General features: G+C 40.1%; 1 protein-coding gene and 1 pseudogene across 2 annotated transcripts; one reads left to right on the top strand and one right to left on the bottom strand.

The window, feature by feature from the left end:
• Positions 1-334: 334 nt before the first annotated feature.
• LOC308609987 (ferritin light chain-like) lies at positions 335-4,973 on the top strand (annotated as a pseudogene). Its single transcript has 2 exons — positions 335-373; positions 4,456-4,973. The product of its transcript is annotated as a ferritin light chain-like (transcript).
• Positions 4,974-16,490: 11,517 nt separating this feature from the next.
• On the bottom strand, positions 16,491-44,059 carry LOC308609988 (UDP-N-acetylglucosamine--peptide N-acetylglucosaminyltransferase 110 kDa subunit-like; the record flags this gene model as incomplete). The annotated part of the gene is made up of 2 exons (XM_081259257.1): positions 44,023-44,059; positions 16,491-19,640 (listed from the first exon to the last, which is right to left on the bottom strand). Exon 2 carries the CDS (start codon positions 19,629-19,631, stop codon positions 16,491-16,493), a length of 3,141 nt encoding a protein of 1,046 aa, XP_081115383.1. The 5' UTR covers positions 19,632-19,640; positions 44,023-44,059.
• Between the last annotated feature and the right edge of the window lie 28,030 nt (positions 44,060-72,089).

Raw genomic sequence — 72,089 nt, 5'->3', positions numbered from 1 at the left:
AGAAGAAAACTACAGACCAATATTTTTTATGAAATTGGCTGTAAAAATCCTCTGCCAAATATTAGCAAATTAAATCCAGAAATATATAAAAAGAATAATATACCATGACCAAGTGGCATTTATTCTAGTTATGCAAAGTTGGTTAAATATTTTAAAATCAAACAATGTTATCCACCATATCCAATAGATTAAAGGGAAAAGTCATGTGATCCTATCCAATAATGCAGAGAAAGCACTTGACAAAATCCAATCCCATTCATGATTTTAAAAAAAGAAGAAAAAAGAACTCCAAGCAAACTAGGAATAGAAAAGGAACATACTGAAACTCATAAAGATGATCTACAAACAACCTATACCGAGATTATATTTAACCGTGAAAGACTGAATGCTTTCTCTGTAAGATCAGAAACAAGGCACAGATATCTGCTCTCACCACTTTTATTAAATGTATTACTGGAGGTTCTAGTAAGAAAATAAAGCAAAAATAAATAAATACATACATTTAAAAGTTAAATTTTTAAAAAGTTCATTTAAAGGATAAAAGGACTATTCCTACTATGTTGAATAGGAAGGAATATATCCTACTGAATGTTGAAGAGTAATATATCCTATTATATTGCCTAAGGAAAAGTAAAACTGTCTGTGTCTGAAGAGGACATGATAATCTAAATGGAGAAAATACCAAGGAATCCACAAAAAGCTTGAGAAATAATATTAGTTTGTAAATGTTTTAGAGTACAAGATCAACACAATTTTATCACATTATATATTAATAACAAATGTGTAGAAGCTTAAATTAAAATATGTGATGCCATTTACAACTGACCTAAATAAATACTTAAATACAAGCCCAATAGGACATTTATAGGACCTCTATACTGAAAATTACAAAATGCTGATGAAGAAAAATTTTAAAGTCCCAAACAAATAGGGAGACATACCTTGTTCATGGATTAGGAAACACAACATAATAAAGATGTCAATTCTCCCCAAGTTAAGAGGCTTAACACAATTACTCTTAAAATGCCCTCAAGGTTTTTGCGGATATAGACAAGCTTTTTCTAAGATTTGTATGGTAAGAAGAGGCTGAAGAATAGCTAAAACAATTTGTAAAGGAAGATTAAAATGGGAGGAATTAATCCACCCAATTTCAAGACTTTGCAGTAATTTTGGAGGGTAGATACATAGATCAATGGAATGGAATAGAGAACCCAGAAATAGACTGACATAAATACATTTAACCTGTTTTTGACAGCAGTGCAAATGCTATCAAGGAAGAATAGACATTTCAAAAAATGGTACTGAAACAGTTGGACATCCCTTGACAAAAACAAACAAAAAATGAACCTTAACCTAAACCTCCACACCTTACACAAAAATTAAATCAAAGTGGATCATAATCTTAAATGTAAAAGCAGGACATTTTTAGGAAAAAAAATAGAAAATCTTTGGCATCTAGAACTAGGTGAATAATTCTTAGACTTGACACCGAAAGTATGATCAATAAAAGCAAAAACTGATAAATTGTATCTCATCAAAATGAGTTAAAAATGCTTCATAGAAGATCCTTTTAAGTGGATGAAAACTCAGATTACACAGTGGGAAAACATATTTGAAAATCCCATATGAGACAGATGACTTGTATCTATAATATACAAAGAACTCTCCAAACAACTTAAAAAAATCCAACTAGAAAATAGGCAGAGGACAGGAACAGACATTTCATGGAAGAGAATATACACATGGCAAAGAAGCACATGAAAAGATGCTCAACATCATTAGCATTAGGGAAATGCAAATTAAGACCATAATGAGATATCAGAGAATAACTAAAATTATAGTGACAACATCAAATGCTGGCGAGTACGTAGAAAAGTTATATCACGTCACTGGTGGGAAAATAAAATGGTTTAGCCACTCTGAGAAACAGCTTGACAGTCTCTTTTAATCCTAAAAGTAGATTCACCCTACAACGCAGTACTTGTACTCTTGAGCATTTATCCAAAAGAAACAAAAACTTAATTAAGTTCCCACAGAAACTTACACATAAATGTTCATAGCAGTTTTATTTATCATAGCCAATAACTGGCAACTACCCAAATGTCTTTCAATGGATGAATGTTGAAACAAATTGTGATAAAATCTTATGATAGAATACTACGGAGCAACGAAAAGGAACAAATTATTAATATATGCAAAAATTAAAATGAACTTCAAGGGAATGATGCTGAAGAAAAAATTTTTAAAAGCCAATCTCCGAAGATTAAGTAATTCATGATTATGTTTACGTATTATTCTTAAAATAACAAAACTGTGGAGATAGAGAACAGATTAGAAGTTGCCAAGGGTTAGAGATGGGGGTAGAAGGTACAGTGGGGAAACTTTGTGAGGTTTTTGTGGTCCCAGTACAAATAATACAGCACTCTTGGTTTTAATCCCTAAAGATTTTTAAAAACAATTCCTAATAAGAGTTGTCCAGATATTTAGCAATGGCAGCAGATTACAGGTATAGCTCCCCAACATGACAACTTCAAAAGAGATTGTACTAATTCAATGCATATGTTAATTTTAAAAAGGCCAGTCACAGTACTTAAATGGTATATATCTTAACGATATTATTCTAAGTATCTAGCTGTACCAGATGGACTAGCAGGATTTTCTGTACATTCAATCTTATTTAAGACAGTAAATCTTATAATAAGAGAGTTAAAAAAAGAAAAAGAAAAACAAACAAACCTCAACTACAGTTGGATATTCTCATAGGAAGATGAGGTGAAAATATGTAGCAGTGGTTCAAAAGCTTAAGCAGTGGCACCTAAATTTGGCTGCATATTAGAATCATCTGAAGCACTTTTTAAAAACCCTCACACTGACTGTTGGTCATCCTAGACCAATAAAATAACTTTAAATCTCCTCAGACGATGCCAGTGTCTAGCCAGAACTGAGAACCAGCAGACTAAGCAGAAGGGGATGTTTCTACAAAGATTTCTTAACAATAAGTCCTTTCACCCAATCAGATTTACCTTCCCACAAAGGGGTAAAGAAGGCTAGATGCTGACCATACTTGCTTAGCTTTAATTAGCACTTGTGACTCGCCCAAATCCTAGATCATGTTTCCCCTAAATTTCATGTTATTCCCTAAGTTTTTCAAATCCAGGGCTAAGGGGTTTGCCAGGATGAGGTTTTAAGTGTTCACACAGGGGAAGTCCCTGGCAAACCAGGACAGCGGTCACTACATTGAATTGTAAAGCATCCTAAATAACCCTGCCACTGCTCCCAGATACTAGTCTGTGCCAACCAGTGGAGAAAAGGCATTCTCCATTACTACCACGGCAAATGCTGCTGTACTTGCCTTGGCTACTCCCTATCTTTTCCAGGCATCACTCCCCTTCACCTGCTGGTGGACACTTTGGCCAGCTGACAATGCAGATATTTTCAAACTTTAAGGTGAATAAAAATCATATGGAGGGCCTGTTATAACAGAGATCACTGAGCCCCACTAGAGTTGCTGATTCCATAGGGCTGGGATAGGGCCCTAAAACTTGAATATCTGACACATTATCAGGGGACGCTGGTAAAGCTGGTCAAGTTGTTACTGAATGCAGGTTCATGTGTCTGAAGCACAGTGAGGCCAAACAAACCTAAAGGTTGGAGTCTGGAGAAGAGAAAGGTTTATTGCAGGATCGAGCAAGGAGAGGGGTGGTCCGTGTTCCAAAACCCCTGAAATCTCCAAAGGATTTCAGCAAAGCATTTTTAAAGGCCAGGTGAGGGAGGGACATCCCAGGGCATGTGATCAGCTGGTGCACAATCCTCTGATTGGCTGATGTTGAGGCCACAAGGCAGGTAACATTATCCATCCTTAGGTGCCAGGAGGTCTGAGGGCTACGTGCTCATGATCATCAAGGAGTTCATTTCTTCCATTGGGTGGTGGTTTTTAGCATCTGAAAACTCAAGAAATATGCCTGAGATACTATTATCTGAGTACTTCAGAGAGAAACTACAATAGAGGATATGGGGGATGGGTCTGTCCTAGGAAGGCCCCATAGGGTACTGCTTGGTTACAAGGTGACCATACTTTGAGAACCACTGCTCTAGTGGCTTGGAATGTTAAGAAAGTAATGGAAGAATCCCTTCCCAGATCTAGATTCTAGTATCACCAGCTATTTTGGTGGGAGGAAGGGTAAGTTTTGTCCTTGCTTGGACTTCTTGTTCATTTATATCAAAGCCTATTTGAGGCAGTGCGTTCGGCAGTCCTGCAGATCTGTCTTTTGCTTCAACAGTGTTTGGAATGAACAGACCCAGGGACGCTCCTTGCTCCAGCCCCCGACCACCTTCCAACCTTTCTTCCTTTCGCAACCTTTGGAATCAGACACTCAGCTATCCTCAGCCTCCAGGACAGGCCAACACCAGTTTTTGAGCTTAGCTCCTTATCACTGATCAACCACGAGTTCACAGGTTCGTCAGAATTATTCCACCGAGGTGGAGGCCGCCGTCCACCGCCTGTTCAACATGCATCTGTGGACACTTACCTCTCTCTGAGCATCTATTTCGACAGCAACAATGGGACTCTGGACAGTATGGGCCACATTTTTCGCCAACTGGCTGAGGAGAAGTGTGAGGGCGCCCAGCGCCTCTTGAAAATGCAAAACCAGTGCTGCGGCCGCGCCCTCTTCCAGGATGCGCAGAAGCCTTCTCAGGATGAGTGGGGTAAAACCCAGGATGCTGTGGAAGCCGCCATTCTTAGGGAGAAGAATCTGAACCAGGCACTAACGGATCTGCGCGCCCTGGGTCCTGCCCGTGCAGACTCCCAGTTCTGTGATTTCCTGGAGAGCCGCTTCCTGGAGGAGCAGGTAAAACTCATCCAGAAGATGGGAGACCACCTGACCAACCTCCGCAGGCTGGCTGGTCTGCAGGCTGTGCTGGGCGAGTATCTCTTTGAAAGGCTCACCCTCGAGCCAAACAGGAGTCTCTGAAGTCCAGCCGCGTCTGAGGAGACCCTCTGGCGTCAGAGCTTCTGCCTGAAGCCCCGCTCTGCAGCCACTAGGCAGCTTTGTAACCGCCCTGGAGCCCTCTCCCAAGCCTTGGACCAAATGGAAACAATAATGTTTTTTGCAGAAGGAAAAAAAAAAGCCTATTTGAAATACAAACAGAATAAAGTGAAAAAAAGAAATATATACATATATTCACGTTCTTTTAACATATGAATTGCCCCACTTTATCTGTGTGAAATAAGTTTGTTCCCATTATTGGGCTGGTTCTCAAGCTTTGCTGCTCGTTTGAATTACCTAAAGAGCTTTGAAGAAAAACATTGGTGTCTGGGTCCCAGCCCCAGAGATTTTGATTCAGTAGGTCTAGGGAGGAGCCTGGGCACGGGAAGGTCTCAGAGTTCCCCAGGTGATTCTAATGTGCAGCAACTTTGTGAACCACCTCTTGGCTTCAATGCAGCTAGTCATCAGATATTAAATCTAAGACACATGGACTACTAGTGCGTGAGCTCTGTCGCTAGGTGTATTCCATTTTCTTTCTCCTGGAAGATTCGTGCCAGGGAAAATGATTGATAGTTGTGTTACTTCTCTGAAATGGATGGAAATTTCCAATTAGCGTGAACAGGGGAGGGTGAATGGGTGAATGCAATAAGGTGTATCATTTACGTATTGCCCTATGTGTATGGCTAGAAGCTTTTGCAACTGAGGTCTGCCCTACTTTTCATGCTAATGGTAATGCTTGTCCTCCTAATGCAGCCATAAACTTTATAAGCCCATAGGTAGACAGCATCACAAAATATTTACCCCTCCCCACTGGCCCACTCTCAAGCTTCACTCCCCTTCCCCAATACACAAATGTACATCAATGCGCTTGAGACCAATATCAACATACTGACCTTCAATTCTTCTACTCTGCAGCTTCCCTCTTATCAGGAGATGTCAGCATTTAGTGCAAGGACAAATGCTTGCCTCTTGAGGAGTAATGTAGACAAAGCCTCCAAGAGACAAATAGCCCTCAGGGAGGGGGAAAAAGTCTTTCAAAAAGGTTGATGCCCAGAGGAGGCATTTTCAGTCATCTCAGCTTAGAGGTCAAATATCCAAAATTAAAAAGGTTAAAAAAAAGAAGAAGAAAGCAAGGAAGAAAAGAAGGAAACAATTTTCTTATCTCATAGTAATAAGGCAGTTTTCCTTAAAAAAAAAAAGACTTAAATTCTCTTTCCTAATCAAAATGTGCTTTTCCATCTTTAGACTATTCCTCTTATATCCTGTATTATTCATGATGTTTAATTCTTGAAATAGCACATGGCTGAAAACAGAAGCTAACCTCTTGTTCACTATGAATTGAATCTTCTTTTCCTAGGACCCGTCTACAATGTACAATTTGGGGTTGGCCAACATAATTATTTTCTCTGAAATACGTTACAGCATTTTGCCTTTTCAATATATAGTTATACAATACATTGATAACACAACATATTTAATATAGTCAATATAGTAAATACAGCTATAACACACATGATATGATGCCACTTTGGTGATTTTCTTCATCCATGTAATTCTGAAATTTGACAGTATAGTTTTCATATTCTAATGAGCTGAGTATTACCTTTGCAAGGATAGAAAAATAAAATAAATTCATAATATTCTTGTGTGGTTTGCCCCTGGGGTGGATTACCATAATGGGGGGATATTTGAGCCTTTCCCCAAGTCATTAAAAATCCTCCAGCGAGCAGCCCCTTGTCCTCTCCAGGGAGTGGGGGGAAAGGATCTTTAATCATAATAATCCTGGGGGGAGAAATCTCGGAAATAAGACATCTGCTTCTGTGCCTTGTTGTTTTGCAGAATAGCAATGATTGCCTTAGCAGCTTCTATTGCCATATGTATACAATAAGTAAATGAACAGAAAATTGAATGAACGCATAAAAGAAGGATAAACCCACCCAGCTTAACAAACCCACTCTCTCACCTGCTGTGCCCCGAAACATGAAAGAAAGAATCATGGGATCATAAGGATTAATAAAATAACAGTCTCTGTTAACAATATTGACAGGAGGTATAAGGATAATTTGTCTGATGTGGGACCAACAGCTTAACTAACTGCTTAATTCTTTTTTTTAAGGGCAATTCATTCATTTATTGTTTAAAGATTGTAAGACATCTGAATTTTTGTAGCACAATTTAAATGTTTTACTTTTTTGATAAAGCAGAGTATAATAGCAAAAACAATTAGTTTCCAGTAATATCTATATCTCTATTCAGAATTAAGTCTTCCACAGACATGTAACCTGGAAACAAAAGCCTGTTACAATAAGCAAAGCTTCAACGGAGTGGCTACTTTTTGGGCCAGGGAAAGGTTCATCCCTATAGGAGGATGATGTGCTATGTAAAATGGCTGCAAGGTCACAGCCTTGAGGGCGTTGGAAGTCTACTATCCTATTCCACATTACGTAGTTCAGGGAACTTCAAATGTCTGTTCATCTGCAACCAAGCTGGCAACCTTTAACTGATATTTCAAGCAGGTAAGAAATAAATGAAAAGAAATCCCTACATTGATGTTCCTTGATTTACACTGTTAAATGGTTCATTAACATGTAATTCTGGCTAAGAATTACATTTGAGACTCCTTGCTCAGATTTTGGTTAACAGTACAAATCTTTCAGAAATTCATGTTTTTATTAATCAATAATTTGTCAGCTAGGATACGTTCAGGCATCAGCTGCAACATCAAAATAGGTGCACTGCCTCAGCGCTTTGGAAAGACATAATCTAAAACACTAATAGCAGACAAAATATCTGTTACTAGACAGCATATGTGCAGTACAGCAAGACAAAAACATATTCATATGTGCCACGGACCAGCCTCAGAAAGAGGATTTCACCGCCCAGGGTCAGAAGGGACGGGGTAAGGAACTGAAGTAGCACCGACGAATGGGGTCAGAAGGACCAAGACAACTGACGGTTGCAAGGCAAGTTTTATTATGCTACAGTTGCAGATTATATAGACTAGAAAAGGGAAGGTTGCCAGACGGTGGTTTACATTATCTAATGACTGTCTCGGCTCAAGGTTAACTTCCCTGGGAGAAAACCCATAAACCCAGAATCATCCAAAATAACCTGCACGTGCAGGGTGGAGACAGATTGGCTTGTCTCATTTTACATACTTTCTGATTTCTGGACCCTGGTGATTTATCTCCCGTGGAATGGAACAAGGAGGGGAACAAGTAGGGACAGTCCCTTCGAGCAGCAGCGGCATGCCTGGCATGTCTGTAGCCTGCTCTCAAGGCTGATTGCTTCCCACAGGTCCCCCTTCTTTATTTTTTAATTTTTGCTGCAAAATAATTCCATGAAGCTTAGTGCCGAGAGTAGTATACTGAAGCATGAGGATACGAAACAGACATGAGAAGATTATTATCAATAATAGGCAAATTATGGCCAGGGTAATAACTCCTGACAACCCTCTAGTAATCCACGACTAAGGGTTTAACCACTTTAAATGATCCAGTAAAGTTTGAATTACATCTTCTGGTGAAATATCATCAAGATGTGCATGTTGTATATCCTGAATTTCAGCATTTAATTTCTTAAGATCAAGACTAATATTATTATCTGACCAAACACTCAGCAGATGCATTTTTACTTTTTCCCATTCCCAAATACAGTCATTGTACTTGTAAGGAATAACACAAATCCACGTATACTTTGCATGACAAGCTAAACGCATCCTCAATTTTAATGCTGCCATCTGATCTCCAATCCTCAAAATTGCGTTTTTAAATTCATCTAACTTGTTATTAATCTGTAAATCTATGTGACTTTGTAAAGATTAAGCAAGACTGGTATTTTGAGATAATTGATTAGCAAAGTGAGCATGATTAATACTCTGTGAAAGAGCAAGACGGGCAGTAGCCGCGGTAGCAGACAGAGCAGCCAAGGCAAGTAAACTTACTATTAGCCACCCAATAAAGCGTCTCCTTCTCTGCAAGGCTTTAGAGAGTTCCACCCATGCCTGTACTCCAGTATCTTCATACCAAGGTTCTCTCAGATGTACAGGCACCATAACATATATGGGTTGCCTTAGTATAAGCACAGATTGTGTTCCTGCAGAAGGGAACATACAACTGCTAAAAATACAATGAACACAGCTAATATTATATCCTCCTTTGGAAGAATTACCAATGTTAATAGAACCAATCAAAAGTGTATATGGAGGAGCAACACAAGTTATAACAGGTGTATTGGAATAAGTTAGAGCTAGTTTCCATATATCCCAGTTCTTTTGAAATGTGATAAACCTATCTATGATGGGAATAGAAGAGAGAAGAATTGACCCCTTGGTATGATCTGTAGTACACCATATTTGGTTATTATTCCAAGATGCATTGCAACATTCAAAATTGGATCCAGCAAAGTTAATGGTCATAAAAGGAGGAAATTGAGGTTTTGATTTTCTGTTAAGAATAGTAACCTTATGTCCAACTATAAGTATCCCTTGTCCTCCAAGTAAATGCTTCATACAGAAATAATTTCCTGAATCTTCACCTGGAACCTTGGCTATAGTAATAGCGGAATCCCAAAGTGGCGAGGCATATGAGATTCGACCTCTAATATTAATAGCTTGCCCATTTTTATACCAAATGATGGTATCCTTAAGATCCTCTCGTCGGCTGGTAGCCGGGCCTGTAAGAGTAATGTTGGTTCCTGTAAAATGAAGGTTCACAAAAGCAAAACAGTGTAATAAATGAGTGATAACATGTTTAGTAGCTTCTCGGGTCTGTGCTGTAGCACAGAGGAAACCAGAATAAGTATCAATAGTGACATGAACAAATTGTAATTTCCCAAAAGACGGGATATGAGTAACATCCATTTGCCATAAATAACTAGGTAATAATCCACGAGGATTAACACCATAATGTGGAACAGGAAGGTGAGGTAAGCACTGTGGGCATTGCTTAACAATTTGTCGGGTGGCTTCACGAGTAAGGGAAAATTCTTTGCGTAACGTAGCCGCCAACTGATGGTGTAAAGCATGCGACTGCTGTGCTGCTTGTGAAGCAGTTTGATCATAACTTACCATAATATGAGGGTGTCCAGGACATGGACCATGAGTATCAACAGTATGAAGATAATGAATGCAATACCTTAGCCATTCTTGACAGCATGACGAACGGAAAGGAGGAGGACGGTAATTTGGGATATGTCCTGCTTTAGGGAAAAGAGATTGAGGAGGAAGAGTAACTTTAACTTTATTTTTGGGAGGAAAACGCACAGGATAAAGATCACGTTTAGATCGAGTTAAAACATCTGCAGTCACATTAAGTTTAGACAATGGACCAGGCAAGTTAGAATGAGCACGGATATGCAGAGCTGCAACACGGCCATCGTGGGAACGAATAAGCTGTTGAAGCAAACGAAAAGAGGATGATAATTCAGGGTCATTAGTATGTCCTCTGGTCACAGTCTCCAGAAGAAATAATAAGCTGATAAGATATTTACTATCAGAAAACAAATTAAAAGATATAGAAGGCAAATGTTTAAAAGCCATCATGACAGCATACAGTTCAACACGTTGAGCTGAAGTCAAGGAAGTTTGTTTAATGAGTTTTGTTCCGTCGTCAGTGATTACAGTAGCCCCTCCTGAAGAAGAACCGTCTGTAAAAACCAAAGGTACATGAGGAATAGGCTGTTGCCTAATTATAGAAGGAAAGATATAACAGTTAACTTTGTCGAATTGGATCAATTTATCAGCAGGGTAATGGCATTCCAAGGCACCTGAAAATCCTGCAAGAGCAAGACCCCATTCATTACTATGTTGAAAAAGCCAATTTTGTTGACTAACTGAATAAGGGATAATAATTTGAGAAGGTTCTATACCCAGAAGTTGTAAGCATCTAGTTCTACCTTGCATTATTAGCTTACTACTAAGTTCAAAATAAGGGTTAATAACCTTAGAGGATGTAGTTTTCATATGAATCCATTCAATAATGCCAACAGTTTGCCATAAGATGGCAGTAGGCACATGAGGTGTTGGACAAGCAATTAAAGAAATTGGCAGGTGAGTATGCATTCGAGTTAACTGTGCAGAGCTGATAGCTCTATTAACTACTTGTAAAGCTTGAAGTGCTTCTGGAGTCATAGAGCGTGAAGTAGAAGGAGCTGAGTCACCTTTAAGAATATCAAACAAAGGCTCTAATTGAGCAGTAGTAAGTTTTAAGGAAGGCCTTGGCCAATTAATGTCTCCAAGTAATTTTTGAAAATCCTTTAATGTTTTTAAATTATCAACTCGAATTTGCAGTTTCTGAGGCCTAATGGTAGTGTTATCAATATATTTTCCCAAATAGAAAAATGGAGATTGTCTTTGAATTTTTTCTGAGGCAATGACCAAGCCAAATGATTGTAAGGATTGTTGTAAAAATGGAAAAGCAGTCTCTAATAAAGAAATATTATCAGTGGCTAAAAGTATATCATCCATATAATGTATGAGATATAACGTTGGAAACCTTTTTCTCACAGGAGTTAAGGCCTGAGCCACATAGTTTTGGCATAATGTAGGACTATTTGCCATGCCCTGAGGCAATACTTTCCATTGAAAGCTCCTCATGGGCTCCTTAAAATTTAAGGAAGGCAAGCTAAAAGCAAAATGTTTTCTATCTTCAGGAAACAAAGGAATAGTGAAAAAAACAATCTTTTAAATCTATAACTAAAAGATGATAATCGTGTGGTATGGCTGTTGGAGAGGGTAGGCCTGCTTGAAGAGCTCCCATTATTAGCATAGTTTTATTAACAGCTCTTAGATCCGGTAATAACCTATATTTTCCAGATTTTTTCTTGGTAATAAAAATAGGAGTATTCCAAGGACTATTGGAAATTTCTAAATGCCCTAATTGTTTCAGTACTAATTGTTCTGCAGCTTCTAATTTCTCCTTTGTGAGGGGCCATTGGTCCACCCATACAGGGTCATCACTCAGCCAAGTAATTGGATCGGCAGTGAGTGGAGGAGAATCCAAGGCCCCTAAGAAAAACACAAACCTTGTCTATCATATTTTATTTTCACATCAATAGGATAGACAGGTCCTTGTTGATTTGTTCCCAGCCCTTTTGTGGGAAGAAATCCTTGATCCAACATCATATTAGAGACTTGAGAATTTGGACTATAAAGTAATACTCCCATTTCTTTTAATATATCTCGGCCCCAGAGGTTTAAAGGCAGCCTAGGCAAAACATAAGGCTGGAAGTATCCTGAATGGCCCTCACTATCTTGCCATAATAACTGACTACTTTGCATAGGAGAAGAACTCTGTCCTATTCCTTGAAGTTCTGTAATAGTAGGACTAACGGGCCAATGTTTATGCCAGTGAATCTGTGTCATAACAGAGACATCAGCTCCAGTGTCTAACAAACCTGAAAAAACCTTTCCATTAATGGTTCATTTCCTTTCTGGATGTTCTTTCCCTATCTTCTGAATCCAGTAGGCAGCATTAGATGATCCAAAAGCCTTTGTGTCTCTCTTTTGATGTTGTAAAATTTGTCCATGAGGTACAAAGGGCAAAAGTAGCAATTGTGCAATTTTATCCCCAGGAGAAATCATTATTATATTTTTAATAGTTTGTGCCATGATTTTTATTTCTCCTTCGTAGTCACAATCTATGACTCCTGGCATAATAGTTAAACCCTTCATGGTGACACTACTTCTTCCCAATAGTAGTCCCATCAAACCCTTGGGTAAAGGTCCATAGATGCCCGTAGAGAAGGCCTGAGGACCCATTTCAGGAGTTAATACATATCGGGCGGAGGTACTGTGGTCCAGTCCTGCGCTTCCTGCTGTTTCTCTGGAGAGCAAAGATATTGTATGTTTTTGTTTTTGGTTAATGTCTGATTGATAGTTTGAGGAGGATACACAGACATTGCCCCTATTATCTGTTGGGGCCGGGGAAGGCCCCGGGAGGAGTTTCCCGACAGTGGTGTTCCATCCTTGTGGGCCACTGAGCGACCAACAATCGCGTGCCCAACGTTTTCCCCTATTGCATTTAGGGCATAAACCAGGGATTTTCTGACCATCTGGAGGGTTTTGAGTAGGGAAGGAAGGACCAGGGTTACAGTGAAAAGATCTACATTCTCCAGCAAAATGACCTGCCTTTCCGCATTTAAAACTAGTCTTTGTTCTCTTTGGATTGTTTTTAAACCCCACTTTAGTTGATGCTGCAGCCATAGCAGCACCCTGTATATAAGCAGGCCCAATGTCTGCACAAAGGCGAATATAATCCTCCAATGTTCCCCGTTTTCTCCAAGGTCGAATCGCAGCCTGACATGCATTATTAGCATTTTCAAAAGCAAGTTGCTTAACTACAATTGTACCAGTGAGTCCATCCACAATGAGTCTCCCCACCGGCTGTAACAATCTATCTACAAAATCAGCATATGGTTCATCAGGTCCCTGTCTAATTTTTGAAAGATCCTCAGTTTTGTGTGTAGAAGATAATTTCCTCCAGGCTTGTAATGCCAAATGATTTATTTGAGGATAAGCAACAAAGGGATAAGTTAATCGAACTTGTAAAGAAATATATGGTCCTTCCCCAATCAGCATATGATAATCAACTGGAATATCATGGGTAGCATTCTTTTCTGCTTGTTCAGCAGCCCGTTCATAAAAATCAAACTTCCATATTAAATAATCTCCACCATTTAAACAAGCTCGTGCAATAGACTGCCAATCAGCAGGGGGAAGAGCTTCTCCTGTAATAGTGTCAACCATAGCAGTAGTAAAAGGAGCAGTGGGCCCATATTGAGCACAAGCAGATTTTAAATCTTTCAAAACTTTAAAAGGAAGAGCCTGATGCTCCCTAATAGCCTGTTGAGGATTATTAGGATCAGGTCTTTCCGTGACAGGACAACAGAAAATAGGATCTTCTCCTCGTTTTATTGCTGCTTGTACAGCACGTTGCAAGGGACTGAGCAGTTTTACAGATGGAGAATTTTGAGGAAGACAGTCCTTACTAATTTGCAGCTTTTTCACTGACTTATCTATTATAGCCATTAGAAAATCATCTTCAGGATACTTCTCTCTTTTATGTTTAAAAGCCTCATCTGTTAAGTCAAAATGTTCCTCTTCATCTGAAATATTTAAATTTATTAGCTCTTTTGGTTTAGGAAGTGGCGACACAGTAGCTGATAATACAGTCGTTTCTTCTGTCAGAGGCTTATGTTTTTCTGACTTTACATTCAAATCAACACTATCATGAGAAGAACCTAAACATATTTTTATCAGATTCCACAAACTAAATGTAACAACGGCAGTATGAGTAGGCCCTCGAGACTCATAATAATTTTTAAAATCTTCTCCAACTTTCTGCCAGATTTCTATGTCACAGAGCCGCCATCAGGAAACCAGGGAGATACATCATGGATATGCTGCAAAAATTCAGTCAACTGTGAGGTAGAAACTTTATTACCCCGAGCTTTAAGCATCGAAAGTAAAACCGGAGCAAATAATTCACGCTCCTTTGAGCCCTTTTGCCCCATCTTATTTTACTTCTGACTGTTGCCTTATGCCTCTGTTAGTTTCACTTTTACTCGTGTCCACACATATTTTGCATAAGGGTTCTCTTACCTGCACTTTCTTTTTCTTTTCATTGGCTTCACGCTTCAGGTCCCTGTTCAGGCGCCACTTGCCGCGGACCAGCCTCAGAAAGAGGATTTCACCGCCCAGGGTCAGAAGGGACGGGGTAAGGAACTGAAGTAGCACCGACAAATGGGGTCAGAAGGACCAAGACAACTGACGGTTGCAAGGCAAGTTTTATTATGCTACAGTTGCAGATTATATCGACTAGAAAAGGGAAGGTTGCCAGACGGTGGTTTACATCATCTAATGACTGTCTCGGCTCAAGGATAACTTCCCTGGGAGAAAACCCATAAACCCAGAATCATCCAAAATAACCTGCACGTGCAGGGTGGAGACAGATTGGCTTGTCTCATTTTACATTCTTTCTGATTTCTGGGCCCTGGTGATTTATCTCCCGTGGAATGGAACAAGGAGGGGAACAAGTAGGGACAGTCCCTTCGAGCAGCGGCGGCATGCCTGGCATGTCCGTAGCCTGCTCTCAAGGCTGACTGCTTCCCACACATATGTTGGCTTGTTTAAGCCTCAAGCCCTCGATCCTTTGATGAAATACAATAATTTCATTCCTATGGTTTTCAATACCAAAAACTCAACCTCCAGGAGGGCTAAAGTCTAATTTGTACTCCAAACCAAGTAGCAGTGCAGTTCGCTACTACTGAGGCTGAATCCATAAAGACTTCAAGACCACGACCAGAAGACAAGTTATTATATATAATACCCTAGAAGGCCTGAAACATAATTATCATATACATAGCTGGTCCTTCAGAGCTTTTCACCTATAACATGTTTTTTGATGAAAGTTATTTAATGTACTGGAGATAACTGTGACTTACTGATCAAATATTTGAATACTTATACTTACCTGGGATTTCATTTCTGCTGAAAGAAAAAGGAAAAACAGGACTCACCTAAAAAAAACAAACTTTAGAAATGAAAGTAAAAATCTTATCACACACTCTCACTTTTGGAAGCAGCATAGAGGGGCAGTCAATGGTAAAACACTGGTGAAATAGGTCAAAACTCTAGGCCAAAAATCCATTATTATTATCGTCAGTGACAGTACCACAACTGTGCCCTTCATAATTAATAAGCACTCCTAACAATCTTCATTTGGCACCAGATGATGTGTTGAAGAGAAACACTCTGGGAGGTTTTGAATCACACTTGGTATTTTGTTAGCCAAGTTACAGGAGAATTTTTAAAGTGGGGGGAAGGGAAGAAGGAAACGGACCAGAAAAAGAATTGAAGCCATCATCTACAGACCAACAAAGCACTGAGAGTTCCAAACGTTATGTCAGACACTAAAGTGACTGATAGAGGCTCAAGTGGTTTATAAAACCTATAAAAAGACTACACCAGCAAAGTCCCCATTTATCGGTAGAGTTCAGAAACTAAAACAAGGAATATTTTAGCTTAAAACCTTATCTCAAGAGAATCATATACACTTCACATGAATAAAAATACCTGAAACCAAACATTTTTAAAAGCTCCAATACCCAAAATATAAAGAAAAAAATTAATTCAGAAGACTCAATCAATCCGTGATAATCACAAAACGGCCGGGCAATCTCTATCTCCCTTCCACATTAACCATCCATCCCCTGGAAGACCAAGGGAGATCAGACCTTCCAGACTTACCTTCCAGACTCACCTTCCAGACCTTCCAGACACCTGGCTGCTGCAAAATTCGATGGAGACTCCTTGTGGAACAGCAGTTTCGCATCTCTTGGGTTTCTCCCTATCGTGACCATGCAGGAAGCAAGTCTGGCTGTGCTATTTCTTATCATTGTCTGTCACCCATCTGCACCATGATATTGAAAAAGTAGTTCCCTTTCCCCCAGAAGGTTGAGGCTCAGCTACAGGGGTAATTCTCCTGGGCACACAGTCATTATTTAGGCCGACTCAGTGACTTCAACCGGCTTAATCATGTGATCAGGTTTGTTGCCGGCTGCATAATGCTCCCACATCTGTAGGTAGAGCCGCTCTAGTTCCATTGTATATTGTTTGGTGTTGAACAGAGGGCTAGATGTTCTCTGCTTCCAGACTTTGCCACGAATTTTCTTCAGGTATTCGAGATCAGTTCCCAGTTTCACAGCTATCTCTTCATATTCTTGCCGATTTTTAGCAATCAGCTCAAGACAGCCTAAACAAGTGAGCTGGGAACCTGCAACTCGGGAAGCAAGAGTCTCTCCTGGCATAGTCACCATGGGGGTCCCTGCCCAAAGGACATCCATCCCTGTGGTGTGGCCATTACAGAGTGGAGTGTCCAAGCAGACATCAGCCAGCTGGCCTCTCCGAACATGTTCCTCTTTAGGAGCAACAGGGGAAAAAATGATACGGTTTGGGGGAAGGCCCATATTTTGTGCGTACTGTTGAATATTAGCTTCTCCTGCTGCTGGAAAACGCAACAGCCACAGTACACTATTGGGAACACGCTTCAGAATATTTGCCCACATCTGCAAAGTAGATGGGTCAATTTTGTATAACTGATTAAAGTTACAGTACACAATGGCATCTTCCGGTAACCCGTACTGAGAACGTGTGGTTACAATAATGGTACGGGGAACCTCCTCTCCAGTGGCAGCCTTATTGTTGATCAGGGTAGTTGCCAGGCCATTGCTAATACTGAATCCATTCATTGTAATCTGAATTTGTCCTCTGTTAATCATTTCAATAACTGCTTCTGCAACAGTATTCATAGGAATGACAGGCATATTAAGAGCTGTATTACTGCTGTCTGCGTTGTCTTCTCCATCAGGACATTTCATCTTGACTATTTGCACATCTGATAGACTATCAAGAAATGCTTGGAGGTCGATGCCATTCAGCACAATCCGATTGTCATAAATGTGCCCATTGGACTTAAAATCGATGACGGCTTTTTTCTTCAGGTGAGGGAACATATTAGCATGATCACCAATAAAGAACGTATGGGGCATATAAGCCAGTTTCTCAGAATACTGCTCAGCAACTTCAGCAGGTGACGTTTCCTGATCAGTGATGATATAATCCATGAAAAGCACGCCACTAGTCCCAGGGTACCCCAGCCACATTGCCTGAATAGGAGCTGGCCTGAGAGCAAAGAGTTCATTTCGAGCACCCCTGGTATAACCATTCATATTTACAAGGATGTGTATACCATCTTGATGGATGCGATCAGCTGCTTTCCCATTGCATGGAATCTGAGAAAGATCAGTGAAATGATTGGCTTCTGCCATCACCTTCACTCGGAAGTTTGTGCCATCATGTGGGCTCAGGGCATAACAGAATATCTCAAATTTATCAGGACTGTGCATGCCTGGAATAGACTGCATAAGGTGAGAAGTAGGATGGTTCCCAAAGTCAGAACTCACGTATCCTACACGCAGTCGACCATCACTGAGCTTCAAGTCTGTTATATGTTCATACGGTGGTTTATGAAGGGCACTTATATTAGCCAAGCAGAGGTTCCCATGCCTCTCAGCAATAGCCTTCCTGAAGCCATGAGGAAGAGGATAGAGCATACTATGATGAGGCTGCACAGAAGGCAACCTATTCTTCTCCAACTGGTCAGCCACAATGCTGACCAACTTCTTCATTCGCTCATCATAGTCTGTCCAATCACAGACAACCTGCAGGCAATGAGCCAAATTACAATAAGCGTCAGGAAAATCAGGTTGAAGCTTCAGAACAGTGCGATAAGAAGCAATTGCTTCTGGAATATTCCCTGAATCCTGGTGAATGGAAGCCAGATTGCTGTGGGCATCCGCAAATGCAGGGTTGATCTGCACGGCACGAGTATAACACTCTAAGGCTCCCTGAACATCCTGCATCTCCCATAGAGTGTTTCCCATATTACAGTACGCATCAGCAAAGGTAGGACTGATTCGAATAGCCTCCTTATAATGCATCAGAGCTTCGTGCAGTTTTCCCTGCTGCTTCAATACACTTGCTAAATTTGAATGGGCATCAGCAAAGTCTGGGCAGAGCTCTAATGCTTTACGATACAAGTGAACCGCGTCTTCACTGTTTCCCTGTTCTCCTTTGATATTGGCTAGGTTATTCAGAGAGTCTGCATGGGTGGGACACAGCCGGAGAGCTGTACGATAACAATCTTCTGCTTCAGCAACACTGCCCTTCTCTTTGAGAGCGTTGGCTAAGTTGCAGTAAGCATCAGGGAAATGTGGTTGCAATTCAATAGCTCGCCTGTAGGTGTCTATTGCCAGATCCATCAGGCCTTGCTCATAGTATACACAAGCCAGGTTGCCATGTACCACTGCATGATTTGGACTCAAGCTTAGGGCACGAAGGTAAGCTGCCACAGCTCTGTCAAAAATCCGTGCCTCATTGAAGACATTTCCTAAATTGATATAAGCATCCAGAAAATTGGGGTCAAGGGTGACAGCCTTTTCAAAGTGATGAATTGCAAGCCAAATCTCCCCTTGTGCATTGAAAACACAGCCAAGATTACTCCAAGCTACTGCAAAGTTCGGTTGCATCTCAATTGCTTTCAAATAACATGCCTTGGCTTCTTCTAAGCCACCCAGGGCTTTGAGCAGGTTCCCCAGGTCACTGCGAACACAGTACAAAGAAGGATTGTACTGAAGAGCAGAGACGTAAGCTTGTACTGCTCCTTCCATGTCGCCTGCTGCTACCAAAGCGGCTGCCAGGTTAATATAACCATCGATGAAATCTGGTTTGAGACGCAATGCATGCCGGTAATGCTCAGTTGCTTCCTGCAACTGCCCTCTTTCCTTGTACACATTCCCCAAATTCGAATAGGCTTCTGCCAGAAGAGGGTTCTGTTTAATTGCCAGAGTACTAAAGTGGGCAGATCTGTCCAGCCTTCGACACTGGAAGTGTATAGATGAAAGTAATAAAAGTACACCAGTATTGCCTGGCTCTTGTCTCCAGAGCTGCATGCAGTGTCTCTCAGCTGTCTCAAAATCTCCTGCCTGATATTCTCGATGTGCCAGCTCAGCTAACCCTTGGAAGGAAAGCATACGTTTCGTTGGTTCTGTGCTGTCGGCCATGTTGCCCATGGAAGACGCCATCTGGAGCTTCTGGAGAGAGTGAAAAAAGGGAGTAATTGAGTCCCGCTGCCGCCACTACTGGCAAGAATGTTTCTAGTGGTAGCAAACACGAGCGCAGCAGCCGTACCACTGCTTTGGCACGCTTAAGCAGCGGCAACAGTTACAGGCACCGAACCTTAGGAACTATGGTTGGCCATCTACCTCTCATGCTCTTGAAATCTTAATTCTTAACCCTGCCCTCTTCCCCCATTTTTCTCCTAATCAGGGAATAAAAATTACCTATCCATTTGCCTTAGAAGAAATCAAAAGTCAGTAGGCCAAACACTTTTCAAAATATTGTTTTCTGTCCAGTTGGAAATGAAATACATGATTGACTTTTCTTCATCATTCATATAGTCAACGTGGAGAACATTAGGGCCGTGAATTTCAATACAGTAAGATGAGAAACTTTTAAATTGGCCTTCCCAAACCACTAATAAGTAACCGATGTTGTATAGAATGCTAAAATCTTAGAGACTGAGTTTGATATTTTAAAAGTTCTGCAAACATGAGCTAATTTCTCCTCATCAAATTTCTCATGCCTCAAACCTGAGTATCACTTTTTAAAAGATAAATTTATTTTTATTTATTTATTTATTTTTATCTTGGCTGCGTTGGGTCTTCAGTGCTGCGTGCAGGCTTTCTCTAGTTGCGGCGAGCGGGGGCTACTCTTTGTTGCGGTGTCCGGGCTTCTCATCACAGTAGCTTCTATTGTTGTTCCACAACTCTATGGGTTCCTTTTTAGGTCCTACGAAGAACCCTAGAAATTAGTTCATGTAATTATAGGTTTTTGGAAAATTGTCAAAAGTGAGATATTTTAATTTCCATCAGGTAAGTCCAGCGTCTATTTCTTTGTCAATTTTCCTTCTATCATATTCTGCTATGTTGGATCATATTGGATTGGTCACAGGCTTTCTTGAAATCTGGCTAAGGAGATGTTTTAAGTGAGGCTATTATGTGATTTTCAGACACCACCATATGTAACTGACTATATAATATCCCATTACAGGAATAACTTCCAGTACTCTTACTGACTACTCTACTGACTTAACTAGCACAAGACACAGAAGCGTAAGGACAAAAACCACCTTACAATATAGCCATGTCTTGCACTTCACAGCTCTCAAAGCATGTGCGTTTGAAGAAGAAAAAAAGAACTGAAAAGTATAAAACCAGAAGTTATTCTGTGGAAAATTATTTCAATCATCAGGCATGTGAAGGATAAGTCAAAGATTCAGTTTTCTTCAATGCTTAGTCAAAACGGAAATTTCCTTCTGTCAAGAATATACCCCAGGGCTTCCCTGGTGGTGCAGTGGTTGAGAGTCTGCCTGCCGATGCAGGGGACACGGGTTCGTGCCCCAGTCCGGGAAGATCCCATATGCCACGTAGCAGCTAGGCCCGTGAGCCATGGCCACTGAGCCTGCATGTCCGGAGCCTGTGCCCCACAACGGGGAGAGGCCACAACAGTGAGAGGCCAGCATACCGCAAAAAAAAAAATAACCAATATACTCCAGGGGCTTCCCTGATGGCACAGTGGTTAGGAAGTCACCTGCCAATGCAGGGGACACGGGTTCGAGCCCTGGTCCGGGAAGATCCCACATGCCGCGGAACAACTAAGACCGTGTGCCACGACTATGGAGCCTTCGCTCTAGAGCCCGTGAGCCACAACTACTGAGCCTGCGAGCCACAACTACTGAAGCTTGTGTGCCTAGAGCCTGTGCTTTGCAACAAGAGAAGCCACCACAATAAGAAGCCTGCACACCGCAACAAAGAGTATCCCCCAGTCGCTGCAACTAGAGAAAGCCTGCGCACAGCAACGAAGACACAACACAGTCAAAAATAAATAAAGAAAGAAATAAAAGAATATACCCCATCAATAATGTGTGTAATGGAATGGTGTCAATGAGTATTTTATCAGAATTCCTGTAATGCACAAACCTATAGCAGTACTGAAATCAGTAATGCATTTATAATAGTAAATATTTATGAGGAAGTAATCCATAGAGGTTTTCTCAAAGTTAACAATGAACATTAATGCGACATTATCAATAATAAATTGTGATGCTGAAATAAACTTTTCTAAACTATTAATAACTAAAAGCAAACTCTAATCAACCATGTGAAAAGAAATCTATGTCTATAAACTACAAAGTTTATTTCTTACAATTTTATTTCTAAAACAGGAGGCAGTTAAAGAATATATAGCTACAAGAGTGGGGAAAAAGTTTTATAGAGACACATCTGGCAGTAGTTAATTTTCAAATGTCATTTTTCTAGATTTTGTGACACCTATAGTATTGATATTTCAAAGCATTTAACAAATTGTAATTTGAAGATTTGCTACTTCCAGGTAGAGTAAAATATTTTGAAGCAAAACAACATTTCCACTGAGAAAAATTTTAAAAGCCAAATAAAATAGTCAGCATTCAATCAAAAAGTTCTAGACATACCAAGAGATAGAATCATATGACTAAAATTCTAAGAAAAGAACAGATAATACACAAATATTTATATAAGATATTGTGTATATTTATCAGGAAAAGTCTTTATCAAGAAAAGACTTTTAAATCATCAAAATTAATATTACATTTTATTTATTTGTATATTTTATTTATATATAGATATTTAGATATTTATATAAAGAACTTAAAGTTAAAGCTCTAGTTAAGGCAGTGACAAAAGCAGTAGCAGTGGCAGTGAAAAGAAATGGTTATATTCAAGGATATTTTGTCAGTAAAAGTCCAAGATCAAATGTCTGACTGCATACATGGGATGGATAGACGGTGTGGGAAAAATCAAAGTTAACTATAGAGGTTCTAGTGAAGATGGGGTTGCCATCCCCCAACCCAAGGGGTTGCTATCATCCCCAAGGTCTAGGAGACTCAAAAGGAAGGTCATGGTCGAGGAAAAGTTAATTGCTGGGAAAATAAGACTCCCAGTCTCTCCAGCTCCTTACACTAGTTTTTTTTTAAACATCTTCATTGGAGTATAATTGCTTTACAATGGTGTGTTAGTTTCCACTTTCTAACAAGGTAAATCAGTTATACATATACATATGTCCCCATATCTCTTCCCTCTTGCAACTCCCTCCCTCCCACCCGCCCTATGTCACCCCTCTAGGTGGTCACAAAGCACAGAGCTGATCTTCCTGGGCTATGCGGCTGCTTCCCACTAGCTATCTATTCCTTATACCAGTTTTGTTTTTCTGCTCATATACGTAGCAGCATTTCATTCAAGGGGAAAGTCATTGATCTGACTGGTCAAATTAAACACCATAGTTCAAGGCACATTTACAGTGGTTAGTTCCTCCACAATTTAGAAAGTAACGTTCACAATTTCCCTCTTCCTACACTGTGGAACACATTGGCCATTCCTCCAAAGTTTCCACTCCATAGAGTGGACCAGAGATGACATTAGCCCAGAACTGAGAGCTTGGCATGAGATGGTGTCAACCCCACCTAGAGCTCTGGCATAAGTTATGACCCAACCCAGCTCTACAGAGAGTTCTGCATGGAATCTTGTCTCAGCCATAATAATGTGATTCTGTTTTTCATTTGGTTTGCTTCTTTGCTTAACTTTCCCTGGCCACTCTGACAAACAAAATTTCAGGCAATCCTGGGCCACTCACTAACTTTATTCCATCTAATGTTATCCAGATTCCCAAGAAAATTACTAACTATAAAGGGGGAAATTTGGAACATGGTGAGTTTTAGGTGCCTGAAATATACAGGTAACTGAATCCAGTTAAGTAGCAAATTATTTGGATCTCAAATATGCCAGTAGAAGAGCAGACTAAGCTCAATTTAATGTACTCTTACTGGAGACACATGTAAATTCTGGGTCAGTTTTCAAAATGTTAAAAGCACATAGCTGAGATTAAAAGAAAGAAAGGAGCACCTGCATGTTTCAGAAAGTAACAGAGAAATTAAATCCAGAGAAATAAGAGCAGACTGATGTGTATGCGTTCTGTTCCTTAGTAGAGGCCTTATGTACATAGGGGCTGGAGCTAGAAATCTAACATTACCTTGAGGCCAGGAATTTAGACTCAGGATGGAACAATATGGAGAAGTTAGTACAGATATCCTACAGAACTTTCATGAGGAACTGCTTAGTCCATTAAGAGGGCCAAGGGAGGTGGTGAGGAAGATTGATATCTCTTGAAAACCTTCAGGTACAGAAAACATCAGCACCTCTGAAAAGTAGGCCTGTCCTTCCCAGAGTTGTGATGGCCAGGTTGTCACTAACCTGTAAGGCCCTGTATGAATCAGAAACTGCAAGGAGAGGAATTCAAAGAAAACCAGATGCAGGATGGGTGTGGCAATAAATCCTAGGACCCTATCAGAAACAAAATTAAAACCACTCTAGAGGGAAATTTTAACAAACCAGGGCAGAGAGTATCCTAACCAGAATAAAATAATAATTCTGAGGAAGTTCCTTTACTTATTTAAGTAAGATTCAATGCATTTCCATGGCCAGGCCCTGTAGAAGAATTCTAAAACATATACAAACAATTCATTTACATCTTATATATCCCACCATCCAGAGCAAAATTCACTTAAGAACTGTACTGGTGGAAATTGGGCAGCACTATGGAGAAAATAAAATGTGTTTACCATCAAAAAACATGAAGGTAAGAAAGATAATGTCTAATTTTTTAATTATCCTGTGGTTTCTTGAAATCTTTTGGAAACCCAAACTAGAGAAACCTAGGAGGAAATGAAGATTTAAATGTTTAGAGATTTATCAACTCATCTATAAAAGCTTTATTAATCTCTTCTTTTAATAACATTCCTGAGAGGTATAAATGTGTCCAGTGATAGGGTTGAATAAGCCTGAGAGAATTTCAATTGTTTACTATTCTTGGTCAGCTCTTAAGACCTTTCAGGAGCATCTTGATTTTCATGGCCTCATCCAACAAAAGCAGGATATTTTACAGAAAGTCCTGGGCCACTTTTCGGCTTGCTTTTGTGTTTATGCTTTTGGTTTTTTCACATCGGGCGGTACATTAGGCTACCTATTGCATACTCCCTCATTCATGCATGCATTCACTCAAACAATATTGACTGAGTTGAGACATTTAATTAACACTCAATAAATGATGTTTAGATGAATGAATGCGCTTTCTATCAAAGTAAGTGTAAGTACTGAGAAAAATTACAGAATGTATGATCCCAGCCCCACAAAAGCTTATAACTGTGTTGAGGATATAACATATGCTGATGAAATAAGTAATATATCATATTGGACAGGGTCTAAGTTCAAAAATGAGTTTTTATAAATAATCAGAGCCTAAGGAGCACAAAGAAGGGACAGTTCATTATGGCTTGAATCTATCAATAAATGTACATTTCAGATGAGATTTGAGATTGACCTCAAAGAAGAGGACTTAGATATATGAACAGAGAACAAAAAAGGCATGGTGATAGCATGTGCATAGATAGTGTGGCCAATATTTATGTTCTTCATTAAAGATAGTCAGAGATAACCCAAATGTAACTGTTTCCATGGGTCCATTCTCAGTATCCAAACAAAACGGCAAATCCTATCTTAGTAAAACTAATGAAAAACACAGTCTTTAACAAAGAGATTGTGAAGGAAAGGGGGAGAGAAAGGCTTGCATCCCACACCACACAACAAAACTTATTGAATTATTTGTTTAATTGTCTCCCTCTGAAAATTTCCTCTCCCTCTCTCGGTACGCGTCTCTTCTCCCACATCTGACCACACTCTACCAGCCATCTTTCCAGATCTTTCCAGAACTCTCCATCCTAGTTTCATTAGGCCACAATTTAAACATCTCACAGGTCTCCAGGATGCATCCCCATCACTTATTCCACAAAGACAAACAAAGGACACTTCTCAGGATCACGTTTCTTTGAAGGAAGAGGTCATGAGGAGTGATTATAAATAATATAAGGTGGAGAGCAGTGACTTAAAATACCATTTTTCACCTTAGAATGTGAATACAGGGAACTTTGGGAAACTAGAAAATCTAGAAAGGATTCACTGATAATTATTTATGTTCAATGAATAAAATAAAATGTAATAATATGGCTGAACTCTGACAGATTCACTTTTTCAAAAGTTGCTTTCACACACTTTCACTATTGGGATGTTTGATAAACACACCTTTCCTTCTTTACTTTCTTCTTTCTTTGCAGATACTGGCACCAAACTTTCAAACAATAACAACCTTCCCATAAGTCCCTTGCCAGGCAAGATTAAGGTATAACAATCCAAACAAAGTTTTGAAGAAGATAACTGCTTGAAAGCACAGGAAAAGAGCTGGGTTTCTCTTATTCAACAGTCACATAATGAGTAATGTGCAAATTGGTTTAAAAAGTCTCTCTGCATGAGGGGCTAAGGTTAAGATTAGAACTTCTGAGGCCAGAAGAGCAAAATGACTACAACAATCCACATATTTTCAAGAGCTGCCCTTTGGATGTGAGGCATTGATTTTTCCCACTATTTTTTCAGCAACCCAACTGGTGTCTTTATTAAACGACATAAGAGAATACAGTGTGGCCAAGAAGGCTTAGATTTCCTTAGCCCCAAGTCAGATATTCTCCAGTGACTGTCCACTCAAATGAAAAAGAGAGATTTACAAGAGGAAACTGGATACAACTGAGTGTACTTTAATTTTACCTGAATTATTTGTTTTGTTTTCAATTCTCCGCTGAAGTGCCTACATTAATATATCTTTAAGAGCATTTCCTTAAGTTGAAGTATTCATTCAGTATATTCATTTACTATAATTTAGAAAAGCCAAATGATTTAGACAAATTCATTTCTATATTGCCACAACAGTGTATTGTGAACTAAATGACACCTGGCAGTTCTTTACTCAGATACTAACTCAATTAGAAGGCAGAACAAGGATACCTACCCATTCAGGGAAGGATAGGTCACTTAGCCTCTGTAGCTCTCTTAGGTCTCTTATCATCACAGTAACAAATTGAAGACTAAAAACCATATGATTATCTCAATAGATGAAAAAAAAGCTTTTGAAAAAAATTCAATATCCATTCATGGTAAAAACTCTCCAGAAAGTGGGCATAGAGGGAACACATACCTCAACATAATAAAGGCCATATACGACAAGCTCATAGCTAACATACTCAATGGTGAAAAGCTGAAAGCATTTCCCCTAAGATCAGGAACAAGACAAGGATGCCCACTCTCACCACTTTTATTGAAGGTACTTTTGGAAGTCCTAGCCACAGCAATCAGACAAGAAAAGTCAATAAATAAAAGGACTCCAAAATGGAAAGGAAAAAGTAAAACTGTCACTGTTTGCAGATGGCATGATCCATAGAAAATCTGAAAGACACCATCCAAAAATTATTAGAGCTCAAAAATGAACTTGGTAAATTTGCAGGATACAGAATTTATATCTAGAAATCTACTGTATTTCTATACACTAACAGTGAACTATCAGAAAGAGAAATTAAGGAAACAATCCCATTTACAATCGCGTAAAAAAGAATAAAATACAGAAGAATAAATCTGCCTAAGGAGGTAAAAGACCTGTACCCAGGGAACTATATGACACTGATACAAGAAATTAAAGATGACACAAACAGCTGGAAAGATATACCATGGTCACAGATTGGAAGAATTAATATTGTTAAAGTGACCATCATACCCAAGGAAATCGACGGATTCAATGCAGTCTGTATCAACATAGCAAGGGCATTTTCCACAGACCTAGAACAAATAATTTTAAAGTTTGTATGGAAACACAAAAGATCCTGAATAGTTAAAACAGTCTTGAGAAAGAAGAACACAACTGGAGGAATCATGCTCCCTGGCTTCAGACTATGCTACAAACCTACAGTAATCAAAACAGCATGGTACTGGCACAAAAACATCGATCACTGGAACAGAATAGAGAGCCCAGAAAGAAACCCATGCACTTATGGTCAATGAATCTATGACAAAGGAGGCAAGAATATGCAGTGGAGAAATGTCTGGGCTTCATTAGGGATGGTTTCATCAATTAATTTGTTTTCTTAAATGGACCATACTTTTCCATGTCTTTGTATACCTTGTGATTTTTTTGGTTGAAAATTTGTCTTTCAAATATTATAATGTGGTATCTATGGAAATCAGATTCTCCCACTTTCCCAGGGTTTCCTGGGCTTTTGATTGTTGGAGGCTGTAGTAGTCTGTTTGTTTAGGGACCTTTCCAAACTATTTTTGCAATGACTGTTTTCCTTATCGTATGTATGCACCGAAGTCTCTGTTCCTTTAGTTCATGTTTAGCTAATGTTTTGACAGAGATTTCCTTGAATTCCTGCACCTAAAACAAACAAAAATAAATACACACAAGCACATCCACATGCACACCCAAAACCACACACCTCTGCCCATTGTGCAGATTGCTGGATCACTCCTTCAACATTTAGCTGACCTGCATTGAGTTCAGGGCTCAGCCCATGGTAAAAGCTTAGAGACTCCTCTGGTGTTTTCAGAACATGCATCTTATCTCGAGTATGCATGTGGCTTTCCTAATTTCTCTGGACACATGTGTACTTTTTGTAGGTTCTAATTTCCCAAAGAATCTCCCCCAACTTTGGCTCCTGCATCTTCTGTGGTCTACTGTATTTCAATGCACAGTCTTCTGCCCCAGCCATCTGTGCTTTGTTAGTTCAACTTGCACTTTTTTGAGCATTGACCGCTGCTTTTCCAGACTGTGTTCCAAGTTAGCTAAGACAGAGATAAGCATCTTGTGTCAGTCCTTCAGGTAGCTCCCAGACAGGTTAGAACAGATACACATAATAATCTGAGAGTACAGTCTCTTCTGCTCCCTCCTGAAGCAGGATTGAGGGTCCCATTCTAGGAATGGTCTGCTGTTACTTTAAGACTATCACTGCATTAAGACTCCACCACTTTAAGACCATCACTACACTAACAGTGGATGGGGCAAGGGCAAGTAAAAATGCCACAAAGCTTTCCTGCCATTTTCAAATTGCCTCTTCCCTGGTTCACTATGTGTTTGGTTGCTATAAATCTTTGGCTGATTTCAGGACTAAGAGAAACTCAAAGAACCCCACAGCAAAAACCAGTATAATCAAACTCTCAGAAGCCAAATGACACAGAAAGAATCTTTTCTCCCAAAGGAGAAAGAAAAAAGAAATTTGTTACAAAGCAGGGATCCTCAAAAAGATTAGAGCTAATTTCCTATATGAAACCACGGAAGCAAGAGGCCAGCCATATTTAAAGTGCTGAAAGAAAAAAAATTGTCCACCAAGAATTCTATATTTGGCCAAACTGGTTTCAAAACGTAGGGAGAAATTAACGCATTCCCAGATGAACAAAGGCTGAGGGCATTTATTTTACAACTTCCTACCACTGCCCTATGAGAAATGCTAAATTGAACCTTCAGGTTGAAATGAAAGGACACTAGACAGCATCTCGAAGCTGTAGAAAGAAATAGAAATCTCCAGTAAAGATAAATACATGGGCAAATACTAAAGCCAGTATTGTGTTATTGGCTTGTAGCTCTACTTTTTATTTCTTACATGATTGAAAAAACAAATGTATAAAATAATCATAAATCCATGTTATTGGGCTCACAAAGTAAAAAGGTGTAATTTGTGACAATAATAATGTAAAGAGGAGGAACAGAACTGTAGAGGAACAGAGTTTCTGTGTGCTACTGAAGTTGGTTTCAATTGAAATTATATTGTTTTAATTTTAGAATGGTAAATGTCATCTTCTTGATAACCACAAAGAAAATATCAATAGACCATATGCAAAAAGAAATGAAAAGGGAATCAAGAGTTCACCACAAGAAAATCGGCTAAGCACAGAAGTCAGTAATGGAGTAAATGAGGGGCAAAAAATGCATAAGACATACAGAAAACAAGCAGGAAATAGACAGAATTAAGTTCTTCCTCATCAGTAATTTTTGAAAAAGTAAGTGGATTAAGCTCTCCAATGAAAAGATAAACATTGGCAGAATGGACTTTAAAAACAACCATAATCCAAGTATATGCTGTCCGCAAAAATCTCACTTGATTTCAAAAGACACAAGTTGCTTGAAAGTTAAAGCATAGAATAAAATATCCCATGCAAATAGTAACAAAAAAGAAGGAAAGAGAGACAGAAAAAGAAAGGAAGGAAGGAAGGAAGGAAGATAGATCTGGGATGGCTATGTTACTATCACACAAAATAAACTTTAAATCAAAAACTATCACAAGAGGAAAAGGAGGCCACTATATGTTGATAACAAGTTCAATCTATCAAGAACATAGAACAACTATAAACATATATGTACCAAACAACCCCCAAATATGTGAAGCAAACATTGACAGAATTGAAGGAAGAAATAGATAGTTCTAAAATAATAGTTGGAGATCAATACCTTGCTTTCAATAATGGAAAACACATCTAGACAGAAGATCAGTAGAGAGGTAGGGGGACTGAATAACACATTTAACCAACTAAACCTAACAGCTGTATATAGATCACTCCACTCAACAACAGCAGAATACACCTTTTTCTCAAGTACACATGGAACACTCTCCGGGAAAGACCATATGTTAGGCCACAATACAAGTACCAATACATTTTTAAGAAATTGAAATCATACAAAGTATCTTCTTTAGCCACAGTGAAAGGAAGGTAGAAATCAATAACAGAACCATTGATAGCCATTTCCCATCATGCCTGCCACACATGATATAAAGCAATGAAGGGAAAAACATAATTTACCACTTAGAAAAGTGGGAAGGAGGACATACCATTGACACAGAGTGTGTGCTGTTTCCCATTGTCAGGGATAGAAATAAATTAGCATCGTTTATTCATTAGTGTGTTAATTTCTTGGTCAATCATTGGGCAGCCAGTGTTTCTGCCTGATGGGAAGATTTCCTATACTCAGTGTTGAGTGGAGCCAACCTTGAAAGGGACATTTTAAAGGATTATACTGTGATGGGCTTCGCAGTACCCTTCCTCCTATGCCAGTATTTAGGCTGGGGTATTTCCATGGAGTGTGTACAATCGTAGGCCCCAGTTCACCACAATTTAGTTTGACTCATTCTGTTAATACATTCCCTCAGTACTTTGTCTTTTGTATCCTTTTGCATTTACTTCATTCTTTATTATCACTGCGAAACAACTTTGTTTCCTGTTCAGATGCCAAAAAGTGGATATCAATACCTCCTGAGTTTTACACATCACAGATCAGTTTTGGATACCAGGGACAGAGACAACAGCTATTTCCAATGACTTTGAGACATACTTTGAACATGTGATTAACATGTTGAGTGTTGAAATGTGTGTCGAGCTCATTACACGTGCTCTAAAAGGTTTCAAACTGCAAATATTTAAAAATCTCTATCTTTGAATCGTTTTCCTGTGCTGTCCCTTTGTGTCAGACTGTTAATATGCAGTCTGGCACCTTCAAATAATGTGGCTTTGTAACCAATTATTTACATGTTGTTTTATCCACAGAGAATCTTTTTTTTAAATAAATTTATTTATTATTTATTTTTGGCCGTGTTGGGTCTTTGTTGTGGCACACAGGCTGTCTCTAGTTGGGGCGAGTGGGGGCTACTCTTCGTTGTGGTGTGCAGGCTCCTCATTGCTGTGGCTTCTCTTGTTGTGGAGCACGGGCTAGGCGCTGGGACTTCAGTAGTTGTGGCACACGGGCTTATTTGCTCTGCGGCAGGTGGGATCTTCCCTGACCAGGGCTCAAACCCATGTTCCCTGCACTGGCAGGTGGATTCCCAACCACTGTGCCACCAGGGAAGTCCCCGCACAGAGAATCTTAAGGTCAAAACATACAACTCGATTAACTACACTTCCTCCTGTTCACATTTCCCTCATCTTTTCTTCATCTTCTGTCTATGTTTCCTTGGCCCTGTTTATATTAAGTGCTTTTGCCATTATATTTGATTGTTTGTATTCCGGTGAGTTACCACAATGCTTTATGAGACACGCTAGGATATAAATGCATTTAAGTAATATATATATATATATATATATATATATATATATACACACACACACACACACACATATATATGTAGTTTGCTTGAGTGCAGTGTTTTTTGTTTTCTGTACTGAATTCATTAGCATGGGTTGGTATAATATTTAGCATAGGTCGATATGTAATTTGTAAACTAATAAAGTCTTAAAAGTGAGGAAATAAGTCTTTCAAATTTAATTATTTATTTTAAAGAGCAGAATAGCATACATAAACAGGTGCCTAATGAAAACTTGTATTCTAATTTGGAACTCTCATGAACACCTATTCTTTTGTTCTTCTAATGGTATGATCGTAGGCCATTTGATTATTTTTATTTTTATGGCTTTAACTTTAGAATAATGAAATATTTGTAAATTTAAAAAAGTATTTTTCTTTATTTGATGGGGGTGGGATACTGGAGAAATGAAAGGTCAAACACCTATTGAGGAATCCATACTTGTCTATATAGTGTGTACTTTTATTTCAATAACTGATTTAAAATTCCTAAAAGGATGCTATAATAAGTTATTATGCCATTTTACAGACTGAATTAAGTGAATTTCAGGGAGGTATGAAACTTGCCTAAGGCTATCCAGCTGCCAAGTGGTAGAAGTGAGAATTAAATCCAGGTATACCTATCGCCAAAGTTTCTGCTCATCTCTTTACGTCATCCACTTTGAATAGCCAATGCTTTTCTGCTTACAAATATGACTGAGGTTTCCAGACAGTCAACATTGCTTTTTAATCAGATAGAAAAATTACTGTTGCTTCTCTAAAGACATATTCCTTTTCCATTAAGTGACTTTAGTTGTTCAGATAATACTTCCAGACAGTAGTCATCATACAGTTGGAGACTAAGAACAGAACTCAGGGATGTGTCTAGCACTCAGTAAAGACCAACTGGGCTCACTGATGGTACTTACGGTCATTTCCTCTAGACTAAAATAATCTTATTAATAAGAGCCTAATAATTCACAGTACTGCCCTTGCCTGATTGTTTGTTCTTCTCCCTCTATCACTCTCTCTTTCCCCCTATGATTATTATTTTTGACAATTTTTGGTGAATTAAATTCAGGGATTAGTATTCAGGAGCGCTAGTCACAAAAGCAGAGAATCTTAGCTCACACCAAAGGAAGAAAATAGAGAAAAAGTATAAATTATATGAATACACACATATCACACATGTACCAACTATATGTTGCACTCCTCCAAAATCTATTTCGTATCTGCACATTTATTGTATATTAGCAGTAAGACAAGAAATGAGCATAATGCTCTGTTTACAAGATACAGAAAACAGACCCAAATATGGAAATTACTAGCAATGAGAATGGGGAAGAAAGACTACAACAAGGAATGTAGATGATATTTTTGTTTCTTAGCTATGATGCCAAATATTGAACTTTCAACTTGAGACAAGGAGGCCATAAAAAGTTGTATTAGTTTCCTAGAGCTGCCATGACAAAGTACCAGAGACTGAGGAGGTTAAACAACAGAAATTTACTCACTCACGGGTGTAGAGGCTAGAAATCTGAGATAAGGTGTCAACAGGATTGATTTCTTCTGAGGTATCTCTTCTTGGTTTGTAGATGCCATGTTTTCCTTTGGTCTTCACATGGTCTTCTCTCTGTGCATGTCTGTGTCCTAATATTTTCTTTTTATAAGGACACCAGTCATATTGAATTAGAGCCCACCCATTTGACCTCATTTGAACTCAGTTACCTATTTAAGGGCCTTATCTCCAAATACAGTTAGATTACGAGGTATTGGGGGTTAAGACTTCCACATATTAACTTGAGCAGGACACAGTTCAGGTGATAATAGAAGATAAGAGTAATTTAAGCAAGTAAGTAACTATTGTTTACAGTGAGTTGCTTAAGGATATGTATTTACTCAAGAAAAACAAGAAGAAATTACATAACACTCTGTGTTATACAAAGATATTAAATTAATCATCATAACATCCTGTGAGATGGGCATTAAATTAGACTAAGCAAGAGTAAGCAACTTATCCAGAATTGTATAGTTGGTACTTTCCAGAATTTAAACCAGGTATTTTCCCAGTTCCATTCTACGTTATATATTCATTTCATTATTTGAAATGAATTTTGAGTCTTCATTTTGCTTAGTTCCTGAAGTTATATGGGGATAGAATGGAGTTGGATATTTTCAGTGACATTCACATATGGGGAAGGAAATTGAGTCCAGAAGCTTCAGCAGTGTTTCCATGGAGAATGCTAACAACAGAACCAGAAACACCGTTATCCTTTTGGTTCAGTGATCTTTCCTATAGCACTACAAGAATCAATTTTAAGAAGCCCCATGTTTTCCAAACTTTCACCAATGGGCTCTGTAGGGTCCTCTAACAATATCTAAGAGACTAACTAGTTTCACATTCCAAGCCACTTAAGACAAGGAGTTCTGATTGTTCTCTGTGAGGAAATCAAGTGACAATCATAGCTGGTAATTTAGGATAGTTTCTTCAGGGCCCAGGCCAAACCTAATACACAAGTGATAACCATTGTTAAGTGCATCTTTGACAAGGATTCATCAAGTATCAAAGAGGTCTATAAATTGGGAGAAATTATGATCAAAGACAAACATAGACCACAGATATCTAATTAATGCTCAATTATTTATGAGTTTAACTTTGGTTAACCTCATTTTCCTTCTTCTAGACAATTTCCAATTCATCTCCACAAAGAGACCAGAATACTTACCTTCCAAAACAAGATTTATTGTGTTCCTTTAATTCAAAGCATACAGTGACTTCTACATTCACTCCACCAAGTTTTGCTAGGAGAGAAAAGGAGACATTATATTTTATCTTGAATTACATATGCCACCATACTTGACTTAGCTCATCCTACTGGAAGCACTTTGACGGCAGATTCTACAGTCTGGTCTGACATCCTCTACGGAATCAAGCCAAGGAAATCACACATAGTTACAGCTGGAAAAACGTTTGTTCTGGGTTGATACTTTTAGCCTTTACCACCAAGACTTTATCACCAAGATCTATCTTGACAGCCTCTAAACAGGAGACCTTCTTGCCTTCCGTTTTCATATTGACAAGGAAGGTAAAGGGAAGAACTGAGAAGTACCCAAAGTCAGCTAGCAGCCAGCACAGATAAATCATCTGTGGAGATATTGTTTCTTTCAAAAGATATAAACATAAGAGGAAGTCCTAGTGTTTGAAACAATTGTGCATAATAAAATACTCCATGAAAACCTAGAAATCCAGATGCAGATCAGTAACATAGTGGCTAAATAAGCTGTTATGTTCATGCAATGGACAAGTGTACAGACATTAAGAAGAACGAGATACTCTTTTCTATGAGATTCTCTTTTCACTGAACTCATCAGTGCTGCAAAAACAATGTTACATAATACTTTTTCTTTAACATTATATCAGGCATCCTCATCTTGTCCTGCATTTATTGCCAGTGTTACTAAAGTTTATCATTTACCTCTTTCTCTTGTAGACATATAATTTCTTCTTATTTTGGAAGCATTCATCAATCCCTATTTTACTCTTTCTTTTAAATTACAAATGAATATTGAATTTTATAAACTATCTTTTGCGGGATATTTCAAGTGATTGTATAGTATTGCTCTCCTTGGACCTTGTTATATGGTAAATTATATTTTGTTATTTTATATATGCTATTTATTATATGTCGTATTATGTTTACTAATTACATTTATTATATTATAATTACATTATAACTAAGGTAGCACTTTGTTTTAGATAGGCAAAACAACCAGTGGAATAGGAAGCATCTTAAAATTAGATGCAAGAGCATAAGGGAATTGAGTTTAAAATAAAATTCACATTTTGGATCAGTAGCAAAAATTATTCAACAAAAGTGGGAAAATATGGCTATCATTACTAAATTCTAGATACAGCAAGTAGTTAAAAGTTAAAAAATAATGAAACTGTAAAAGTATCAGAAACCTGGGAGACATGAAATAAAGTATTCATGAGGAATACCTTTCTCAGATACAAAGAAAAAAGGATACATTTAATGATATAAGAAATAAAATTTGCCTCATGGCAAAATGCACTACAAAGGTCAGAAAACAAGCAAAAGAAATTGGGAAATATATTAAGAAATGGATATGCTTTCTTTACAACTTTTGAGGAAGCACATGTTTCTTTTTCCTTTAACCTGTTATGGGGGTATTAATCTATAATGTAAGTGCATGGTTCCTTTCCTTTAACCTGTAATGTGAGACTTAATCTATATGGTAAGTGCATGGTTCCTTTCCTTTCATCTGTAATGTGAGTGTCAACATGGGGCACTGTTTCCAAGCACAGACTTTGGATGTTCCTGTACTGGTCCCATCACTGACCATCCACAAAAACTTACAAATGTTGCTTCACTTTCCTGGGGGTTAGAGTCTTAGCTAAGAAATGGAAGCAAAATAGAACTTTCCCGCAGGGATGATAGAAAGTTTAAAGGAGTAAATATGTAAGTGACTTAGCACAGTGCCTAGTACAAGAGAGATCAATATAAGTACTTATCATTTTTTAAAGAGACAGATGAAAGAAATAAAATGTGGTGTTTTCAATCTATTGATATATATCCTTGACATTAAACTACCTTTTCATTCATTGGATTACCTAACTTGCTCATGCTTTTTCTTACTCTAGTGAACTTGGGTAGCTAATATCATAGTTTAAAATTTTTGCTTTTATATTTACAAGTAAATTTGACCTGTAAATTTCTTTTTCCTTACAGTCCTAATCTAGTTTCAGTATTAGGATTTTATAGACTTCATAAGATGAATAAAGGAGAATTCTTCCTTCGCTATCTCTAGAAGTTTTTCTTTGTTCATATTGATGTTATCTGTTTAATAGAAGTTCCATAGAATTCACCTCCCAAATGATCTGGCTGGGTCTGGTATTTTCTTGGTGAAAGATTGTAAACTATTGACATAATTCCTTTACTGGTGAAAGAACTCCAGCTATAAATTTCCTCTTGTGTCAGTTTTGGTAAACTTTAGGAGCTAGGAAATTGTCCACTTTACAGAAATGTTCAAATTTACTGGCATTTCATATATTCTCTGCTCTAACATTGTCCTGATTCTTTCTGTATATTATTTACTTATGTTTTTGTTTTGCTTAATCAAAGTGTGTTTTTTAAATCTTTTCAAAGAATATTCTTTTGACTTACTAAATCACCTCAATTTTATACTTTTTTCTGTTTTATTAAGTTCTGCTCATATATTTATTATCTATTTTTCTATGTTCTCAGGGTTTATTGTTTTACTCTTCTGATGTCAATTAAAACACTTGGTTATTAATTTTAAGAAATCTTTTTAGTTATAAATAGTTGAACTTTTTGAAGATTCCAGATTAGTTGTAAGTATCTAAGGGTCAGCTCGTCCACACTGTTGCTAGCCTAAGGCTTAGTTCACCCTACCGCAATGTATATATTGACATGTTTTCCCCTCGACTTTCTGTGTTTTGCTACTTCTCACTTTTCTTTGGAGAGAAGCCCTTTGACATAACCTTAACTTATTTTACAGCCAATAAGTCTTTAAAGTAATGTGTATTTTTTAAAGCTAAATCTACTTATATAATTAGGCAGAAAATCTGACCTGCCATATTTTTAAAAACAGCATAAATTCACACTTCTCCATGATTAATCTGCTGTATTACACAACCTTCGAGTTTTTAGCTTTATCAATGACATGTACTTGAAAAATGTTTTAAAGATCCTACCCAGTCTTTTAAAACATCCTTGTTCCTTGTTTCAGTTCTAGTTTTATGTGTATTTTCTGCCTTGCACCTGATTATTCCAACATCTGATGGATGGCCTTGGGAATATAATTCTGGAATTGATTGTTTTTTGCTGATTCTCTCCACTTCTAGCTGATTTCTTCATTATTGTGTAAATTTAGATCATGAGCTCATGTTTAGCTAAACTTTATCTGTGGGAATGCTATAGGCCTGTGTTGAAGGTCTACCACTCCAGAAAGGGTTTAGTTTTGTGTTTGGAATACCACCGATTTGGGAGCATTTTAAGTTAATTTCTTAGCTTCTGTTTGCAAGACCGCACATAAATTTGCAACCCAAACACTGGGAACACAGATCTGGGGTTCAGAATTCTCAAGATTTCCTACCTGTTTCCTACCCAGAGCAGAGGCCAAGAGAATTTGTTCTTAGTCTCCCTTTGCCAACAGATATTTTTTTCTCCTGGCACACCCTTTCATTGAAGGTGAAACTAGGGATAGATAGGTTTAGTTCTAACTTCCCATCTAGTAGGGATGGAGTCTTACCTCCTGCCTCTCACGTGGTTATGGCCATTTATAAACCAGTCTCTATGTCAGGTGTGTCACTAAACTATGGCCTGTATTACAAATCCAGACACAAGCCTATTGCTATGGCCTGTGAGCTATGAATAATTTTCACATTTTAACTGGTAACATTTTAAATGGTTACCTAAGTACCTAAATAATATCCTCAATTTTGCTCTTTGGTCTACAAAGCCTAAAATATTTGCCACTTGGCTCCATAAAAACAGGATTTCCAGCTTCTGTTCTAAGCTATCAAGATCTTCAACCCACTCCTAATATAGCTATAACTCTCACACATGTACCACCCTTCTTTCATGGGTCCTGGAAATTTCTACTGCATACTTCAAAAATCAACCACGCACTTAAAAATAAGTTGTGTACATTTAACCTAGCATACCTAACCCTTTTCCTTCAGGAGAGTTTTTCAAGTCATCTTGCCCACCGTATTCTTTAGAGCTTCATTAATAATGGCAAAAAATTAAAACAACTTAACATTCAACAAATGGGAATTGTTCATAACAATTATAGAAGCACATACAGTAGAAAACTATAAACTCTTATTGAAACAGTGAGACATAACTAGTTTTATTCTTAGAGAACTATGTTTATTTAGGTCCCTTTTGTTTAAATAAGTATATTTCTGTGTATGTATGTATATAGTCAGGTATTTATATACACATACATTATTTGTATGATATAGTTATATAAACGTATGAAATACATACCTATACACATACCTTTGATTTATATTTGTATACATACACAGGAATATAATTATATATATTATATAGTTATATACATTGAACTGAAAACTGGTAGTATACATATATATCGTGTATCAATGTGTGTCGTCTATGTGCATGTGTAGAAAAGCAGGTTGAGAGATATGGAAGCATGAGTTAGACAGGGCTCACGATTATAAAAGTAGTTATGTGTAGGTAGTGAGCTTAAGGCCCATTTGATTGAAAATATTGCATATTTTTACATCAATTGTTAGGATGAACAGATTCCTATGTAAATAAAATTATAAATAGCAATACATACTTGTATGTGTAATGTATAATTAAAATATATATAGTTTTATAGATGTATTATATTTATATTACATAATATAATTGTCTTATACTAATACATTACGTATTGTGTTATATAGAATATATTAACTCTAGTGTATTATATCAGATAATAATAACTATATATTTATAATATATATAAATATATATTTATAATTTATATATTATGATATAATTGTTTTATAATCAATATTACAGGATATATCTTATTAATATTATGAACATATTAACCATATAAATACATTTCATTACCCATATATTTTGTATATAATATACGCTAGGCAAAAATATATATTAATATAATACATAATTGTTATACATTAATATAAATATTAGCATATTAAATTTATATATCAATATAATATTTAATATCGGTATATTTATATTATATTTAATATATACATAGCTAATGCTCTTTAAAGCCATCTGCTACAAGTAGAATAAGACCAGGAGTATGGCCAAAGCAAATTCTAAAAATATTAGATTACTTCTATTCATTTATATGTCATTTTCCTGGAATCTGCATCTGGCTGTTAGAGAGGACACACAGCAAAATCACCACAAAGTGCCCAGGAGGACATAGGATCCTTTATTTATCGGAGCCTCAAAGGAAACACAGTGCTATCCAGTCCCCCATCAAAGAGCCAAGAGCAAACCTTGAAGCACCCAGTAAAAGCCCATTCAAACAAAAAAGCTTTCCCACTTAAACTGGAAAAAGTTAAGTTCCCAAGAGACCCCCTACACCAACCACCGAAGCTCATTTGGCAGTAAAAACAAAAATGTTCACCGAACAACAAGAAACCCAAAACAATAGTTGTTTTAGCACAAACAAAAACAAAGCAGCTAATTAGTGTCTCTCCTGTTTGAAAGAAGGGGGTGGGAAGTGGGCAGAAGACCTGATAGGAAAGATAAAAAGAAAAGGAAAAGGAAAATAAGTTTCCAGTTTGACACTCAAGCTGTCTTCTGCATCCATTTTGTCAAGACCACCAAGTCAATGTGGAGGCTTTTTCCTCTTTCCCTTTTCTTTTCATGAGACTGGTCACAACCAGCACTGCAGATTCCATCGAATTAAGGAACGCTGTTGCCTACATGTGTGAATGAGCTGTGAGTAAAGTACTGAAGTAGAGGACACCTGAAGTGAAATGTCTTCATGAATGTCCATGTGGCTGAGCAGGAAGTTAACCTTTCACAGATGTGCTAAAGAAGAAGAGTTGGCTTTTATTTTATTTACTTTTCCCTGCACTGTGTTGAATGACTATCATCTACAAGTTCAGGCTACTTTTTGCTGAGGATTAATGCACTGGGAGAGCTGAGAGAAAACTGAACAGTAGAGCTGTCTTTTTCTTGACCAGTTCACCTTACTTTCCCAAACTCTAAGTCTTTCCCTAATTCTTTCTCCTTTTTATTGTAGTAAAATGAACAGAACACAAAATTCACCATTTTGATCATTTTACAATTCACTGTACCATTCAGTGGAATTTAGTACTGTCCCAATGTTGTGCAACTATCACCGCTGTCCAGCTGAAAAACATTTTCATCACCCCAAGAGGAAACCTACACCCATTTTAAGGATCCATTCCCTATTTCCCTCTGTTCCAAACCCCTGGCAACCACTAATGTATAATATTTGCCGTGTGTATGGATCTGCCACTGCTGGACATTTCGCATAAATGGAACCATATCATATGTAGCCTTTCCTGCCTGATGAGAAGTTGTGCAGTGGTAGGAAAAACTAAAATGCGATGTACTGTATGATGTATGTTTTACTGAAGTGGCTTGGTCAGATTATAATGATTTATGATAAAATCATGTAAAGCAAGCATCACAATTCTCCAGGAATGTTCTGAAGAATGCTAATGTTAATTATGAATATGTGAATCCCAAATCTTTCATTTGTAGTGACCCTATCTCATTAATTCTTCTCCCAACACTGCTATAACTAGAGTTGAGTTCTAAAATGTACCTTCCTCTTTTCCCATAGAAATTGTCCCACAATTTCAAAAAGTTCTCAAAGGTGAAAAAGTGCACACGACGTTTATCACGTTTGCAAATGCCAAGGGAAATGCTAAGCTAACACTGTCCAAAATGCAATATTCTTCTGTGAGAGCACCCAACTTTAAACAAATACACATATTCTAAATACAGCTTAGATCTGTGACATGTTTTGGCCACTGAAGTATGAGCAGACATGATGGCCTTAAATGAGCAGAAGAGGCCTTAAATGGGCTTGTGCGGTTGGGCTCACCTCTTATGTTTCAGTGAACTTTTAGAGAAGACAGGGCCTGGGAGCTGCAGCCTCACAGTTGGGCTCCAGACGAAGAGGTGTGTGACAGACCTCAAACTGACCCAAAACACGGAGCAAAACTAGCCATCTAGAGGTCTAAAAGAGAGCCACTGCAGCTAGCCCATAGGTCCAAGAGAAATAAATTCTTGTTTATGTAACTGACTTTGGTGTGATTTGTTCCAAAGCATTATCACAGCAAGAGCTGACTAACACAACATCCTCCAAATCATTGTTATGTAAATGGATGCCACCATGCCTACATGTAAGGCAACTGTGTACTCAAATTGTGAGAATTCTTGAACTCTTGGTGCCTCTCCAACACAATGTACATGGCTAAATTTCCACAAATAAGTTCACTAATATACCACAAAGATCTCCCTAAACTTTTATTAAATGTAATGCAAAGTTCTTTCTTTTCATTTTCTGCTTCTCCATAGTTAAAATGCTGTTTATCAATGTAAAACGGTTCTTGCCGTTTGGCTTCTGTGGTTAGAGTCTTTTGAACTCTTTGGCTTTTCAGCTCCTACGCTGTAAGGTTTGAATCAGCAAATGCCCCAAGGAGAAAAGCTGCACCAAGTGTCAAGCTTGCGTCTGTGTTTCCCTTCTCTCCACAACTTGGCCCACATGTCTTGGTGTCTCTCTAACACTCAGACGCCAGCGAACAGAAGTCTTCCTACTCGATCCAGCTTGTCTAAAATTCCTTTAGACTTCGCCTGATCTTATGTTATTATTCAACTATCATCTCAATTACCCCAGGAAGAAAATTTACAATTTTTAGAGAAAACGGAACCCTGGTACACTGTTGGTCGGAATGTAAACTGGTGCAGCCACTGTGGACAACAGTATGGAGGGTCCTCAAAAACTAAAAATAGAACTACCATATGACCTCGCAACTCCACTCCTGGGTATAAATCCAAAAAGAACAAAAACACGTGTTTTCAAAGACATGTATTTGAAAAGATACATGCACCCCAATGTTCGGAGCATCAGTATTTACAATTACCAAGATATGGAAGCAACCTAAGTGTCATCAACTGATGAATGGATAAAGAAGATGCGGTACATAAAACCAATGGCATACTACTCAGCCTTAAAAAAGAAAGAAATGTTGCCATTTGCGGCAACATAGATGGACTTGGAGGACATTGTGGTAAGTGAAATAAGTCAAACAAAAACAAACACTGTAGGATATCACCTATATATGGAATCTAAAAAATACAGCAATCTACCGAATATAACAAAAAGAAGGGGAGACACAGATATAGAGAACAAACTAATGGTTGCCAGTGCGGAGGGGGAGGAGGGGGCAATACGGGGTGGGGAAGTCAGAGATGTAAACTACTGGGTGTACGATAGGCTCAAAGATGTATTGTACAACACAGGGAATATAGCCAATATTTTGTAATAACAGTAAATGTAAAGTGACCTTTAGAAAGTATATAAAAAATTTTTAAAACAGAAATCATACTGAAAATTGGAAACAATTTAAATGTCCATCAACAGGAAAATGCACATATAAATTATTGTACTTCCCTACATGGGAATCCTACATAGTGAGGGAAGTACATGAACTAGACAGATCTTTATGTGTCAGCATGGATGAACCTAGCAAAGATAACACTAAGAAAAGCAAGTAAGAAGAGAAAGCATAGTAGAATACTATATGAGGTTGAAGAATACTTAAAAATGTAGCCTAAATAGAAAGACATCCATGCAGTGATGGAGACCAAGTTCAGAAGAGTGGTTACCCAGGGTCAGCTGGGGAGTGGCTGTGTTTGGGAAAGTGGTCACAGCAGGCTCTTCAAGAGGAATGGTAATGTTTCACTTCACACGCTGGCTGGAGGACGGAGGAGTGTCTGCGATATTATAATGTGAGCATGCTGCATGTGAAAGCCATTTCTGACCACATCTAGGGGATCTGATACGCGGGAGCTGGTAGTGGGTGGAGGCATCCAGAAGGTGGTGGTAGAAGAGGAACGTTGTATGCATAACGCCTAAGGCCTGACCAGAGAACGACCACTGTTCTAGAAACTGGACACAAATCCAACTTCTACGACCAATGTTACAAGACAAACTGAGGCATATTGAAAATAAGACTTTACGTGAGCAAAAATAGATTCAATTCAGGCACCACCAAAGCGGAAATGGTGAGGAGCACTCCAGCCACAGGAGCTGCAGAGATGTTTATTTTAAAAGGGCAGAAGCAAAGCAAGGAAATGACTGACTTGCTATAACTTTAAAGCCTAGCTGGTGGTTTGTGACTCGTTGTCCTCAGCAGTGTTCGCCACCCTGAGGCATTGACAGGCTTAGATTTTTGTTGGTTTACACAGGCGGCCGCATCACTAGAGCCACCGCAGGCTAACGGCCTCCTTGCAGGGTTAATTTACTAACACCAGTTGTCTGAGTCCTTACTCTTACTCAGTCACTTCACTTCCTACGCCTCAGTTTCTCTTCTGGAAAGTGGATATTCAGTAGTAAATTCTCTGTGGAGTTGTCAGTACCAAACAAAGTGATTATTAGTAACCACGATCATGTCCTGAATGCATGGAACACGTCACCATTTGCCAACTACCGTGTCAAGTTAGCAGAAACTACAGAAATTAAGAGCTCTCCGCATAAATTCACACACCCGTGCACCAGGTAAAGGACCACAGACAGACGTTCACTCAGCCTTTCGTGTGTCCCTCACGGAGTGCAGGCTCTCTCCTGGGTGGGGGGAGCACAGACACTTACGGGAGTTTACTTTTAAAATGCGTTGATACAACCAGGTCTCAGTTTTGTTTGGATAAGTCAGCAAACGCTTTTTGGAAACCCCAAAGTCTCCACACCTCGTACGTTTCGCGCTGCCTTAAGTCTCAGAGCTCAAGCCCCTACTTTTCAGGCCGCGTCACCGTGGGAGACAGGGCTGCCTGCGGACGCACGGCGAGCGTGCTGACGTCCTCGAGCCCCGCCCCAACGGTCCCGCCCACTGACGTAAACCCCATCCCCGCGGCGTGGAGGGCTTAGATTCCTGCGCCAACACCAGGCCGCGCGGGGTCTCCGGAGCGCGGCATGGGGGGGTTGGCGTAGCTGGGGCCCGTGGCCCTATGTCTTCTGGCTGCGACGCCGGTCCTGCGCACGCTGCGGGGCCGCAGCCACCGGGCGGTGGGCGCCCGAGTGGCCGGGGCCCCCAGGCGGGTGTGGCCATCGTGTCCACAGCCAGCGTCCCCGAGGCCGTGCTCGGGCCCTGATCACTCGGTGAAGCTGCGCCGGGACAGCGCGGCCGACTTCTTCCCGCGCTCTGAGGACCTGTGCGCGCTGCAGGACTTGGTGCCTCTGCCCTCCGTGCGTGCTTCCCTGCAGGACGCCCCGCTGGACTTAAGGCTGACCGCCTCCGCGGGGTGCACTGGGTGCCGCTCCTGAGCACCCGCTGCCCCTGATCTGTATCCAGAGCTTCTTCCAGCCACGGCTTGTCGAGACAGGTTTGTACTTCCCGCTTCCAGGGACCCTCGTGTTGGCGCTGAGAAGCGGGGTTTTCGATGGTGCAAGGTGGAGGGTGGGCACTAGAAGCAGTGCCCAGTGCCCGGATGTGCGTGCACTAGATGGGGCGTGCGGCCTAGGACTCCTGCCAGCTCGGTGACCCCGGCCGAGTGCCTTAAGGCTTCTAGGTCTCAGTGTTCTCATCTGTAGCGTGGGCTTAACAGGTCCCAGTCTCTGTGGTGGTTACAAGGATGCACTGTGTTAATGCTTCTAGACTCTACAAAGTAGAACACTTAGCACAGTTTGGAGCATCGTTAATTGTTGCACAGATGTTACCTGGTCTATTGAATGACTTTGCCTGGTACACACCAACGCGATTAGGAAATGGATATATCCCAGCTTCATTTCCTTTCCATTGAAACAGGGTTCAGGAAAAAAAAATTTTTTTTTCAATAATCGTATCATATAGTGCAAAGATCACCGGTGTGAAGGCAGCTTAGGGTTTGAATTCCAGGGCTTATGCTGTCTGTGGCGTGGGCAGGTTTCTTTTGGACTACACTCCCCACACTTGTAAAATGACATTAATAACCTCTCTTTCTGTGGGTTCTTAGAATTAAGTTAGCAGGTTATGTGTGTAAAGTAGCCTGGCACTTGAATGAGTTGTCAGAACCAAGGGCTGCTGGAGACGATGCTTCTGCCCTAGGTAATCTCCCCTTCTACTGGGCGTCAGGTAAACACAAGCACAGTAGTCAGTGCTCTGGAAGAAGTGAGTTCTGGTGCTACAGAGCACAGAATCTTTTTTTAAAATTTAATTATTATTTTATATTGGAGGTTAGTTGATGTACAATATTGTGTTAGTTTTGGGTGTACAGCAAAGTGATTTAGTTATTCATGTATCCATTCTTTTTCAGATTCTTTTCCCGTAGAGTTTGTTACAGGATATGGAGTAGAGTTCCCTGTGCTATGCAGTAGATCCTTGTGGATTATCTGTTTTATATAGAGTCGTGTGTCTATGTTAATGCCAAACTCCTAATGTCTCCCTCCCCCCGATCTTTCCCCTTTGCAGAGCACAGAATCTTGGAAGGGAAAGTTCACGGTAGGCTTCTTGGAGGAGGTGCCATCCTTTCTAAGGATATGTAGAAGCTCCTGGGGTGGCAGGAGAGAGCAGTGTGTGTTGAAGTTTGAGAAATATAAGAAAATATGGCAAAACTAATGTACAGGACTGGAACTCAGGGTTTGGGAAAGAAATGAGAGTTGATACTGGAAAGTTAGTGGGGCCCAAGAGAAGGGGGCCTTGTTTGTCCTTTCAGAAGTTTGGGTGTTTATCCTGCAGGCTGTGGGAAACACCAAAGAAGAGTGAGATGGACTTGTGGTTTAGAGGCTCACTCGGACCTCCATGTGGAAGGCAGTTGATTTGGTGCAGGCTGAGTTGTAATCTGAGGGTCCCACTTAAGTTATAAAAGGTGGGACTGGATTTTGCAGATCTGAGAGAGAATGGGTGAGGTCTGGTGACCAGTTAGAAAAGGAAGGGCAGCAAGCGTGGGTGACAGTTTACAGCTGCATCTTTTTTGAGAGATACAGAGCACAGTAGAAAGGGATTGGGGGTGGCAAGAGGATCTTACTTCATCTTCAGTGCTTTAGAGGGGCCTGGTAGACGGGTCTGGACCCAAGGTACAGATCTGGGCTTTTTGGGAGGACAGGTCTTTGAAAGCTTGGTAGAGCCTTAGGTTACCCACAAGAAGATCCAAAGAATCATAGGTCTGAGAGATTTTTAAGTGGGTATATTTGAGGATGTTTATAAGCTGTGAGAAAGTAACCAGCAGAGTAAGGGTGTGAAGATGTAGGAGAGGAAATGATTGTTCATTTGTTTTCAGAAAGCTGAATACTCATCGTGTGCCTGGACCTTTTCCAGGATCTGGGGTTCACACCCTCTGTTATCTCTTCTGCAAGGATGGTTCAACTCATCCCCTGGTGAAGAGAAGTCAGATTATTCTTTGCATCCCATTCAGGTATAAGAACTGTTCTGTACCTCGGAAGGGACTTTACTTAACCAGAGTAACAAATTAGAAATCAAAAGAAATTAGAGCTGGAAGGGACCTTAAAGGCCACTGTACTTAATTTTGCCTAATATTTTACATTGAATGTAAGAAAAATTTATTGTAGAGCCCATTCTCTTCAGAGTTCCTTCACTGAACTTTCTTTATGTCTTGCATCCAGTGGGTCTATCTTGTAAATTTTGGCCTCCTCCTAAATTTGCTTCTTCATCCATATTACATTTGGCCCAGACTATGGCAGAAACTCCTGGGTGGTTCACGGCCCCTGGATTCAGTTCCTCTAAGTTCATCCGCCTGCTCGGGTTAAGTGATCTTCTAACATAAAAAGATGTGCTTAAAATAATGCTGCTAATGGCTTGCCCACACAGAGTTACTGCATAGTAGCCGCCCAGCGTGTGCTCTGCACGGAGGCGTGTAGTCTGAACTGTGTTCGGCCAAGCCTCATAGGGCTCTTTGCCCTGAGGAAGGGGAGCTTTTTGTGATCACTCCCTTTATCTAGTCGGTCCTTCAGCAGCGGGGAGCCTTTTTCTAATCAGCAGAGGCACCCTTACTCAGCCAGTGGTAGCCCCAGGTCTCACCACCTGTGGGATACAAGCCATGCTTTCTCCCAGGCTTGCTTGGGCCAACATCTCTTTCATTTCTGTCTCTTCTCACACTTGGACCCCTGGCCTTTAGTCATCCCCACCTGCAGTATTTACAGTGCCCATCAGGAGTCAGGCTTGAGTGTCTTTTCACAGATGTTCCCTCTGCAGTTAATGCACCTCCTACTCCAACTCTGCATAGCCTCATCTTTCTAGATTCTGCTTCAGGGTTATCATGAAGCCATCACTTCGATATAACATTCTGCCTCCAAAGGAACCTCTGTGCATAAAGGTTATGTTTCTTTAGCTCATGTGATTGAAATTTTGAGTTTACACATGTCCCTCCTTAATGAAGGCTTTAAGGGCAGGAGTTGTTTCTAATCCTTAGCACAGAGCAGATGCTTTTTTTAAAAATGCTTTTTAATGATAGAATGTGTGTTTTAAATCACTTATTTTACAATAATTTTGCTTTAGCTTCTGGCAGAAATAAAGTTTACAGAAGTCGTGTTCCTGTGAAAAGAAATAAAGATGTGAACTTCCAATTGTGTAAAGCTCTTAAACGCTGTGTAAGTGCATCGGGTGCGCTAAGGAACGTGGAGCTAAGTGGGCTAGTTGTGAGAGAGAGAGGCTTAACTATGTTAACAAAGGTAAGCCTTCATTGTGTCCTGCCAACATTTGATAGTTGCTTTTGGGCAAACTAAAGCCATAAAATTTTAAACTGTTCCTCGCCATTAAAGTGATTGAATATTGGGCCACTTTGGTGCACCTGTGTCTTGCGAATTGTCCAGTTGGAGATGGAGGTTTAGAAAGTGAGTTTCAGTCTTGTTTAAGACTCTTCCCATCAGACTGGGCTCGTGATTTCCTACACACCATGTTACTTCCTGTCTACCTTTTCTTGGTGTTGTTCATGCCTGGATTGTCTCCTGTACCTGCTCAAACCTTGGTCCATTCTCATTTGTACCATGAAATTTTGTCATTCTGGATACTGTCAGAACTAATTTTACTTAACTTTGTGTTAAGCCACAAACCACACATTTTGTATATTCTGTGTTTTGTGTTTGTCTATATTTTTATGGTTTCTCTTCAAGAAATATTATGGGAAGGGAAATAGCAAGATGTAAAGAGCAAAAAGGTCATCATTCTCTTTAAATTGTTAGAACATCTATCTGCAATCATAATTAGGATGCACTGTGGTATGTGTTAAAATAGTAAATACATGTAACGTCCCGTAGGTGCAGCACACTCAGTGGTGTTGGTGAGGGTGTGTCATGGAAGTAATCACAAAGCAGGTGACTGTTAGTTTGGGTCCTGAAACATTAGTGTGCCTTCCCTGTGTCCAGTAGTGGTCTGGAGGGGTCAGGAAGCCTGCTTTTCAATTTGAGGGAACAGAGGGTTTGCTCTGTTGCTCTAGTATACTGCATAGCAGCTAATAAAATACTGGGTTTATAGTTGACGTTTAAATCACTGATTGATCATTAAGATTGGGATGTATCTTTGGAAATGAAAATAGGAAGAACCTTATGCTTTTTCTTTTTTTCTTTTTTTCCCTATATCTGAAAAGGTATGTAGTACTTTGCTGAGTGGTTGGGAATAAAGTTTGCAGTATTCAGTGTATTCACTTTTAGTATCTAAATAGAATTAAACTGTTGCTGTAAACTGGAATAGCACTTTGTTACTGACAAGTTTTAGAATGCATCTGTTCGTCAATGACCTGTTTGGGAAGATTGTAGTTAATGATTTTGAGAATGTGGCTATAAACCTCCAATTGACTCAAGAAAAGCAAATAAGTCAAGACTGACAAATGTATAGGCTCTTCATCTTATTGTGTATGTGTGTTTTTTTTCCTTTTAGTTATTTGTCAAGGTATAAAGAATTCTATCACACTTAAGACAAGTAAACTTCACGGGGTGTATTCTGACATGGCAGGGAGCAGATCACATGGCCTAGATCTTAAAGGTGATTTTATGTTTAAACTTTCATGAAAACATATGTGATTGAAACACATTAATATATTGATACAGAGGGCAGTTAATTTTTGCCTTTATTTATTTTTTTTTTTTTGCAGTACTGTTGTGGCCTCTCCCGTCACGGAGCACAGGCTCCAGACGCACAGGCTCAGCAGCCATGGCTCACGGGCCTAGCCCCTCCGTGGCATGTGGGATCTTCCTGGACCGGGGCACGAACCCGTGTCCCCTGCATCGGCAGGCGGACTCTCAACCACTGCGCCACCAGGGAAGCCCTAATTTTTGTCCTTTGATACATGTGAGTGCAGCTTTCATTTTGCTGAAAGAATATGACCACTTTTCAGTTTGGGATTCTACCATTTAATAAAGATAGTCCACTTAATTTTAGAAATAAGAGATTTAATATATAATACCTAATATTACTTTTATGTATTTTTTTACTGAAAACATTTATTGTAATACTGTGAAGAAACTATGCCGTTATAGTCTTCAAGACTTAAATGAATCAAGTGTTTATTAGCTGCTGTAGTTTTTAAACTAATAAAAATCAGTACATCAGCAATTTGTAAATACAGTTTTTAAAATAATACCTTAAAACTTTACAGTGGTTATTATGACTGTATTTAGGCCTAAAGTTATTTAATAATTTGATATGAAGGCTTTTTAATAGTTTGATGATGCAGCTCAGGGATAGGTAAACTCTGGCTGGTAGGCCAGATGCAGCCCGTTGCCTGGTTTTGTAAAGGAAGTTTTTTTGGAACATAGTCGCACCCATTGTTTACATGGTAGTTATGGCTACTTTCACCCTACGCCAGTGGGGCAGAGTAGTTGCAACAGAAACTGTATAGCCCACAAATGTGGAAATGTTTAAATTTAGATTTTAAAAATTGAAAAATTCTTTGAGCCTATACAGGGCAAGTCCATTGACCCCTGAGGTAGAAAACAGTCAAGAACTTGGGTGCCGAAGCCAAGTGGCCTAGGTTCAAATTCCCTTTCTCCCATTTCATAGCTAGTGACCATGGGCAAATCACTTAACCTCTATGCCTCATTATGAGGTGTAAATGCACTCATTTGTATAAATAGTGCCTGGCACATACTAAGCACTGTGTAAGTGATTGCTGTTGTTTCTCCTTGGAGCTTTGATAAGTTATTGTTAATAGAAAAATGACACTAATGATTTTCCTTTTAGAGTAACAAAGGCACTTTGAGTCTTTTATTTTTTCAAGAATGTAATAAGACTTTTTTCATTTACAGTCAGTGTTCCCTGTTACCAAAATTTACTTTATGAATATAAAGAACTGAACGTCTTTAAGACAGTACTTTTGCTTAAATGTCAAACCATTATTTTTCCAAGGCACATCAAACTGGCTGTGCATAGTCCAGGCCTCTAAAGCTTGTGTGCATACCCTAGGTAGCATGTGAGATATACATTTTGTAAATATAGTTTTTAAAATAATGCTTGAGACTTCCCTGGCGGTCCAGCAGTTAACACTATGTGCTCCCAATGCCGGGGGCTTGGGTTCGATCCCTGCTCGAGGAACTAGATCCCACGTGCCTGCCATAACTAAGAGCCCACATGCCCCAACTAAACTATCCGGCATGCTGCAACTAAAGACCTGGCACAGCCAAACAAACAAATAAATAAATATTTATAAAATATAAGTAAAATAAAATAATGCCTTAGGAGTTAGGAAAAGAAAATATTAGAACATTTTTACCTTTGTATTATTTTAAAAAATCTGTGTAGTTTATCATGTACATAAATTATATGTATGGAACTTTGTGTATATAATTTGATAATAAATAAGATGCATATTAAAAAGTTTTCTTATGGTTTGCCCAGTCAGGTGTTTGGAGACCACTGGAGGACAGAATGATGAAATTTAGAGCCTCAGCAATGATAGAATTTAGAACCAATTCCCTGACTTAGAAGATAAGGAAAATAATTCATAGACTGTAATTGAGTTGTCCAACTTTACGTAAGTGTTCAGAAACAGTCTATCCAGTGGCTAGAATCTAATCACTGACCGAGTAGAATCTGGGTCACTGGACTCGTAAACCAGAAGTGACTGTTGAGTTTCTCAGGTTGATGCTCCTGGCATATATGCTTGATATGTGTGTGTGTGTAAATCTCTGACATAATAAGCCATACTCAGTAGGCACACCCTGTTTCCTTATTCAGGCATCTTAATTTCATCCCATTAAATCTTTGACATATCAGACTACCAGAAAGCATGAAGAAACCTGGGCTGAGAGTCTTCGTTCCAGGAGACCTGATCTTGACTGTATGGCTGGTTTGAGGCGCATCACTCTGAACTGCACCACGCTCATTGGTGACCTGGGTGCAAGTGCTTTGGCAGAATCTCTTAGTGAGGATTTATGGCTTAGAGGTAAATTCTAAAATTGAAAGTACTGAATTTTTAATATGAAATATGCTTAGCTTTTGGCATGATACTATTGTGATAGGATTTTTTTAAGCCTCATTTTACTGATAGCTTTTATTTTGCTTTTAAACTTTCTCTAAGAGTTGCATATATCCTTTATAGAAAATACAGAGTAACAAGAGAACAATTACCTATAATTTTAATACCCAGACATAATCACTGTTCATTTTGGTGTATATACTTTCAGTCTTTTTTTTTCTACAAATATATTTGTACACTTAGGGATTACAAAAATAGAATTGTAGTATACTTGCTATTTCATATTCCTGCTTTTTTCACTTAATGATGTATCATGTAGTATTGCGTCGTATTGATGTCCCATAGTTTAATCAATTCTTTGCAATTCGATTTAGACAGTTTGCTTTTCCCTGTCAGAAACAATGTGAATATGTTGTATATACATCTCTGTGTCCATCGGGATTACTTCTGTAGAATAAGGTACTACAAGTGGAATGACTAAGTGTGACATACTTTTAAGACTTTTGATACACATGGCCAAATTACCACCCAGAAATGCTATGCCAATTTATAGTCTACCACAACAGTAGATGTGAAGCCTGCCTCTCACAAACAGTGGCTTGTAGCACTTGTAAAAAAATGTAAAACTACAAAAATGAGTACCTCTCCATTTTCTATGCAAGTGGGATTACTCCAAATTTTATAACTTTTTTCAATTAATTTAGTATGAGCATTTTAGCAAGTCAGTAAATTTGCATCTCCTGCATCATTTTTTGTGATTGTTCAGTATTTCATTATATGAATATGCCACAGTGCACGTAGCTTATCCACTCTTGTATATAAGCTTTGTCCAGTTTTTCAGTTACAAATAGTACTCTGATATATATCCTTACCTATATCTCTGACTATTTCTTTTGGTTAAATTCTTAGAAAGAGAGTTGTTGGATCAAAAGGGTATAGACATGATTTAAAGGCTTTTCTTACAGAATCTTGGCTTAATCTGATAGGAAAATAACTACATTTTGTTTTATTTTGTATTCATTTGATTTACTGGTGAGGTTTACTGGCTGTTTGTATTTGGCTATTTGGTTAATTATACCCTGTGTCCATTCTCCTGTAGTGAGAGTTTGTAAGGGTTGTATCATATCCTGTCAGATCCGTATGTCTTACTTGCTATTTCTGTGTGTCATGGGGGTGTTGAAAGACTCCAGTTATTTTAATGTGATGGTCCACACCACACTTAAAAAAAAAGACTCATCATAGTTTCCTTTCATGTAATATTTTTTTAATACCTGTGCTTTGGTGATGATCCCTTTGGTTTAAATGAGTAGGTTGTTCAGCCCCAGAACTACTAGAATTCATGTTCAGTGTTTCTGGTTTTTGTCTGACTTTTTATGGAGAGAGTTCTTGACCATCATACTTTCATGATAGGTTTTTACTATGTATTCTCTATTCACACATTGTTTGAATTTGTTATTATTTGTATCCTCTTAGACTTGTCCTTTTTTCCTCTAAAACTAACAGTTATTACATTTCTTCTATTTTGTTTTCCCCTTTTAGCTAGTTTCAAGTGTGATTTGGAGCTGAAGATCATGATCAAAAGAATGCAGTGCATTTCTGAGCTCCACCAGGTTTTGCTTGTGAGGTTTACATGCCTCTGCCGCCCTTGCTAATTATGAACTGAGATTCATTTTGTGATGCTTTTTGCTCATACATTATATAGAGTTATTCTTCAGTTCTGTAATTGTAAAATATGTTGGATGATTTATTGATACTAAAGCCAGGGTTATCATTGCACATTCAAGAAGAGGTTTTTAAATTGGATCATGCATTATGTGTGTGCATATACGTTTCTGTTTTTTTCCATACCCAAAATTACAAACCTGCCATGACTTGTCTTGTGCAGGACTCTTCCACACGTGAGAAAATGAGAGTTGTCTATATGTTAAATCTGTAGAGTTAGGAAGTGACCTTTGTCTTTCATCAAAAGCACTTGACCTGCAACAGTGTGGCCTCACCAGTGAAGGAGCAAAGGCTTTACTAAAGGCCCTTGAAACCAACAGAACTCTGCTCGTTCTGGATATAAGAAAAAATCCACTTGTTGGTATGTGGTCACTTTTTTGAAATTGATAAACACGTAGCAAAACAAAAAGAATTTGTTCACGTATTGACAGTTTTGTAAAATTGAATGTGTTTAGCTTTCCTCATCACACACAGTTGGCCCTTGAACAACGTGGGGTTAGGGGTGCCGACCCCTACGCAGTTGAAAATCTGAGTATAAGTTTATAGTCAGTGGTTCCACATCTGTGGATTCAACCAACCTTGGATCGTGTAGGACGATAGTACATATTTATTGAAAAATATGCGTGTGTCAGTGGACCCGCGAGGTTCAAACCCATGTTGTTCAAGCTTCAACTGTACTTTTCTAGTGTTGCACTTCCCTTATGTTTTTAGCAGATAATGTACTAATTAAAGTGAATTTTACTTGTAAATTGTTCTTATCCCTACTCTGAATAGAGGTGAACCTAGATACTAAGCCTGCTTCCACCAAGAGCATTGTTTCTTTCCTGTGCAACCTCTGAATTCTTGCCAGGAGCACTTTATTCATTTGTCAGAATCACAAGCAATTTTTTAAATATCTTCTGTGTGCCAGATATGGGTTTAGGCACTAGGGATAAAGCAGTGAACCAGACAGACAAAAGTCTTGCCCTCGTGGAGCTTACATTCTAGTGAAGGAGTTCAGATAGAAATGAGTAAACAGATAAGTAATATAATTTTAGAGAGTAGGAAGTGCAAAAATATCTTAAAGTAAGGAGAGTGAGGGAGTTCAGATAGAAATGAGTAAACAGATAAGTAATATAATTTTAGAGGGTAGGAAGTGCAAAAATATCTTAAAGTAAGGAGAGTGAGGGAGAGCAGGTAGGACTCCATTGGATAGGTTTGTTAGGGGACAGCTTCACTGGAGAAGTGGCATTTGAACAGAGACCTGAATGAAGAGAGGAGCAAGCCATGGAAGAACTGGAGTAAGCACATTCCAGGACAAGGAGGCAATGAGTATGCAGGCATGTAGGTGGGTGGGGTATTTAAGGAAAAGCAAGGAGGCCAACATGGCCAGAGTACCGAGTGAAGAAGAGTGTCGTATGACATGAGGTCAAGGAGCTAGCCAGGGGTCTGCTCTTGTAAAGTCTTGAAGGCCAGCGTAAAGATGTGGATTATTCTAAATGAGTAGAGGGGTTTGAACTGGAAAAAGGCATGATCCAAATAGTATCTCAATAAGGTGACCTGGTATAGAGAATGGACTTGGGAGGATAAAGAAGAGAAACAGGGAGACCAGTTAGGAGACTGTCACAGTGCTCCAAATAAGAGATGTTTATGGCCTAGGTTAGGTTGGAAGTTTGGAGCAAGTGAAAAGTGGTTGAATTCAGGTTGTGTTTTGAGGGTGTAGCTATCAAGACCTGCAGATAGATTAGATGTGGGGTATGAAGGAAATAGTAACAAGGAGACAAGTCGTTGATGATTATGTGTGCAACTGGGTGGTATCACTTAGAAGAAGGGGGCTGATGGGAGGAGCAGCTTTTGAGGGACTATCAGGACTTTGGTTTGTTATCTTGGATGCCCTTTAGGTATCTAAGCGTCTGGATGGTGCTCAGACTGTACTTTCTATCCAAAGGTATCTAAAGCCACTTTAGATGCAAAATGTTTAAAGCTGACCTTTGCTGCTGCCAAAATAGTAGCCACTGGGGGCAGTCTGCAAGATGGCATCTTAGGTTTTTGAGGAAGAAATTAGAATACACAAAGGGGGAAATAAGTGTATAATTACATAATGTAGATTTCATATTTAATTTTATGGGAAAAGCAATAATTAGTTGGCTTTTGGTTTTAAATGGAAATAGCCACTCATTGGGAAATAATTACTCTAATTTCAATTTATTTTACTTTAAATCATTCTGTGCTGAAAGCAGTTACCAAAAAAGGTCTCCAGAATGGAAGGAGTGCCAAGTCAGAGGTATATAACATGTTTTAATTCTCTCGGAAGAATTTCTCTTTAATGGCTTGTTTTTCTTTCCTTCTTAAAAGAAAATTATCAAGGTACTTTCTGCCATCTTAAAACTAAGTTTTTAGTCAAATGAAATGGCTTTTCTGTTTTTGAAAATGTTGTGTGATGCTTTAATTTAGCTTCCCAGAAATGCAGATTGAAGACCTTTTATTAACTTAAAATAACTTAATTTCTAATGAAGATCAAACCCTCCTAAATTACCTGTAACTTAAATGGCATATTTATCATTTCTCTCTCAGTACCAATGGATAACTTCTCCATCGGTGAAGGAACCATCCAAAGCTTCTAGACAGAAAAAGAGAACTATAATTTTGGAAAGTGGTCGAAAAGGAAAAGCTACTATTAGAATTGGTAACTTTTTTTTTTTTTTTTTTTTTTTTGCGGTACGCAGGCCTCTTACTGTTGTGGAGCACAGGCTCCGGATGCACAGGCTCAGCGGCCATGGCTCACCAGCCCAGCAGCTCCGCGGCATGTGGGATCCTCCCGGACCGGGGCACAAACCCGTGTCCCCTGCATCGGCAGGCGGACTCTCAACCACTGCGCCACCATGGAGGCCCTCTTTCTTTTTTTTAATGCTACTAGAATTTATACCCCTTATATTTTCTGGTGTGCTAAAATTAAAACAGCTTTAATGGTTATTCCTTAACAGTTAATTACTTCCTTAACGGTTAGCTGTTAATATTATTTGTGGTTCTTATGGAACGTACCTAGGATGTTCCTGACACATAGTGTTTAATATTTATTAGATATTAATTTTAATATGATAAAGCTCTTGAAGTGACAAAATCCATATCCAGATACGAGGTCACCTTTTCTCCCTTTCATGTGGGGTCCAGGCCTTAGGAAAGAGGGAAGCATGTGATGTGTCTGTTGACAACCCCAAAATAAAATAAAGTAGGCAGAGCCCTTGGCACTTTACAGATATGAATACCTTTTATTGTCATCAGAACCCTGTGAACAGACAGTGTTTTACAGCAGTGCAGACAGGTTAGGGTCAGGTGCAGTGGGGAAGTGGGATCAGGCAGGATAAGAACATGGGGAGATTGGTGGGGGGGGCTGTTTCCAGAGCCTTTACTAAGGAAACAACAAAAATCACAGATGATAATGACTGTTTTTTCAAAATGCAGGAATCAGTGGAAAAACTAGAAATGATCATGTTCAGAATTGTGATCAGTTGTGTCTAAGTATGTAGAAGTCAGTTACTTTCCCATCAGCCAGAAATAACACTGAAAAACAAGGAAAGATCCCATTTGCAATAGTCACAAAAATTAGTAAATATCTAGAAGCCAGTTCAGTGTTCTCCTGAAAAAGTTAGTGCAAAAGGATAGATGAAACATTTTAAACATATATGTTAACATTAATAAAATGTAATGTTAACATACGATCTATTAACATATAAAGCCACTGGCAGAGGGAAACAGAGATCGGAAGAGAAGTCCAGAAACAGGTCCCTGTTTACTTGAGAGTTGTATTTTAACTTAGACAATTTTACAGTCTAACTTGACTTTTTGTCTAATTGATTGATTGAAGCATTGATAATTCATTTAAACAGAAATTAGATATTTGCATCATAGCATACACAACTTCTAGTCAGTCGAAAAGATGCAAAGGCAACTAGATGCAAGAAGCAAATATAAAATACAGGAGAGAATTTCTGTGTAAGTGTAGGGAGTACAGAAGCCTTCCTAAGTAAGCCATAAAACTCAGAAGCCATAAAGTAAAAGATATTTAATTCCATGAAAATTTAAAACTTTTCTACAGTTCAAGACGTAAACAAAACAAAATGACAGACACCAAAGTTGGGTAGTGTATTAACATATAAAGGTTACTGTTGATATAGAGAAGAACCCACAAATAAATGAAAAAGGATAAGCAAATTTTAAAAAGGCAGGGGGTGGTTTCTACCTGTATGAGCAAACAACTCAGAAGAAACACAGCTGGCTACTAGACAGTTGAAGAGGGGCCAACTTCTTTAGGAAATGCAGATTAAAACCATGGGATTTTCTTCCCCTCTGATGGGCAGAAATTCTAAAGACTGATAACATCTGGTGTAGACGAGGGAACAAACACACTTTGCCTATGTTAAGTATAATAAATGTGTTCAATTTTGGAGCGAGGTTTGCAGCGTCCATCAAAGTTCAAAACTCCCTTGCTCTTTGACCAAAGACTTTGACTTCTAGGCACCTGCCCTCTGCCAGTACTCTGCCTTGCACAGAAGTGTGCATAAAATCAGGCACCCGCAAGTCCAATGAGGGATACTTACATAATGGGGAAAATGTAGAGACAACCCGGATGTCCTTCAGGAGGGGTCTGATGAAGGAAATGAGGATCCATCCGTGGTATGGAGTAACGTGTGTGTGGAGAACGGGGAAGGTCTGTGAGCAAACTGGGAAGATGACCTGATATGTCATGAGGTCAAAAGGAAAAAGAGCAGGTGTAGAAAAGGACATTTCTATGATTCCACTTAGAAACCCACAGTGTTTGTATTTGTAAATACTATATATGTATATATGTACATACGGAAACACGCATATATACACGTATACACATTTGTGTATCTGATCCTGAGAATGCACAAAAGACTGTTATTGGCAGCCACCTCTATGGAAGGGAATAGATCTTTATATTTTTACTCTAGTTTTCCTAATTGTGTGCAAATTTAGAGTTAATTTTTTATTTAAAAGTTAGGCAGTCAGGAGAGGCCTAGTGACTGTTTTGTGGGCTTCTCTCACCTCAGGATGCAGTCTTCGTGCCCTTCTTGTTTCTGGTTTGTCTTTTGGAGCAGACACCACTGAAACGAGCATCTTGTCATCACTTGCCAGCTGCCTGCGGTTTTCTTGCGCCCTACTAACCGTCACCACCTTTGTGAGATGCTGTTTCGCGCTGAGGTGGTGCCTTTCCCCTCACACACACCCCTCTGGTACCTTGGGAAGTCCAGGGGTTTCTCAGTGGGCATTCTAGAATACTCATCCCAGAGATGCAGTGGGTTTTTCAGCCACATGCATTTGGGGAAAACTCTGTTCCTGTATGAATTATCCTCTTGGGAGTTCACGATTCACCGGAGCTCTTGAGACGCTCTAGGAAGTTGAGTCAAGAAACACGTGTAGCCCTGTTAATTCAGGATTTCCTAAATTTCTATGACTGACTGTGGCACCGCTTTTCCAGTCACAACCATCCTTATCAGCTTCCGTCCTAGACTCCCTGGGGAGTGCTGCTCAGACTGTCCTGGAAGCTTTGTAGTCCCAGGATTACCTGCTGCTTCCACACCCACCCGGCCCCCTGCTAGCGCTCTGTCAGCCTGGCACCTTCTCCCTGCCCCCAACTCATTCGACCACAGGCCCTGCCCCTGCTGTGGGATTTAGTGATAACTCCTGGGAGCGGTGGCCCAGCACAGCCCACGGCAGTGCTCGGTGTGGCTCACAGGGTTTAAAACACACAATTTGAGCCCTTACTGGAACATGGGAAGATGATTTAAATCCAGATGTCTTATTTCATAATCCCCGTGTCTCTGAAAGTGGGAGAAACAGACTGGGAGGGCCGTATGTTTCAAGTAAAAGGGAGACTGTTTCTCTGTGGAAGTAAAGAACGGGCCCTCACAGTTAACAGGTAACGTAGGGGGTTTGTGCTGAGTCTGTCATGTTCGGCCTGTTATACTCATTTATATGACTGTTGGGTCCTTATTGGCATTTTCATTTACTGTCCATGCTTGAAACTCCCCAGTGTCCCTGTCTTGATCACGAGCCCTAATTCTGTTGACCTAGAAAGTTCTTTGTGGGAGCTTTCTAGCAGGCCTCTCCCCCAGTGTCCCCACCCTCCAGCCCCTGTGTCATAGTGCTTTTTCTACAACGCAGAACTCCTTGTTGTGCAGACCTGATTGCTCCTCATGCTCCAGGATCCGATGGATCCAGTTCCCAGGAGAGCGTGTCTGCAGGGCCCTCTGCGGTCTGCAGTCCTGCCCCCAGCCAGACACCCAGCGCCCCAGGTGCTGCAGAGAACTTGCTGAGGTCCCCTGTGCCTTGGCAGAGACAGCTCTCTGCCAGATGCCCTTCCTTCGTCTCCCCGTGTCCTGACCCTTCTCACCTCCCTTCCGCTGAAACCTTCAACCTGCCCTTGGGCAGAGGTACTTGCTCAGTTCTGTGCTTCCACAGCGCTTATCCTGTGGAATCTGAATTCCCTCCACAGCCGTCTTGCTAGGTTGGGAGCAGCTGATTCCCCTTCATCTTTTTCTTCCTTCCCTCAGCCCCACAGCAGGGACACTCTCAGGCACCGTGCAAATTTAATCTTCAATTTCTAGTTGTTATGACATTGTTGCTGTCAGGATACCACCTACGTTCACAGTAGGATGGGTAAATGTGTGGGGGACGACTGTAAATACAGATTCTTTGTAAATCCAGGTTCTTAATTCTTCCCCCTTTTAATATTTTTTCCCCTTAAATCACGTGTCCTTTTTGCTGCTCCAGCTCTATAATTGGACTGTCACCTGGGGAGCCTGAGGCAGCAGAATATCAAAGAGGGTAGACACTACATTTTTAATGTCAACGTCAACCAGGATACCTACTACCTGTGCAAAGGGGGGCCCAGAATTCAGGCTCAAAGCCTGTTACCAGATACTTGGTTTCCCTGCTTGCGTCTCTTCTGTCTGTCGACGTGCACTTGACTCCTATTAACTTTAACAGGAATTATGTGTGTGCCCTGAGGGCCGAGCATAGCTTTTAATGGGGGCTTCCTCACACTGCTTTTCTTTGCTGTTTACTTTTAATGAATCCCACCCTGTAGAAGTGGAAGAATAAAATAGGATGTGCTTGAGAAAATTGAGAGAGTTATGACATATTTTCCTTGTAATCCAGAATAGCATGTCAGCTCTTCTTCTGTTTGTCTCCTTTGGTTGTCAGCGGAAGATAATTTTGGCTTGCTCACTCTCCAAATCAGAAACTGAAGTCCAATACTAACGTATCCTAGATGAAACTTGACCCATTCATTTTTGAGAGTCTGTATGATCCCTGTGCAAGGTGCGGAGAATGAAAAGACAGCTCTGTTGACTTCAATCGATATTTACATAGCATTGAATGTGTTCCAGATGCTGTTCTAAATTCTATCAGTTATCTACTTTTGCATCATAGAACACTTCAAGACTGTGACTGAAAACCACAGCCATTTCTTTTGCTCAGGATTCTTTTCAGTCAGCAGGTGGGGCTGGGCTCAGTGGGGTGGTTTCTTCTGCTGGTCTCATCTGAGATCACTTATTCAACCAAAGTCATCTGGTGATCCACCTAGAGGCTAAATGGCCCCCCTCATCTGTCTGGCAGCTGGTGCTGACTGTGGGCTGGGCCTGTTATTTCCAGCAGGCTAGCTCGGGCTTGCTTCCATGGCAGTGATGTTTTAAGAGGGCAGGTATAGAAGCCTCATGCCCCTTGAGGCCTCAGCTTGGAAGTTGCACAGCATCACTCTTGTTGCAGTCTCTTGGTCAAAGCAAGTCCACACGGCCAGCCCAGATTCAAAAGGTGCGGAGCACTAGACCCCACCTCTTGCTGAGAGGGCTGCAGAGAATTTGTGGCCATTTAGTCCTCACATCAGAGAGGCACAACAGAGAGATTTAGTAACTTGTTCAAGGTCACACAGCTTGGGACAATACAGTGTTTTAAGTGCTTTGAAAGCTGCTGCTCATTATTTTTAAATCTTACCGCCACTATTCGGACCAACTTATTTTTTTTCTCTGCAGCCTTGTAGAGAAAGGGTCATTCACATTGCTGGGTGGCTGCCATGGGTTGAAAGCTTCATCTATGTTGTACCACTGAACTGTCATAACTAGTATGAAATGGAGATATTATTATTATTGCTAATATTCAGATGAGGAAACTGAGGCTCTTGGAAATTAAGTATGAGTCGTATAAGAGAATGTTAACTCACTGTTCCATATGCAAGAGTGATCTCCCTAAGTAAATGATAAATGTCCTGGCACAGATCTTTTTTTTAATCCCTTGTTTGCATCTGGAAAATGGTTTTTAAAACTTTTCTGTTGCTTTGTTAATGGCAGTTGCACATTGCAGAAAAATAGCTGGAAGAAAAAACATGTTTTTCAGATGTCCAGTGCAGGCCCAGGATAGAAGCAAGATGAATATTCCATTCTGCATTGGCAACACCAAAGGAGATGATGCTTTAGAAAAAAGATTTCTCGACAAAGCTCTTGAACTCAGTATGGTCTCCCTGAAAGGGCATAGGTGGTGAGTACGTGTCCCATCCAGAAGCTTGTCAGAGACTTGGTTTAGTTTTCAGACGCTGAAGGAAACACATCTAGGACCCTGTCCATCCTGGAGTAGCAGGTATTGTAACTAGTTGGGAAAGACCGTTTGTTACGGGGGTGCTCCTGCTGCTGCTTACAGGCCCCATAGCACGATTCCATGGCCGAGAGCATGGGGCGGGGGGGGGCACACCTTCTAGGAGCTTTGGTCAAAATTTCCTTTGAAAGTCTCTTCTCTGACAGCACAAAGGGTGCCATCCCGTCTGTAGTGCAGCTGGCACAAGCCTGTTCAGTGTAAGAACAGACACTGTTGCTCCCCTGAACATCAGAGAGAGTAGTTAATTCTGTGAGCTCCATGGAAGATGTATGTTTTCACGCATGAGAATAGCTGCCCGCTCCCTGCCCCCTGCACAGCAGGCTCATTGAAGAGTTGAGCTAACCTAGGTTACCTGTGAGCATGACGGTCCTTCACTGCCGTTGGAAAGGAATTTTCTAATGACTGAGATGTGTGACGCTCCTGGCCACCTGCAGGGGCTTTCAGGTGGGAGGTTGGACACGACGGCCTCAGGTGCCGTGACTCTCGCAGGAGCTGGTGACGGGAAGGAGGGTCATCCTGATGCTCAACCAGATGCTCCTGTTCTTAACGGCTGCATCGGTGGTTCTTCTGGGTCCGTGGGAGGCATTCAGGCCTCTCTGTGTAATGCTGTCACCATCGAAGATGTCAGAAGCTGGCAGCCTTCATGAAGCATTTTTTGGAGATGCACCAGCTATGAGCACATCCTAACTAATATACACTCTGCCCTTGAACAGTGTACAAAATTGAAAGTCACCTGGGCATGGCTAAGAAACACAGTATTTTTTTCGAATGCACATACTTATGATAGATTTTCTTCTTTTTTCAGAGAACAGAAAAGCATCCACAGCTATGCCAAGCTGTTGAAACTTAACCTTAATTCTGACTTGAACTGGAAGCTTTTAAAAAGTCTTCTCTTACTTTTCTACCAAATTCCAGCTACTGTTGTCTTTGCTGTCTTTGCTGCCTAGATCTCATATTCAAAGCTGCCTATGGGTTTAATTATATGCCAATTGCAGGTTATTATTTTTAGAGACACACAGACACACAGCATGGAGGGTGGGTGGGGCCCTCTAGGTGCTGAATTTTGATCCTTTGCAAGATGACAGCAGTGAGGTCTTCTGGATCCTTTCTTTATACGGTTGTTCTCATAAAGCGATAGAAGTGACTTACTATATGTTTGTATAGCAAGGTCTGTTTTTACTACCAAATAGTTTATATATCTATGCATTTATATCTCTGTGCCTTTATATTTCTAATAATACGGTTCTTGTTGGTATATGTTGAGACTTTGAGAATTTGTTAGGATCCTTGACCTTGTGCATTAGAGTGTTAGGTTCTCAACAGTCGTGTGCCTTCCCTTCCCCCTCCCCTCTCCCTTTTTAAGCTGCTTCACAAGATTTGGAAGCTCCCTGATTCACTTTTCCTTTCCTTTCAGTGGGTAGAAGATCGGTTGGTTGGTTGGTTGGTTGGTTTTGTTTTTCAGTTATGCTGTTAAACTAAAAATCTGTGTTAAATTCCCTTACTGTTGCTTCACGTGATTGTTCTCCTTCTGGTGTTTGACCAGTGATGCCGAAGAAGGAAGATCTTTGCTGAATAGTCTTTTCCCCTATTGTTCATCCATTGTCAGTGTTTTATGTTGACCGTGTGAAGGACATTAAAGTCCTAAAACATCTAAACCTTTGTCAATGAATTTCTTTGGATTGTTCTTTTAAAAACTTTATGCTGGGAAAACTTGAGTCTAAAGATAGCATCTGTGAAGGGTATTTTTTTCAGAACCGTGTAAGACTTGAGTCCTGTACCTCCATGTTTTTAATGATTCAGCGTACTGGTAGCTTTCCGTTGGCTTTTGGAATGGACATTATCAACAGACCACCTTACAACACAGCTCACGGTATAAAGTTGTATGAACTTTGTCCCACTTAGGCTGGAAACATGCCACTAGGACAGTTTTGAGCCATCTTTGTGTTTCGCTGGATTGTGTAATGAGGACTACACTGTTCTTTCGTCCCAGCTCTGCACCGATCAGTTGGGTTAGTTGGGTTTCCTGCTTAGGGCTAAACCTTGCCAGTCATGGTTCTCTCATCTGTAAAAAGGAGGATTGAAATAACTCCCCCACTTCTCTCAGGGATGTTTGAAGAGCTTAAAACAAGGGCTCAGTGCAGGATGTGACTGTTTAAACACAGGAAATGTTTCAACAGCAAAAGCCGGCCAGTCCATGGGCGCCATCCAAGTGTTCACATATAATAGTGCTCAGAGTCTATTTTGCCTACTTCCTCATCCATTCATATGATGGTTCCAAGTCCCTGTGGTTTGTACCGGCCCCAAATCTCTTGAATCTCCACTTCTTTCCATTCCCATTGCCACAGCCAGCTCTGTCAGCCCCCAGTGGATCATTTCAGCAGCCTCATCTGCCCCCACCTGCCCCTACCAGCACAGCCAGTTGGACCGTCACTTCCCCTTCATGCTCCTCCTTGGTTCATAAAAATCCCAGACTTCTGAGCCCAACGGTCACAGCTTTGTGGTGTCTGGTCTGGCTTCTTCTTTCTTGTGTTTCTGGTTCTTGGAATGTGGCGAGCATATATGCCCGTGCTACGTCGGGTAAGCCTGGAGTTTCTGCCCCCCCTCAGCAAGACTGATGTTCCTTCAAGACACCTGCCAACCTCCTGAGCTTGTTTGTGTCTCCTGCATTGGAAGGATGCGCTTTTCCTTTGTTCTTATAAGCGTGACCCTTTTATCCCATCACAGCACCTCCATTCTGTGTTTTCCTGTGCCGAGGGTGTCTGCTTACGTGCCTTCCCCATCGGAGCAAGGAACAAGCCCTGTTTCTCCACCTCCATCACCTGGCATCCTGCCTTGCCCTTAGGAGGTGCTCAACGACTATGTGTTTAATGAATGGAAAGGCAGGGCTTCCTGAATTTTGCAAACAGCCTGCAGTAAAGGCAGAGGTACAATCTCACATATGTGGATGTTTTAATTTTTCAAAAGCTTACTATATAATTTCATTTTAAACTAAAATTTAAAATCTTGGAGGGCTCCCAGACTCTTCTTTACATATGTGTGAAAGTGTTTGGAAAACGGCGAGCAACTGCATTCATACCAGGACAAAGGGTAGTCACTGTTGTCTGGAGCACAGATCGCTGGAAGATACTCATTGAGCGAAAACCTTGACCTTTGAATGTCTCAAGTGAGTGAACGGACGCCAGTCTGCTGACCACGTGGAGAGTGGGGAAGGGGAGCTAAGGATGCAGGCCCCGGGTCTACAGGCTGCGGGAGCCACAACTGGCCAGTCTTTAAGGTTAAAAGCAAAGTGGACAGGCAGGTGTCTTTCAGGCCTCGGGAAATCTGTGTAAGCCTTGGTGGCCTCACGTTCCTTCAGATCCTCCGGAGTGTCCTCCTCCTTCTCCCAAACTGTTTTTGTTTATTTTTCTCTTTCAAAATTTGACAACACATAACCATGTTAATACCACCTAAGTGAGAAAAAACAGATTTGTTCCCTCGTTGCTTATGTTTCCCTGCACACACTGCTTCATCCCCAGCACGGTGGCTCTGTTCTTTGCCTGCACGAGGAACAAAGTTGTTCTGTTCGGCGCTAGTCTATGTTTATCTAAACGTCTAATGCTGTCTCATCACAACTTAGCGGATGCTGGAAGGTTTGGCCAGCGCTTAGGTGAAGTATGTGATGGAACAAATAATTAGCCCCTTTTCTCCCCTTTAGAGCTTAAGGAGCCACGAAGACCCTGTAAAATGGACAAGACCCATTGATAGATGTCCAGCTCTGCCTAAGGCCCTTGCAGGTCTGGCCTTGTATCACTCTGGGATTAATGTTTGTTGTATCGTGTCCTTTGGATGGAAAACAAAATGAGGAAGAATTTTCTCACATTTGATCCGAATGAACATAATTAAGAAGTGAAATGCTACTGCGTCTGCAAAGAAATCAATCACTTTAATTGCAAAGAAGATTCCCTGCCTCTGTTAGTAATGGGGCTCTTGGTAATTTAGAATCAGAATCCATGACAGCTTGTGATGAATTGGCTCCTTTTGGGCTAAAGAAGGTAAGAAGTTCTAATTACCCCTGGATTATTCCAGAGTGGGTGGAAAAGCTTGATCAAAGAGATATTGGGAGAGATCTCGAAAAGCTAGCAGTGAGCAAAGATTCATTGAATTTCTTTTTAAGAATCTACAGAATAAAATAGTTCATTTGTTGTGACAAAAACAAGAGCCTGTGGTATTTGAAATCCCAGAGCAAATTGGACTTTCTAAGAAAATAGGGAACTGGGCATATGAGAAAAAGTTTACGTACCCAGAAGTCCTATAGTTAGGTTATAGAAATTGGCCTTGCTTCCTTGTTAGCGCACGAGAATACTGACAGCCTTGTGCCTCGCTTGGGGAAAAGTATGGAATTCATCCTTTGAGTGTTTAAATGTATAAGTAATTGGCACTAAGCTGAAGGCAGTCCAAAATGTTTGATTCAAATGAAAGCATAATTTAAGTTAGTAGAAATGTACTCAGGGTCCTAATGAATGAATCTACTGACCCAATCCCTTTTGGTATCCTAGCCTTTGTTTCTCTTGAGATTGCCAACAATACCTGAAGAATAGGCTGGATTTTAGGTTGATGCATTTTATTTTGAATTGTGTGTGTTGATTTTTATATATCTATATAGATGTAGATATATAGTTATAGATATAATTTCAAACTTAAAGAAAAGTTGCAAGATTAGTACAAAGAACTCTTGTATGTGCTTTACCTAGATTCACCAATTATTAATATTTAGCTTTATTTGCTTTGGCATTCACTGTCTTTTCCATATATACATGTTTTTTTCTCCTGAACCCCTTAAGGGTAAGGACACATTTTGCCCTTTTCCCTGGAAATAGTGATTACTTCCTAAGCGAAACAACATTTTCTTACCAAACCACAGCACAGTGGTCTAAGTCAGAAATTTAACATTGATACTGTTGACTGATCTACCATGCATATTCAAATTTTGCCAGTTATTCCAGTAACATCCTTAATGGCTAAATTTTTCAGGCCAGGAACCAGTCTACAATCATGCATTGCACTTAGTTCTCATGTCACTTTGGTCTAAGTATGAAATAATTCTTCAGCCTCTTTGTTCCTCATATTGTGAGAGTTTGTGACGAGTATAGGCTGGTTGTTGTGTAGAATGATCCTGATTCTGGGTTTGTCCTGTTTCCTCATGGTTCTTTCATGTTCTGTGCTTTGGATGGGGTTCCACAGAGGTGACGGTGTGTCTCTCTGTGCATCCTTACAGGAGCCCCTTGATGGTCATCTGTCTCATTAGCATCTTGGTTAAGGTGGTGCCCCCGCACTTTCTCCACTGTGAAGTTATTATTTGTCCCTTTGTAGTTAATAAGTAATTTATGGAGAGATATTTTGAGACTCAAAGTATTCTGTTCTTCATCAAACTTTTGAATTACATACTGGTTCACAGAACCAGTAATTCAGGTGGATTTATTTGATGAAGAAGGTGAAGTGATTCTTAATGCTTATTTTCCACTAGTAGTTTTACAAGCCACTCTTCTCTCTCCCAAAGGAAAAAAAATGCTAAAATATAAGCAGTGGAGCTGTGCAGAACAGTTCATTGACAAAAGGCAACCATTGGAGGATATGTATTCCAGGAGCTCTGAGAGTAACAAACATATTTTGAGAATGTGAACAGTATGAGCAAGTGTGCTTTCTGGTGAATCAGGGAAGGAGGAAAAGAATCCCCTGATCAGGCTATGGGGACCGACTTGCAGACTTTTCCTTCCCTGACTAGTCAAGGTTGTTTATTTCTCAGTAGTTGTAGAAGTACAGCCCTTTGGCCACACAGACCTTTAATCTAAGAACCAGATCATGAACCACATAGCCTGATTATGCTTTAAAAGATGTGATATTTATAATAACCTGAAGTTAAAGTTGCTTCTAATGACTCTAGCCCAGCAGAATAGCCCCCAAGAGAAAAGTAAAATCTTGGCTTCCATCTAGCCAGGTGAAAAGCTGTAGGCATCCCGAGAAATGAAACTTGAAGTTGAAATGTAAGAAATGTAGGAAGTCACAGGTCATTCTGGGGGAAAAAATTAATGATCTTATCCAGCAGAGTAAAAAGCGGCTAGAGGCTGAATCATTCTTTCCTGTTCCCTTCCCCCAATTTAAAACCATAGGTTCTTTAGGTTGAAAGTCCAGGATTTGAAGCAGAAATCTTTAGGAGTTCTTAGGAAATGACAGGTGAGCAGGTTAGTAACCTCAGGTAGGAACAATTCTGCTGTAAAACACACCGGGGCAAATACTCCTGAATTTCTGATGAATTTAAATCTTGGGCAGTCTAACATATTTTCTAAAGAACTATGTTCAAATTAAGGCTCCAGCTGATGTTACCCAGTCACCTCCCCCATTAAACCATCTCCAGTTCTCCCAATGGCATATTGTTCAAGATATGGTGTCTTCCATGAGCAAGGTTCTTGTGGATACAGGGACAAGATATATCAGTTAGGATTTTGTTGGTCACAATACATAGAAACCTTGGTCCCAACTGGCTAAAGCAAAAAAAAGAAAAGAAAAAAATTATTGGTTGATGTAACTGAACAGTCCAAACACAAGGGCCAGCCCAGATCTGGTTTACTCGAGAGGCCCATGTTGTGTATCCTTTGGAGCCACCTTTCTGGGACTCTGCGTCTTTGTCCTCCTTTGTGTCATGCTTCATGATAACCACATTGGTGACATTGCCTCTTCAGAACGGGTCTGTAGCTCTGCTTTCCTCGCCAGAGTGTCCAGCCTCACTCTGCTTGGGCTGCCTTAGATCAGGTTCTCATTCCTGTGCCAATGAGTAGGACCTGGAGGAAGGGACATGCTAACTGGCTGGAATACAACAGGACCCATCTTTGGAGCTGGGTAGGTGGCCAGTCCCACGTAAACCATATAGAAGCCTGTGCAGTTTGCCAAATAAGTTCTGCTTTTTGTTGCCCTTATGGAGTTTACAGCTTCATCAGGGAGGCAGACAAACAAATAAGCAAATGGATACAAGCTATGAAGTGAAAGAACAGAGCTCTGAGAATAAATGTCAGGGAGACACGGTCCAGACGGCGAAATGGGAAGTGACATTTGAGTTGAGATCTGAATGGTTGCGCAGGAGTTAATCAAGAAAAGAGGTTAGGGAGAGACAAAAGCCACGTGAGCATTTGGGGGAACCTTTATCACTTTACTTTCTCTTTGGAGAGTTGGTGTGTGATGCTCAAAATATTGAACAACTAGTATGGTACCCTAAAGAGGGCCAAATTACAAGTGGCCAAAGGAGGATGACTCCAGGAAAGCACCACCTTGCCGTAGGTGGCCACAGATGAGTGGCCCACTGCTGGGGTCTGAGGCCCACAGGGCTAGGGCTGGGGCAGAGACTGTTAACCAACTAGGATGGAAGTAGTAGATAAGTATATAAATAACTGGTATGGCAGCAGAGGCGTGTACCTGGTGGATTTCAAGCCTGAGTGTACCCCCTTTTTTCTGGGCCTCTTTCCACTGTTTACTGACCACCAAACCTCCCCATGCGATAGTCAATAAATGTTGACTAAACATATAGATGACTATATTGGTAGCGTGGGAAAATTATCTACATTCATGCTTGATTGATATTGATAGAAGATTTCGCCCCAGAGCAAATTAGCAAATGCTTCCCTAGATTCCGCAGAGCATCTCAGACATTGATTTTCAACTAGAGGCTTCTGGGATTTGAATCAGCATCTGCCTGAGGTTTGCAAGTTGAGGGGAATCTCAGCCTGGAGACACATGTTGATTCCACGTAAAGGGTTGGAAGCCCGCACGGAGTAATAAACTTATAGTTGTGTTCTTTTTGAACCATTTAATACTTATTGACTTAATGGGCATGTTAAAAAAAATCATGAGATGAAGCATTAACATCTTGATTCCTGTCTTTTCTTGAAGGGGGAGAAAATTTGGGCCTGCGTTGCAGCATGGAGGTTTGTCTGCAGCCAGTAGAGGCTGCCTCTTTAGATGGTGGGCTCTAATTTGCCTTTCTTCCACCTTTCTCACTTTTTTCATATTTGTGACGTACTTGCCCTTGGGTACCAGGTCTGAAAATAGCAAGATTTCAGCTTTCTATTAGAAAACCATCGCGAGGTCAAAAGAGTACGATGATCCTTGGCATCACCCTTCTGGCCTTTTCCACTGTTTTAACCCCAGCAGCAGGAGCATAAACTTTCCAGCTGTGTGAGCCAGAGCAATCCCCAAACCAGCTGAAGTTAGTCTGTTAGCTTTGTGCAGCCTGAAAGCTTTACATAATCATTGCCAGTCATACCTTCTGGTCACTTCCCTTTAGTGTACAGTTTCCACCTCCAAGTTCTTCTCTTACACCCTGAGAGGCTGGCCCAGAACCAACCTAGGAGCCTCCACTTGGGTGAGTAATTGTCATTAGCCTCCCTTGAGTCTCTTAAGCATCTCTCCTGTTGAGGGCTGAAGTCTAGTTCTATACGATTTCAAGTAAAAACTCCCATCCACAAGTCACTGATCCATTCATCCAACCTTACCTAGTTAGTTAGCAAAATGGGGAATCGTATTGACAAGATCATTATCCTTAAGCGATTTGGAGCCTAGTAGGGAAATTAAAATGTCAACATGCAATTGTCATACTCTGGAACAAGTGCCTATCAGGTAGGGTTGCAGATAAAAATACAGGACACCCGGTTAAACTTGCATGGTTTATTTGTTAAATCTGATACCCCTACCACCGGGGAAAGTCTTGGGTGCAAGGGAACACAGGTGAGGAGGACCAGGGACGTCTTCCTAGAAGTACTGCCATTGAGGCCAACATGAGAGGGCTTAAGTCAGAAGAGGTGCAGGATAGGGGAGGGCTCTGTGAAGACAGCGAATAGCACGTGTGAAGGCCCTGACTTGAGAGCCGCCCCAGGAAATTCAGGGGCCTGAGGTTCAGGATGTGGGAGTGTGGAGGATGGAAGCGTATGTCAGGGGAGGAGAGACTGGAGATGTGATGAAGTCCTGCCATGGAATGTGGACTGGATCCTAAGCACAACGGGCCAGCCATTGTAGGACTCGAAGCGGCAGAGTGACGTAGGATAGGCATTTGAGAAAAATCCTTCTGGCTGGAGTGTAGTGACTGATTAGAAGAGGGAGTCTGGAGACAGGAGAAGGCAGAGCGGTGCTTGCTGCAGTAACGATAGTGAGTGATGGCGGAGGCTGTGAGGAAGAGAGAGGAATGGATGAGCTCCTGAGAGGATGGATGGGTAGATGTTGGAGATGAGGGAAGAGAAAGGTCGCGCATGAAGATGGTTCCACTCAGTGGCACAGGAGAGGTAGGGAGAAGTGGGTACTGCGCTGCCATTGGCCTGTTTGCCTCAGACCAGCTCCCTGTCTTTCCACTGCTCTGCTCCGTGTCACAGGGCTGATCCTGCAAACCCCATCGCCCAGATTTCCTCGCCAACTCTTTTCCAGGTAGGTTCAGCCAGTGGAAAACATTGGCCAGAGGTTGGAGGGCAGGGGGATGGGAGAAGCCAACGTATTTTTCCCTCGCCCTCCACTCTCTCTTTGGGCAGCTGCAGCAGGGTTGGTGGCCGCTTTGCTCTGAGTGGCTGCCCCAGGCACTTCACAGTGCTTAGTATGATAATCTCGAGGTCCATCCACGACATTGCTGCAAATAGCATTATTTCATTCTTTTTATGGCTGAATAATATTCCATTGTATATATGTACCATATCTTCTTTATCCATTCATCCATCAGTGAACATTTAGGTAGCTTCCCCATCTTGGCTATTGTAAATAGTGCTGCAATGAACATTAGGGTGCATGTATCTTTTCTTTCTTTCTCTCTTTCTTTTTCTTTCTTTCTCTCTTTCTTTCTTTCTTTCTTTTTTTTTTTTTTTTTTGTCGCACGGCATGTGGGATCTTAGTTCCCTGGCCAGAGATGGAACCCATGCTCCCTGCACTGGAAGCACGGAGTCT

This window comes from Mesoplodon bidens (genome assembly GCF_964165515.1).
Source record: "Mesoplodon bidens genome assembly, contig: HAP1_SCAFFOLD_671, whole genome shotgun sequence".
Classification (NCBI taxonomy): domain Eukaryota; kingdom Metazoa; phylum Chordata; class Mammalia; order Artiodactyla; family Ziphiidae; genus Mesoplodon; species Mesoplodon bidens.
The sequence above is the reverse complement of the archived record's forward strand: the minus strand, read 5'-3'. Positions and strand labels throughout refer to the sequence as shown.